Source organism: Cyanistes caeruleus, unplaced genomic scaffold, assembly GCF_971803275.1.
Source record: "Cyanistes caeruleus unplaced genomic scaffold, bCyaCae1.hap1.1 HAP1_SCAFFOLD_131, whole genome shotgun sequence".
Classification (NCBI taxonomy): Eukaryota; Metazoa; Chordata; class Aves; order Passeriformes; family Paridae; genus Cyanistes; species Cyanistes caeruleus.
In genome coordinates, this window is record NW_028255928.1 from 235,511 (window position 1) to 304,114 (window position 68,604).

At 51.8% G+C, this 68,604-nt stretch overlaps 4 protein-coding genes and 2 long non-coding RNA genes across 6 annotated transcripts; all 6 read left to right on the forward strand.

The window, feature by feature from the left end:
* Window positions 1–22,986: 22,986 nt before the first annotated feature.
* On the forward strand, window positions 22,987–26,704 carry LOC147646026 (uncharacterized). The gene is made up of 2 exons (XM_086874001.1): window positions 22,987–24,649; window positions 24,836–26,704. Exons 1-2 carry the CDS (start codon window positions 24,598–24,600, stop codon window positions 25,840–25,842), a joined length of 1,059 nt encoding a protein of 352 aa, XP_086730127.1. The 5' UTR covers window positions 22,987–24,597; the 3' UTR covers window positions 25,843–26,704.
* A 14,427-nt stretch (window positions 26,705–41,131) lies between these two features.
* LOC147646027 (uncharacterized) lies at window positions 41,132–42,098 on the forward strand. Its single transcript, XR_015282010.1, has 3 exons — window positions 41,132–41,374; window positions 41,566–41,707; window positions 42,040–42,098. It is a non-coding gene; the product is annotated as an uncharacterized LOC147646027 (long non-coding RNA).
* Window positions 42,099–42,766: 668 nt separating this feature from the next.
* Window positions 42,767–43,565, forward strand: LOC147646028 (uncharacterized). Its single transcript, XR_015282009.1, has 3 exons — window positions 42,767–42,906; window positions 43,164–43,311; window positions 43,520–43,565. It is a non-coding gene; the product is annotated as an uncharacterized LOC147646028 (long non-coding RNA).
* Window positions 43,566–43,575: 10 nt separating this feature from the next.
* Window positions 43,576–45,337, forward strand: LOC147646029 (maestro heat-like repeat-containing protein family member 7). Its single transcript, XM_086874007.1, has 5 exons — window positions 43,576–43,707; window positions 43,790–43,927; window positions 44,196–44,310; window positions 44,483–44,620; window positions 45,215–45,337. Exons 2-5 carry the CDS (start codon window positions 43,806–43,808, stop codon window positions 45,248–45,250), a joined length of 411 nt encoding a protein of 136 aa, XP_086730133.1. The 5' UTR covers window positions 43,576–43,707; window positions 43,790–43,805; the 3' UTR covers window positions 45,251–45,337.
* Window positions 45,338–59,738: 14,401 nt separating this feature from the next.
* LOC147646030 (endogenous retrovirus group K member 5 Gag polyprotein-like) lies at window positions 59,739–61,079 on the forward strand. Its single transcript, XM_086874008.1, has one exon. It carries the CDS (start codon window positions 59,752–59,754, stop codon window positions 61,063–61,065), a length of 1,314 nt encoding a protein of 437 aa, XP_086730134.1. The 5' UTR covers window positions 59,739–59,751; the 3' UTR covers window positions 61,066–61,079.
* Window positions 61,080–64,572: 3,493 nt separating this feature from the next.
* LOC147646031 (uncharacterized) lies at window positions 64,573–66,660 on the forward strand. Its single transcript, XM_086874003.1, has 2 exons — window positions 64,573–65,988; window positions 66,577–66,660. The coding sequence occupies exons 1-2, from the start codon at window positions 64,573–64,575 to the stop codon at window positions 66,658–66,660; spliced, it is 1,500 nt and encodes a 499-aa protein (XP_086730129.1).
* The last annotated feature ends 1,944 nt before the right edge of the window (window positions 66,661–68,604 follow it).

Consider the following 68,604-nt stretch of genomic DNA (forward strand, 5'->3'; position numbering starts at 1 on the left):
GGGACACCAGAGACATCTCCTACACAGGATGCGCTGCACAAGTCTTTTTTTTGGTTTTCTGTGCTGCAACAGAGTTTTCCCTTCTGACCATCATGTGCTACGACCGCTACGTGTCCATCTGCAAACCCCTGCACTACGGGACCCTCCTGGGCAGCAGAGCTTGTGCCCACATGGCAGCAGCTGCCTGGGCCAGTGCCTTTCTCTATTCATTGCTGCACACGGCCAATACATTTTCCCTGCCCCTGTGCCATGGCAATGCCCTGGGCCAGTTCTTCTGTGAAATCCCTCAGATCCTCAAGCTCTCCTGCTCCAATTCCTACACTAGAGAACTTGGGCTCATTGCAGTCAGTGCCTGTTTGGTATTTGGCTGTTTTGTGTTCATTGTTTTCTCCTATGTGCAGATCTTCAGGGCTGTGCTGAGGATCCCCTCTGAGCAGGGACAAAGGCACAAAGCCTTTTCCACCTGCCTCCCTCACCTGGCTGTGGTCTCCCTGTTTATCAGCACTGCAGCATTTGCCTACTTGAAGCCCCCTTCCATCTCCTCCCCATCCCTGGATATGGCCCTGTCAGTTTTGTACTCAGTGGTGCCTCCAGCCCTGAACCCCCTCATCTACAGCCTGAGGAACCAGGAGCTCAAGGCTGCAGTGTGGAGAATGATGACTGGATCATTTCAGAAACTGCTGGCCAATTCCTGCAAATCACTTGTAATAAAGTAATTTTTAATCACTTGTAAATGACTTGTAATAAAAGTAATGTTGGATACTTATTGTTGGTTTGGTTGGTTTTTTTCCATTGTTTTGGTTTTCTCATAGTGTCTGAAAAGAATGTCATTGTTTGTGCCATTTCTCATTTTGTTTCCCTCTCCACCTTCCCTGTGGACCCAGACTCTGTCAATGAAGAGCTGCGCTCTTGGTGGCTTTAAAGGAACTAAAGGATCTCCCAGCAAAGTTTTCTCCAGAGATGCCCCTTTTGTTCCCTTCTCTGCAGTTGCAGCAGCAGTGTCTGTGTGCAGAGCTGGGGGCAGATCAGTGCTGGCACAGCAGCTGTGCCCAGGAGCAGCAGCACTTGGTGTTGCCAGTGCTGCTCCCGTGCCACTGCCCCGCTGCCCTCCTGGCCCTGGTGTTGCTGCAGGGCCTGAGTGCTCTCGGGGCCGGGCACAGCCCTGGGGGTGGCAGTGCCGGGGCTGCAGCAGGGACAGGCCATGGGCACTGCTGGGGCAGCGCTGACGCCTCAGGGCAGGGCCTGGGGGCTCCAGGCTCCTTGCCCAGGCTCTCTCAAGAACACGGCCAGGCCAAAGCTCAGCACAGAAAACCCCCGTGAGCAGCCCCAGGCTGGCCGTGGGCAGGCTGGGGGCAAACAGCATGGCTGGGGCTCTGCAAGGTCCCTGGGGGAGATGGGAAGGAGCAGCAGAGCAGGGGCTGATCCATCCCCACTGTGCTGGACACCCCAGGGCAGCGTCCCAGAGCGTCCTCATGGAGCTGCCAACAACATCCCCCTGTGCAGCCCTGGCCTCTCCCCCAGCTCAGAGAGGTGCCGCATCCTTGCAGGCACATGTCATGAATAAAATCTCTCAAGAAATCCACCCAGGATAAAATACTGTGTTTAGTTATGTACAGTTAATGTTCTTATCCCATTTGTAAACCTTGTACCCCTTGTCTACTCTGATGGTTATCAGTAATTACTTATTAATTAATTAATTAATTAGTAATTAATTACTTACCAGTTTCTGAAGTGTTTTAAAGGTTCTTATGAGACATTCCTGTACCCTTTCCCCTTACTTCCCTGCTACCTTGTAACAGAGCTGCTCCCATGGGGGCTAAATCCAACTAACAAAAGCAACCCATTAGAAAGGTGTGCCACAGGACCAGGCAACTCCCATGGTCGCTGTGCCACACTAGAACAAAGAAACTCCCAGGAAGCTGTGTAACCGAGTAAAATGCAAACTAAGGCATGAAGGACACCAAAACAATGAGCTAACAGAGGAATAAAAGGACAAGGAAACATTCGAGCAAGCTATGATGCAAGATCATCTCCCTGCATCACCTAAACCTGCTTAGAAACCATCTTCCTGCATCACCATGACCTAAAGAGGACCGGAAAGGACTGACAGCACTAGACAGCAAACCAGATCGACAGGTCCCTGGCTAGTCTCATGAGGATGGAAGCCCGAGCTCTGCAGTGTGTGCTGCAAAGCTGAATTGTGTCTCCTCCTTGGAGCTGACAGTTTGGGAATGGCCGTGATGCAAACAACCCCTTGGGCCCCCCCCCACCCCAAGAGCTGAATCCTAATAAAGGCATCAAACAGGAGTCTTGTCTCCTGGCCAATTTCTTTCAATTACCGTGTGCTGCACAGGCCGTGGCCGAGGGGGCCTGGACCCACCCGGAGCTCCTCCCGGAGCCCAGCGGACTCCAGCTCAGCGGGGCCGGCAGCGGGGCACGGCTTAGGCTCGGCAAGGTGTGAGCAGCCGTGGTCCGGCCCAGCCTCAGCCGGGGTCCCGCAGCCTCCCGTCCCCACCCGGTCACTGCTGGGGCCAGCCCGGCCCCGCCAGGCCGAGCCTGTGTGATTCAGCCCTTCTGGGACACAGGGCCAGAAAGACTTCAGCCCTGAAGCAGCAGGCTTTGAGTTCAAGCCTTGGGAAGCACTTGCCAAAGGCTTGATGGCAATTCATACGTTCATCAAGTCACCCCACTGAAAGTTATGTTTCTAGAATCTTCCCGTATCTCTCCCCCAGTTGGTTGCAATTCGCCGCAGTATTTTGCATCTTTCTAACCCCAGTCTGTGTCTGGACCCATGCCCTCAGACTGCGCCCTCACACCTCCCCTAGATATTGTTGTGTCTGCCCCTAGGCCTGGTCTTTGCACTTTGCTCCTGTGCTGCGCAGGCTTTATGGGCCTCATCCCTACTTGATTTTCCTATTCCAGTTGGTTTTGGGGACTCCAGCGAACCCGCTCCTTTAATTTCCTCCTCGGTTGCCCGGGTGTCAGGGGACCCTGAAGCTTTAAGGATTGTTGTGGCCACTGTCAGCACGACTGCAAGGGCCGCAGTGCAGCGGGGCCCGGCCCGACCGGCAGCCGGGTACCTCCTCAAAGGTGGAAGCAAGAGAGAGATTTCCCTGGCTTGTCTGCCTGCAAAATGTCAATCTCACAGAGGTGGATGCAGCTTTTTAAATGCTTTAATAGGCAGTCAGTTCCCACAGCTAGCCAGCTCTTGGATTTTGCTTGGCACAGGGGCAGCTCTCGCTTAGCAGCTCCTCTCAGTAAAATCATTTCCATGGGGGGCTTCTTCCCTGCTCACCAAATAGCAATTCATGCAAAAGCAGCACAAACTGTTCTTCCTGTCCTCCTATCTTTGCCAGAGAGTGCCTTTCAAAGGGATAATAATTGGGAGGGAGGGGGTTTACATTTTCCATTGCAAAGGAGCCTCCTGCCTCCCTTAGCAGGCCCCTGTCTTTCAAACGAAGACACACACGGTCTCCTTTTGCACCTTCACTTGGCCCCAGCCACTCCTGATCATTTGAAGGAGCGGCTCAGAAGAAGGGGCTGCCATCCCCCAAGGCCTGGGCTGCTCCAGGCCACTCCTGGTGCCTTGGGCTGTTGAAGTGGTGTGGGGTGGCCTTTGTGACACAGGCACGGGGTGCCGGGGTGGCCTTTGTGACACAGGCACGGGGTGCCGGGGTGGCCTTTGTGACACAGGCACGGGGTGCCGGGGTGCCCTTTGTGACACAGGCACGGGGTTCCGGGGTGGCCTTTGTGACACAGGCACGGGGTGCCGGGGTGGCCTTTGTGACACAGGCATGGGGTGCTGGGGTGGCCTTTGTGACACAGGCAGGGTGCGTCAGGGCCCGTGGTGACGCGGGACCTTGCGGTGCCCAAAGTCCATTGTGACATGGCAGAGCCCCGCCCCGGCTGGGGGGTATATAAAGGGCTTGTGGGGCCTGGGTCAGTCCCAGGACAGTGGCTGTGTCCAGGTACCTGTGTGCGCCAGAGGACTGCAGGCACAGAGGAGGAGAAGGCAAAGCCCAAGTCCCAGCCCCCCAGGCCCTGGCCCGGCTCACAGAGAGCCCAGGCCTTGAGGGAGCAGCAGGAGGAGGCTGAGAGGGCAAGCAGAGGGAGGAGAGGAGCCGTGGAGTCCTGCGCTGAGGAAGAGACAGAGCTCTGCCGAGGAGAAATGAACAAGTTCCAGCAAGGGACTCCCGGGGAAGCCTGCACTGAGCCACAGCTGTCCCCAGGAGAAGCCCAAAGCTGCCAGGAGCTCTCTGAGTGGGATGAAGTCCTTGAGCAAGAGCTGGTCCAAGTATGGGGGAGCTACTGGCATTTCTGGGACTGGGATGAGGGCAGGGAGCAAGAGCCCTCCCCAGCTGTCTCCGAGTGGGACGAGTGCAGGGAGCAGGAGCCGTGGCAGGCGAACAGCGATCACTGTCAGGAATTCTCAGATTGGGAAGAATCTCCTGAGCAGCGGCTGTCCCCAGGAGAAGGCACGAGCCGCCGGGCACTCTTGGACTGGGAAGCTTGCCGCAAGCAAGAGCTGTGCCAGGATGGCCAGGAGGTGACTGGAGGCAAAGCAAAGAGAAAATCCTCCAGGTCCAGCTGGGATGATGACAGTGATGGAGGGCTGGCTCAGGACAGCAGGGAATACTGCGACATCCTGTGCAGCCAGCTCAAGGCCTGGCAGCGGGAGGACAATGACTGGGATGAGGTGAGCGTCCTGGAGCTGCACGAGGAAGGAGAAGAGGCCAGGCAGCAGAGACTGGCAGATTTAGCCCGAGAGGGAATCCTGCTGCCCGTCCCTCGAGAAGCTTGGGTGGAGTGCCAGGAGCCCGAGCTGTGCCCACAAGAGCAACTCTGTGCCGGGCCTGGCCCTGTGGCAGCCCAAGCCACGGTGGAAGATGTCTCTTCTCCTGGGCAGCCGCTTCCCCACAGGAAAGGCCGCTTGCTCTTGAGGCGGGTGCTGCGGGTGCTGCTGGCGCTGCGGGGGCTGTTCCACTGCCCCTGCCTGGTGGCACAGCCACAGGATCAGCGCCCGCTGCCAGCAGTGCCGGGCTGCAGATGGCGGCTGCTCCGCGGCCTGCCCGGCGCCCCGAGGGAGCCGCACGGGCTGCCCCGGCCTGCGCTGGCCCTGCGGGCCGAGTCGGCCCCGGCCACTCTGCGGCACCCCTGGGGCAGCTCCCCGAGGGCACACGGCAGCCCAAAGCGGCACCCGAAGGGGGACCCTCGCTGCTGGGGCTCAGCGCCGCATCCCGGCCCATCGTCCGGCCGGGAAGGCACCTGGAAAGTCATCGGCTCCCAGCGGCAGCCTGGCACCGCCAGCGGCACCCCTGCACCGGGTCCCCGAGGGCCACAGCCACACGGCTCTTGGCCCTTTGCAGGGACACTGGCTCCAGCTCCTCCCTGCTGGACTCCAAGGCCATTTCCTCTCCTCCGGAAAGGACTCCATGCTGATCCTGGGGCACTTTGGCCATGAGGAATGGACACAGACAGGAGGTGTTGCTCCCAGGACACGACGGCGGCCTGCTGGACTGCAACACACACAGTTCTAACAAAAGAAAAGAAAGTTGTGTTTAGGAAGTAGTAGTAGGAAAGAAAAAGCCCAACACCCCCCCCCCCCCCACTAAAACCTGCATAAGACCCTCCAGAAACCAAAAAATGATAAAGAGTAAGAATAGGAATATTAGGAAGAAGAGGTAGAAGCTGAAGTAGATGAAGACGTACTTAAAACATGGAAAATTAAGAATAAGAATAAAATGTTGGAGTCTGGAATACAGAGTGTGTGCCCTTGTTTCTGATACTTAGTTATAAGATCCAGGTATAAGTTCCCCCAGGCAGGGCAAGTCCCTGGGTGCTGCCCCTGGCCCAGATAGCTTTCAGATGGGAAAAACTATCAGAAGTAAGGTTTTAGAAGACAAAATGTCTTCCCTGCTGACAGCACCGTAAGGAATAGCTGCAGGGCAGAGTTTTAAAAACAGAGGTTGTCTTGACCTCTCTACAGCCTTGCATGGTGCTCAGCATGATAAATCAGGGGAAAAAAATATTATAGTGGTGTGGCAGCAGCCTCAGGGAGACAAAGAGTTAACATTGTCCCACCCCAAACCTCTTGAGAAGGGAGGCCAAGGAGTTCTGATTGGGTTTGAGTCCCTGAGGGGTTCTCCCTTGCTGTGCTTCTACTGGTCCCTGACCCTGAACTCCACCCTCAAAGGTGGAAACCCTTGAGAGTTCTGTCCCTCAAAAACCCCTGCTGTGCCTCTGTTCAGGGCTCTCTGTTCTGGACCTGACTTTGTTCCCATGCTGAATAAATGGTTTCGTGAACCGGGAGCCCGTCTCGGTTGGTGTTTGATGCTGGTCCCCAGAATCCTGCTGCTTCCCTGGACGAGATCCTGAGGTTGCTGACTGCAACATATGGTGAGAGAATGCGTGGCATCCAGTGAAGCATGAGAACAGCAGGACCCGGCTCCATGGACACCTCGTAAGTCACCGGCTGATGGCTTGAGAGCCAGCGAGACCCCCGCCTAAGAAATGAGGACTCGAGAGTACCTGGCAGGAAGGCTGGGTTGGGAGTGCCTCGGGCATGGGGACAAAAAGGGCTTACGGAGGTGTGGGAGCCGAGACCAGACACAGGGACACCTTACATCACCCAACGAGACGTATCATGGACGATATTAACATTATGGACGATTATATTAACATTATGGATGATTATGGATGGTATCAACATTATGGACGATTATATTAACATTATGGACGATTATGGATGGTATGGCACTTCTGGTGGACTGTTTTTGTCTTCTGTGAAGTTCCTTTTTTTTTTTTTTTTTTGGTGTATACCTCCCTGTTCCTTCCCCTTTCCTCTGTTCCTAAGGGCAGGACAAAGGGTGAAAAAAGCCAAGATGGCTCAGGGCTACTGCTGTCTCCCCGTCACCCTGGTGTCTTTCTGCCATCCCATCCCCTGTTTTCCTGAAGGCAGGCAAGGGACGGAGAACATCCAGAGTGATGCAGGTCTGCTGCCGTCTGCCCGTCATTCCGTGTCCTCCTTCACCCCCTGTCTTTCCATATTCCCCGTTCCCTGGCCGGGAAAGTCCATCCCGGCCTCCCCCCATCCCAAGATGGCTCTGGCCACGCGGTCTGGGATCCCTTGTTTCCCGCCTTGCTCCTTCTTTTCCAGCCCCGAACCTTCCCTTCCCCCAGTAACTCCTGCTTCGCTCCCACCCCTTTGTTCGGTGCTCCACCCCTGGGGGCTCTGCCTTTTCCATCCTGGGCAACACCTCCTCCGGGGAGATCGAAACTGGAACTGAGCTCCCAGAGCCAGTGTTTCACCGAGATCATCTAAAGCAGCGATGCCCACATGGGAACCAGAGCCGAAACTGGAGATCGAAGAACTCTGCCCCTCGTGAGAGGAGATCTAAGAGCTGCACCCTTCCTCAAAGAGAATCCTAAACTGCAAGAGACTGAACTAAAAAACCATTATGTTTGCATTAAGTACCATCACCGTTTCATTTGCATGGCGTGGTCCAAGATTTAAATGTTTGTTTTCAATTTTGTTTTTTCTGTTTGCTTAATGTGTTTTGTTACTGAGTTTCTGTTGTCCCACAAAGCAAAGCGGGTGCTCTGTGGAGGAGGTGAGATTTTAAGGTGTATGTCTGGAAACATTTTAAGCTCCTAATTAAAATTTGAATAAATAAATAAAAAAATAAATAAATAGATAAGAAAGGAGCAGATGTGGCAGCAGCCTCAGGGAGACAAAGAGTTACATTGTCCCACCCCAAACCCCTTGAGAAGGGCAGCCCAGGAGTTCTGATTGGGTTTGAGTCCCTGAGGGGTTCTCCCTTGCTGTGCTTCTACTGGTCCCTGACCCTGAACTCCACCCTCAAAGGTGGAAACCCTCGGGGGTTCTGTCCCTCAAAACCCCTGCTGTGCCTCTGTTCGGGGCTCTCTGTTCTGGACCTGACTTTGTTCCCATGCTGAATAAATGGTTTCGTGAACCGGGAGCCCGTCTCGGTTGATGTTTGATGCTGGTCCCCAGAATCCTGCTGCTTCCCTGGATGAGATCCTGGAGTTGTGGACTGCAACAGCAGGGTATTGGATGAAATACACAAATTGACACATGGGGGACGCAGGGTCTATGTGACCACTCCTTGAGGGAGAACATCTGCATAGGGGTTTATGATATAGCAAAGGCCATCACTCAGGGCTGTGTAACGTGTCAAAGGGTAAAACAACGAGTGATGACGAAACCCGTACCAGGGGGGAGGGAACTAGCGGAGAGACCCTTCCAAAATGTGCAAATTGATTTCACAGAAATGCCTCTAGCACAGGGATACAAACACCTGCTAGTGATCATAGATCACCTGACCCATTGGCCAGAGGCTTTTCCCACTTGGAATGAAAGAGCGAGAGTAGTAGTCAAAATACTTTTGGAACATATTGTCCCCAGGTATGGGTTAATCAATAACATAGACTCGGACCAAGGCCCCCATTTCACTGCCCGTGTCCTCCAGGAAACCACTGAAGCCCTGGGGATAAAGTGGAGGTTACACACCCCATGGCATCCCCAGAGCTCCGGTCAGGTAGAACGGATGAATAAGACCATAAAAACGACCTTAACCAAGCTGACTCTGGAGACTAAATTAGATTGGATAAAATGTTTCCCTTTGGCTTTATTACAGATAAGAACCCAACCTCGAGCAGATTTAGGGGTATCCCCCTATGAAATGTTATTTGAACTCCCCTTCCTAATTACTCCTTACAGCACTGCCCAGTATACTGAAGGGGAAGAAACCTCAAGGAGGTATTTGGAAACTGTTGTTAAAACTTTAGAAAACCTCAGGAAAAAAGGGTATCTCCCTCAAACTCCTCCCTTAGAGGTAGACACACACCATATTAACCCCGGGGATTGGGTATTGGTAAAATCTTGGGCTAACTCTCCTCTCACTCCAAAGTTTGAAGGACCCTACCAAGTTCAACTCACCACACATACGGCTGTGAGAACCCGGGAAAAAGGGTGGACACACGTGAGTCGAGTTAAAGGACCAGTGGCACCACCAGATGGGGAAGTAAACTCCAAAAAAGATCCCTCTAACTGGACTGTTGTCCCCAACGCCAAGGACTTGAAAATAACCTAAAGAAGGAAACCCAGAGACTAAAGTCCCCAATCAGGAACTGGAATTACAACAGTTGTTGTTAAGTGTTCTCTTGGCTGCAACATTTGTGGTTAAGTGTTTCTTTAAAGTTTGTGAAATAATGCTAAAGTGTTTTCCAGTTGTCATTAACTTGTAACTATTGTTATTATTGCTTGAAAAGGTGGAAGAACCCCAAATAGGGCTCGAATCCCTAGCCAAGACTATATCCCTCACAGGGCAGCTTTCCCAAGACCAAAACCGACAACAGTAAAAAGGAGAAGGACAAAAAAAATAATAAAGCTGTAAGCCTTGGACTCAGACACCCAAAAAAGTGTGAGGAAAACCCCAAGAGGCAAGACCAGGGGAGATCAAACATGGTTCCTGCTGGACTCTTGGGACTCACGGACTGCAGGGAGCCTAAAAGGATCATCACAAGGCTCATGGTAGGTCTGGTGATAGCAATGCACCTCACCAATGCCATGGGGACAGACTCTTGCATGAAATGTTATTATCCCTTGTATGATGGGGAAAATCTAGGGTCCCTGGTAAGGGTCCACACAAACTTGAGTCCTTCTTGTTACAACAAATCACAATTAGAAGAATGCCAAGAAAACAGAAAAACATATTGGATTACCAGAAATACGGTCACTTTTAGAGAACGTCTTCTGGGAGACTGTCCCATGAGGGATACTTGGCTGTGCTTTGAAAAGAATGAACCAGTAAAAGGTGAACCTGATGTGGTAAAGGAGAAAAGAGTGGACATGAGCGTGGGAAATGAAGAATGGGAAAATTTGAGTGGGAAGAACTTGTTCATTGATTCAGCTGAAAACATCAGCAAGGAATTAAATATAACTGATTGTTGGGTATGTGGGAGTACTAAAATGTCTGATATTTGGCCCTGGGAGGGAATTAGCTTGAAACCTCGAGAAATTTTAAGCATAAAATGAACTGGGGAAGGCCAAAGAACGCCAGGGTATAGGAGAAGGGAAAAATGGGAGTTAAAGGCTAAGGTAATTGGGGAAGACTGTATTCCACAAACTGGAAAAAGATATAGAACCCTGGTGGGGCGGATGGCATGCAAAAGATATAACGAAGAATCTAGGAACTAAATGGGTTCCCCAAGAGCCCAACCAATATTGGTCCTTAGAGAAGAGGGAAAAAGGGTGCATTCATCACAAAGGATATAACCTTTATGAATGTGCAGAAAAAAGGATCAATCCCTTCTGGGGAATTAGAAGCCTATCAAAGTATTGTGAGAACCCTTATTAAGACAGGGAGGGTTTTTGGGAAGCCCCAGATGATTTCTTTTGGATCTGCGGGGATGCAGCTTATACACATCTACCAGGAGACTGGTCAGGTAGCTGCACGATTGGGGTGATAAAACCAGCTTTCTTCCTGCTCCCAAAAGAGACTGGCTCAGAGCTTGGAGTACCACTATATGACAACATAAAGAGGCCCCTAAAAAGGAAGAAGAGGAGTGTAATAAGCACAGGAGGGACCCAGAATTGGAAAGGAACAGTCTGGACCCTGGAGAAAATAATAAGAACTTATGGGCCAGCGACCTGGGCCCAGGATGGGTCCTGGGGATATAGGACCCCAATATACATGTTAAACAGAATAATCAGGCTCCAAGCTGTAATTGAAATAACATGGAACAAAACGGCCCTGGCTCTTGATCATGTAAGTGACCACCTCTCCCAGACCCGAACAGTGGTGTACCAACTCCGACTGGCAGTAGATTACCTTCTCGCTGATGAGGGGGGAATCTGTGGGAAGTTCAACACCTCTGAATGCTGCCTAGAAATAGATGATAAAAGTGAAGTAATCTGGAACATTTCTAAAGAGATCAGAAAAATCTCCTACGTAGGGAACCAAGAATGGATGCCGATCCTGAATACTGATTGGTGGGATAGTTTCTGGTCCTTTAAGGGCTGGTGGAAAAAGGTGGCATTCATTGGTATAGCGGGACTAGCAGGACTGTTATTTCTTCCCTGCGTCATCCCGTGTCTGATCAGAATGATTACCTCAGTAATACAGTCTAGCAGCACGATCTACAACTCATTAGAAATAACCCAAGAGAAGGGAAAAACTAAGATCCTAATGTTAGAAAGTTCAGAGCTGAAAGAAGCAAAAAGGGTATATGACCAATACCAAAGACTAAAGAAATTTCACTACCAGGAGCCTGAAACAAGTTGACGCAGGCTGATGCCTGGTCAAATTAAAAGAAGGGGGATATTGTTATAAACAAAAATCCCAATGTTCAAATTATATGTTCCTGTTTCAATCCCAGTTTAGGTCCCTGGATAAGGGGTTTTGGTGTTTTAAGTCCCAAAAGTGTTCACTGTTAAGAAGTTTGTACTTGTTTTATCCTTGCATTTGTATCCCCATCCCTTACCCCCTCCCAACCCATCAGGTAATTTAGCCGCTGCTGCCCAGGATGAACTTCCCCATTTCCCATAAAGACTTGCACATGGGTGCATATTAAAATCATATTACCACCTGGGAGCAAAGACAGCCCTGGACAATGAGCCACGCTCAGGGAACATCTGGAGGACCACACTGTGGAGGCAGCGGGGACCTGGGGAGACTGGGTACGCCAATCCCAGTCCAGCAAGCTGGTTGCCATGACCTGGGCAGGACTTGAGAGGGAAGACACCCCTGGACTTTCGAGCCTAAGACAGAGTCTCTGGGTGATCCTGGCGAGGATAGAGGCTCCAGTCCTGCTGACAGTGGATGATGACAGGCCTGTGTGATCCTCGACATCGACCACAGGGAGCAGCGGCGGCGTGCACCCCGAGCCCCCGCCTCTAGGCCCAGTTCTCTCTAATAAAGGCTTGTTAATTGGAGCAGAAGGTCTCCTGGCCCTTTAATTCACCGCACCTGCACTGCCGGGGGAGGAGGCACAGCTGGGAGGGGAAAGGGGTGGGGGGAAGCTGGTTTTAGGGGTATTAATTTACTTCTCATGATCCTTCACTGAGTTTTTGGAATTTTCTGCCAGAAATCTCTCTCCTCCCCCACTCATCCACAGGGATTTGGGGCGGTTTTCTCCTTTTTGGGAGAAATCCGAGCGATGCACTGAGGCACCTAATTAGAGGTGGGAGAAGTGAGGCTCCAGGGCTTCCCGCTGAGCCGGAGCCACCGAACACCCAGGGCAGGGAAAAGCGGGCTGGGAGCTGCGGACAACTTTGTTTGTGTTCGGAGCTCAATGGCGGCTCGAGCCGGGCCCGTTCCAGGCCTGTTCCTCATCTCCGCCCTTCCCCTCACACAGCCCGGGGCGGGCCCTGAGAGCGCGGGGCGGGGCTGTGCCGTGTGCAGAGCCCGCCACTGTCTGCGATTGGCTGCTGCTGCCGTCACTCGTGGCTCTGGCGCGCGCTGATTGGGCAGAGCGGGGACAAGCCCGGCCCCGCTGGCGCCCCCAGGGCGGCCGTGGGGCAGGAGAGCCGCCATTGCCGGAGCGTCTGTGCGGGCCCGGCAGCGGCGGCAGCGGCCGGAGCCCGGTGAGGCGGCGGCGGAGCTCGGAGGCGGCCCCAGCCATCGCAGGTGGGAGCCGCGCTCGGTTCTGCGGGGGCTCGGGGCTCGCTGCGGGCCCGGGAGGGGGCGGCGGGGGGCTGTGGCGGGTGGCTTGTGCCGTGGCCGGCCCGTGTTGGCCCTGGCGTGAGGGCGCTGCGGGAGCGGCTGCCCGCGGTCTCCTTCCCGCTGGGGCCTCGGCAGGAGCCGGTGCCGGAGCAGCGCTGGCTCGTCCCGCTTCGTGTCGGTAGCCTGGAGGTGGCTGCGCTGTGCCCGGGGCTGGGCGGGAAAATTCCCGGCGCCAGAGGTTTGTGTGGCCAAAGGAGCCCGAGGAGCGGTGTGAGAGTGACTTTATTGCTGCCCAAAGGGAGAGGCCGTGGGGCATTTGCCGTGCGCTCTCTCCAGCTGCTGGAGGACGCGGCCTCGTTTTTGTCCTGATTTTCCCGGCCGCGTGTCCCTGTCCCTTTCCCCACTGGCGGAGGTGCTTGGAAGGTTCAGACTTCCCCATCTGCCTCCTGCATGTCCCGGTTAATATGTACCCACCACTTTTGTAGAACATCCGATATTGATGGCTCTGTTAAGTCTTTGTTCTTCTGGAAGTTCAGGAATTTAGCGGGACTTTGTCAGAGCAGCGGTCCTTGTCAATTAGTAACATTTTCTGAAACTGAGGCTTTCTCCCATTGTTTCCTTATGTGCAAGTCCGTGGCCCTATCTGCAAGCAGATTCACTCATTGGCTCTGTTTTTTCTTCCTGGGTGTTCTTTGATTTTGGGATTGCTCTCAGTGCCCTCATTCGCTGTCCTTTTGTAGCCGTTTGTGGCTCAGGAGGCCTGGCTGCCCCCTGCATCCCCTTGCTCAGCTGCTGAATGAGCTGCACTCAGCAAGGTGTGTGCATGGTGAAAAGATGAGAGTTGCTGTAGAAATGAGAGGAGAAACTGCATTCGTTTAACCCATGGTCTGCCAGGGAACCACAAAAAAGTTGCCCATGCCCATCCTTTCCACGTTTGGACCAGTACATGAGCTCTTTTCTTCTATCCTTTGTTATCTGTTTCTCCACTTTTCCTCTGTGACCTATTTGCCAACAGCAGTTTGAGTCATTTAACTTTCCACAAACTCTGCCTCCTTTTTCTGCTAAAAGATAATGTGACTCCATCCCATGGTGAAATGTTGTGTTCCTCATCTGGGTGGATTGGTTGGGAAGAAAGTCAGGAACTGGAGCTGTCTGGTTGGGTATTATTTTGAGGACATCATGTAATCTAATTATACCATGGAAATGATAAATTAGTTCTCTGGCTCCTGATATGAATTTGTTAGGGTTCCCATGGCCTGGTCCATGGTGTTGCAGGATTTGTTCTGGTGGCTATTCATCTTTTCCCCATTTTTGGGTGCTCCCTCCAGCCAGGGTTGCATCAATTTTTGGCTTTTCTCTAATTAATTCAGCACATACTTGGATTCCCAACGAATTTCCCTTAACTTGGGGTAGCAAAAAAACCCCAGTGCTCTAATTCACCCTAGATAACATAGAAATTGAGAGCACAAGTGAAGGTGGGGACTGGGATGACTTCCCCCCATTTTATATAGTGAAGTTTTCACAACATTCTCAATTAGCTGTTTTCCTTTTTAGCTTAACCAATTTCTGCTGCAGTCAGATATCCTCACTATTGGCTCTGCCTTTAGCTGTGCAAATTCTGCCTGTGCCCCCAGGCAGAGCTTGGGGTGAGGGGCAGAGGAATTCAGCCCAATTCCTCCCCCAGGCAGGAACACCCTGGTACATTGTCCAGGCTTTGGCCCAGAGGTGTTAATTTGCATTTCTAAAGCTCCTCTCCTGGCTGCCTGGAATGAAGCTTCTCTTCCAGGGCAGCCATGGGATGACTCACATGGAGGGCTCCCTCCCCCATCTGCTGTTTCTTTGTTGCTTTTTTTAAACAATTTTCTATTAACTGTTTACATTTTAAAGGGCCACCTTTCAAACTCTTCTACTTTTCAAAATGCAGCTTAAAGGTGAACATGGAAAAACCCATACCATAATGTTGCCATCACTAAGAGCCACGCACAAACATAAAAACAAAAATTAGAAAGAAATCAAGTATTTTCTTTTTCTTCTCTTCTGACTGAAAACTGATTCGCACACCCCTGGCCCAAGCAGAACTGATAACAGAAAAGTAGAATTATTACTTAAAGTTCTTCTAATGGTGTAATCCTTTCACTGAAACTGTGAAAAGCAAATACTCTCCAACAATGTCTCCAGAGAAATAAGGCATGACTTGATTCTGAACAGAAACATTTCAACCACACATAGTCTGCATGTGCAGAGAAAATCATTCCATGACATGTGAGTTTTACTAGATGTTTCCTAAACTTTATTCAGTCTGAACCCATAGAAATCCATTGGTTTAGTGTTCATTGTCTCCAAGTTGTGGAGTCCTTAGTGTTTGGTTTCCTGTTGCACCTGGATTTCTGTGTCTCTGATGTGAATTAGGTCTGCACTCCTGGATTTCCTGCTCAGCCTTTTCCAGACCAGGTGTCTCCAGCTGTGCCAGGGCAGTGTCTGGGATAGTGTCAGGTGCAACTTGTTGGTTGATGTTTGCTGCTGGGCCTTGATGTTTTGTTGATGGTCGTTGTCTTTGTGGGAATCTTTTGGGCTATTCCCAGTCTTTTGACATGTTAAGCTCATCTCTGCTGAGTGGTGGAACATCCTGTAAAAAAAACCTTTAAAATTCCTTTCCCCAAGGCAAATGCAAACCAAGCCTGACTGGAGAAATCAAATAAAAAATAATTTTACACTTGGTCTATTTTCCAATACTCTAATCCCAGCCAGCCCAGAGTGTGAGTGTAATTGAGAGCCAGAGTGGAATTCTCGCGGTGCCTTCCCCAGCAGCTGTGGCGAGGGCAGGCACAGAAAGCCCTGAAGCTCCAGCAGTGCCAGCCAGGATTGTCCCGCAGGGGCTGGAGATGCCAAAGGAGGGTGCCCAGGCCGAGGATTTCAGCAGAGGATCTGTGGGCAGGCCCAGGGGCTTCCCCCGCTGGGGAGCCCTGGCTGCTGCTGCCTTGCCTTCAGTGCAGGCTCAGGGGCGGCTCCCATCCTCCTGCTGCAGCCGGGAAATCCAAATCTGCGGGGCTGCAGAGCCCTTGAGCCGAGGCTGAGGGGTCCCCCCGTGTTCAGCTGTGCTGGGGCTGTTTCTGTGCTCAGGGACACTTGGAATGGGCCGTGCCACTTGGCCACCAGAGCTGCTTCTTTCCACTGCTTCGGCAGGACCCGATGTCCTGCTTGGGTGTGTCGCAGTAGAGATGGACAATGACACCTGTTTCTTCTTCCATCCCAGCCAAAGCTTTATTGCACACAGCTTATATTTACATGGTTATCAGAAGGCACCGTGCTTAATTCCAGTTGGTTGGGAACTCAGTTCACTGGTTGGTAATGGTGAGTGTACACGTCAATCCAAACTTTTCTCTCTAACAATGTTTTCCTACTTTTTCTACTGATTCCCATGGGACAGATCCCTTGTTACTTCAGGTGCACTTGTTTTTCTCCCCAAGAATAGTTTGTTATGTTAACAAACTTTTCATTCTCAAAATGTTTTTGCCTGGGAACTTATCAGGCCAGCTGCTAGCTACATTAAGCCCATGTAACAAGTCCTAAACCAAAATTTTCCAAGTCCTTTCTTTTGTAAGGTTTTACCTTTATGTGACAGGGTGTTGTGGACAGCAAAGTCCAAAGGTGGATGTGTCTCAAATCTCTCCCAGCCCGGGTCTGGATCTCTCTCAATTCAATGCAGGCATGGGTTTCTTCCCAGCCCCCTCTCCAGGCTGTTCAAACAGGAGGCTGGGTTAAACCCTTCCCCTGTCCTCAATTCTAAATCCTCCTGTGCCACTGAACAAGTTTCATACTGCAGTCACCGAGCTCTGCTCATCCATTTAGGGGCTCTGTTGGGGTACGTGGGAGAAGGTGAGGAGGGGTCCCCTGGGATCGTGTCCCCCCCAGGAGCGCATGTGACTCCCCCATGTCCCCCCCATGCTGGGCTCACCCCCTTTGGTCTCTGCCAGAGCTCCTGACCCAGCTCCTGCTGTGCCCTGGGAGGGGCTTTGGGGAGCCCCCCTGGGACCCCCTTGGATCCCCATTCCTGGGCCCTGGGACCCCCCCGCATCTCCTTGCCCAGCTCCGGGACCCCCTGCACCCCCTTCTCCTGCACCAACAGCGCCCTGCACCCCCTTTCCCGGGGATCCTCCCCTGGCAGCCCCTGGATCCCCCGGTTCCGTCAGCCCGGGGACCCCCGGAGCCCCATTCCCGGCCATCCCGGGGCACCGCACCCCCAGGCCTCCCTTTCCAGGGAAAGCCGAGCTGGGCACGGGGCTCTCCGGCCGCTCTGGCATTTCTGATCACCCAAAGGAGAGGGAGAGAGCAGCAGAGAGAGAGAGGGAAGGAGATTGGGAATCGGGGCTCGGGCTCCCAGCGCCCGCTCCTGCTCCGCCGGGGCTGGGGAGCCGCAGCCGCAGGAAAAATGGGATCCGCGGATGCTGGGGCTTCCCCCGCTTTGGGCCGAAGCCGGCGGGTTCCAGGCAGAGTTTGGGCGCAGGGCCCGGGAGTTCAGCCCAGTTTGTCCCGGGGGTCCCGCAGTGCGCGGCCGAGGAGGGTCCCGGGGGATCCCGGGAGGGGATCCAGGGGAATTCCCTGGAATTGCCCCGTCCCCTCCCCCCGCGCTCCCTCGGGCACTTTCGCTTCCGCCTTGGCCGCCCTGCGCCGCCGGGATCTGCCCGGCGACCGGTGACGTCACTGCAGCCTCGGGCTGCCACTGGCGGGCAGCAAAGAGCGGCGCCAATGGCGGGGCCAGCGGGGAGCTGCAGATGCTGCAGCAGCGGCACAGCCAGAGCGGGGCTGAGCGGGGGGAGCCGGGGCTGGGGGATCTGTGGGGCTGCGATGGCAACTGTGGCACCGCCATGGGGATCCCTGAGATCCAGGCTGAGGGATTAACAAATTCCCTGGCTCACAGCTGCAGGGAATGTCTCCGGAAATATGTCAGATATGGGCGGGAGGCGCTGGAGTGTAAAGGTGGGGAGGGCAGAATTCCCATGGGAATATGGGAATGCAAATGTGGGATTTGGGAGGGCAAAATTTGGGAATGTGGCAATTCCCACGGAAATTCCATGGATGGATCTCAGACATCGCACTCCCACGGGATCTCCGTGAATGGATCCCGCTGCTGTCCCATTCCCATGGGAATTCTGTGGATGGATCTCACTGCCATTCCATTCCCATAGAATTCCATGGGCAGATCTTCCCATCCCGCAGCCATGGGAGCTCCAATCCGGTTCCCCTCCAAACCCATCCTGGGGATCACCCTGTTCTTTGCCCTTCCCACCCCCCACAAGACTCCTGGGGGTCCCCCCTGACCCACCCAGCGCCCCCAAACTCTTCCTGGTCCCTCTTCTTTCCCCCATAACGGGAATTCCTGGGAGTCCCCCCGTGTCCCCTCCCCCAGGACTTTCTGGGTCCCACCCGACCTGTCCGTGCACCCCCAGATTTCTTCCACAGCCCCCCTGTGATGGTGGAGGCTGGGGGCCGAGTGCTGGTGCCCCCCTGCCTGCAGCAGATCCAGCGCTGAGGGCAGTTCGAGGGGTCCCTCAGCATTTGGGGTCCCTGGGATTTGGGGTGACCCCCCGGGCCCCCCAGGATCTCCCTGAACACGCTGATGCTGCCCATGCACAGTGAGAAGGTTCAAACCCGGCACGGGGTCCCCAGCACTGCCACCCGCATTGCCCAGGTACCCCCAAACCTGCCGAGAACCCCCAAAGCCCCCGGGACACCCCAACCTCTTTTGGATCCCAAACATAGCCCTGGATGCTCCAAAAACTCCCCAAAACCACAAAACCCCATAGAGACATTGAGAAGGTTCATACCTGGCATGGGGTCCCCATGTCCATCACCAGCAGGTTCCCCAAAACAACCTTGAGATCTCAAATTCCGCTCCCGGGATCGCCCAAATTCCCCCATCAGGACCCCTGTAAACCCCCTTGAGAACCCCCCAAAAATCACCGTGGCCCCAAAAACACCCAGAACTTCTGAAAAACCCCAGGAACCCCTCATGAAGGTTTATACCGAGCACGGGATCCCCATGGACACCATCAGCATCACCCAGGTACCCCCAACCCCTCCCGGGACCCCCAACCCCTCCCGGGCTCCACTGCCGGAACCAACGGGAGCGGTGTTGCCCTTTTAAGAGGAGTTACAGTGGGACCCGACAACACCGGGGGCCCTTAAAGCGGCCATGGTAGAGAGAACCCCCAAAATTCATCCTGGGGGACAAAACATCCCCTACAGGGGCTTGGGGTGGGGACACTCCTAAAAATGTCACTTAAAGCCGTCATGATCCCCCCTCAAAAGGGGCTTGTGGGGCTGCGGCCGCACAAACACCCTAAAATGGGGAGGAAAAAACACCCCTGTAGTGGTGGGATCCCCCCCAAAAAACCTGAGAAAGAGAAAAACTCCTCTTGAGAGGGGCCTAAAAACCCTGAAGGGCCCTGGAAGAGGGACAAGATCCCCTCCTGTGCTGGGGCCTCCCCGAACCGGGAACTCTCCCGTTCCTGCACTCGGGGGAGCCCCGAACGACGGCGGCTCCTGAGCTGAGCCCCCCTCAGCCGGGGCTGCGGGGGGAACTGGGGGGGCTGGGACGGGGCTTGGGGCTCCTGGGGTGAACTGGGGGACCCTCAGTGCTCCCACCTCCCCCTGTTCCCCTGTCCCGCCCCGTTCCCATTGTTCCCCCAAAGCTCCGCTGCCCCCAGCTCGGTTTGGGGGGGACCCAGCCCTTTCCCATCGTGTCCCGGCCCGGCCCCGCTCACCCGAGGGCTCCGAACCACGCCCAGGGACAGAGGAGGGACAGAGGAGGAGGAAGAGGAGGGGCAGAGGAGGAGGAAGAGGAGGAGCAGGAGGAGGAAGAGGTGGAGCAGGCAGAGGAGGCTCCACCTGCGCTCCCCACTCTCTGCATCTGCAGCTCCTTCGGGACCATCGCCCCCCATCCCGCAGGTGCCTGGGGAGGGGGAGCTCGCCCCAAATACCCCGGGGCTCCCTGGCTTTGGGGTTTTTGGGGGGGATGTTTGGGGATGGCAGGGCTCCAGAGCCGAGCCGCAGATGCCCCTCGGGGGCACCCCGGGGGTCCCCGGGAGGTGTTTTTGGGGGGTCCCGGTGGCGGTGGCGGCAGAGCCCCGGCAAAGGGGCCGGGGGGATGCGGGTCCGGCATGGCCGGGAAAGGGGTTCGGGGCTCCCGGTGCCGGCAGTGGCTGCTCCCAGCATTGCCCAGTTGCTCCCCACGTGTGGCTCCAGTTTCCTGTGAGCCCCACGATAAGCCAAATCACTCCCAGTCATTCCCTATTAGAGTACAATTTGTCTCCATTTTATCCCATTTTCCACATTTTTATCCCATTTTTGCTCTATTTTTTCTAATTTTATCCCATTTTCATAATTATTTTCCCAATTTTTATCCTATTTTTTTATTTTTCCCCATTTTTTCCCTATTTTTTTCCTTTTCCTTTCCATTTCTCCCTTTTTTATCTCATTTTTCCTCATTTTTTTCCCAGTTTTTATGATTTTTTTTTTTATTTTTACTCCATTTTTACTCAAATTATTCCACAGGTTTTCCTATTTTACCCATTTTTTTCCATTTTTAATCTGTTTTTTCCCCATTTCCCCATTTTACCATATTTTTGCTCAATTTTTCCCCAGTTTTTTCCCCATGTTCTCTCCTGTTTTCCCCATTTTCTTCCATTTTTCTCCCATTTTTGCCTCATTTTTACCATTTTTATTCCCATTTTTACCCCAGTTTTCCCCATTATTTCCCCATTTTTATCCTGATTTTATCTCATTTTTCCACAATTTTATCCTAATTTTCTTCCATTTCTTTCTCCATTTCGTTTTTCTAAATTTTTCCTCCATTTCCATCCCATTATCCCAAATTTTTCCCTATTTTTATCCAATGTTTTCCCATTTTTTCCCCCCATTTTGGCTCCATTTCTCCCCATTTTCCTCCATTTTTCCTGTCATTTTTCTCACTTTTCCCCCATATTTTTGTAGTTTTCTCTAACTTTGCCCCATTCTTCCTCCATTTCTATCCTATTTTCTCCATTTCCTCCTATCTTCCCCTTTTAATTATCCCAAAAATTGAAATTTGGGGAAAAAAAATAGAAATTTTGGTGGGAAAAAAGGGTACTTTGGTGGCAAAATTCCATGAATTTAAATCACAGCTTTTCCATGATTTTTCCATGATTTTTCCATGATTTCCAGCCAGAAGGAGGTGTGGGATTCATCCAAACATTCTGGAAGCTGGAAGAGGACCAAGCCATCAGTCTTCCAAAAAACCTGGAGTAGCTCATCTGCAATTCCACCTTTGCCCACTCCCCGGATTCTCAGGTCTGGAAATTCTTCCACAACCTCCCAGGCAGGCAATTCTCAAAATTCCATGGAAAAATTAAATAGGTGGACTTCATCCTGTTTTTTTCCTGATTTTTCCCATTTTTTTCCCAGTTTATGTCCCCTTTTTTTTCTGTTTTTTCCTGATTTTCCAGATTATTTTCCTCTTTCTTTTCCTCACTTTTTCCTGATTTTTTCCAATATTTTCCCATTATTTTCCCATTTTTTTCTCTTCTTTTTTCCCCATTTTTCCTGATTTTCCCCTCTTTTTTTCCCTATTTTTTTCCTGTTTTTTTCCAGTTCTTTCTTAAATTTTCCTGATTTTTTCCTGATTTCCCCTGATTTTTCTCTCTTCCCAAGTTTTTCTGGATTTTCCCCTACTTTTTCTTAAGTTTTCCCCTGTTTTTCTGTTTTTTCCCTGATTTTCCCACAATTTTTTTCATTCTTTTTTCTGATTTTTCCACTTTTTATTTGCTTTTTCTTTTTCTGATTTTTCTCTCATTTTTCATAATTTTTTTCAAATTTTTTTCCATTTTTTTCCTGATTTTTCCCTATGATTTGTCCGAATTTCCCCCCATTTTTTCCTAATTTTTCCTGACTTTTGCCTGTTTTTTCCTAAATATTTCCTGGCTTTTTCCCAATTTTTTCCCATTTTTTTGTGGGTTTTTTTTCCCCGTTTTCTTTTCCTTATTTTTTTCCCTGATTTTTTCCTTAATTTTTCCCAAATTTTTCCCAGTCTTCTTCCTCTTTCTTTTCCTCATTTTTCCCCATTTTTTCACTGTTTTTTCCCCCATTTTTTCCTGATTTTTCCCTCTTCTTTTCCCAATTGTTTCGTGGTTAGTCCCAAATATTTTTACAGTTTTTCCCTGATTTTTTCCCTTTATTTTCTAGTTTTTTTCATTATTTTTCCTGATTTATTTTCCCTGATATTTTCTCTTTTTTTCCTGATTTTTTTTCAGATTTTCCTCAATTTTTTCTAAAAATTTTCCTTGATTTTTGCAGTTTTTCCCATTTTTTTGTCCATTTTTTCCCCTGATTTTTCCCTTTTCCTTTCCCAAATTTTTCTGGTTTTCCCAGTTTTTTCCTGATTCTTTTTCATTGTTTTTTTATTATTTTTTTCCAGATTTTTTTATCCTTTTCCTGTATTTTTTTCTCTTATTTCCTTTGATTTTTCTTATTTTTTCACAATTTTTTTTTCTGATTTTTTCCAACATTTTTCTCAAGTATTTCTGTTTGTTCTTTGATTTTTTCAATTTTTTTCCTGATTTTTCCCAGGGATTTTTGTCTTTTTTTTCCTGATATTTTCCCTTATTTTTATCAAATTTTCCTCAATTTTTTTCATGTTTTTCCCATTTTTTCCTTCTTTTTCCTGATATTTCCCTCTTCCTTTCTCAAATTTTTCCTAGCGTTCTCCCAATTTCTTCTCAAATTTCCCTGCTTTTTCCTGGGTTTTTTCCAATTTTTTTTAACTATTTCCCATTTTTTTCTAGATTTTATTCCTCTTTATTTTCTTGATTTTTTCCTGACCTTTTCCAGTTATTTCCCAGTTTTCTTCCTAGTTTTCCCCATATTTTTCCTATATTTTTCCTGTGTTTTCCTGATTTTTCCCTATTTTCCTATTTTTTCCTGATTTTTTCCCCATTTTTTTCTGATTTTTTTCCTGATTTTTCCCAGGTTTTTTGCACTTTCTTTTCCTGATTTTTTTCCTTGATTTTACACAATTTTTTCTTCAGTTTCCTCTTTTTTTCCCAAATTTTTCCTGGTTTTCCCCTTTTTTTTGTCATTTTTCACAAATTTTTCACAAATTTTTCCTGATTTTTCCCTAATTTTTTTGGATTTCACACTGATATTTTTCTGTTTTTTCCCTGAATTTTCCTTTCCATTTTCCTTGAATTTATCCTGGGGTTTTTTTCATTTTTTCCCCAATTTTCCAGTTTCCTTCGCACTCCCAGTCTGATCCCAGTCACTCCCAGTCTGATCCCAGTAACTCCCAGTCTAATCCCAGTCACTCCCAGGATGAGGCCAGTGGCCCCCAGTTGCTCCCTGGCAGTGCCAGTGTGACCCCAGTAGCCTCCAGTGTGATCCCTGGGACTCCCTGTCTCTCCCAGTATATCCCAGTCAGCCCCAGCATGCTCCCAGTCATTCCCAGCTCCTCCCAGTTGCTCTCAGCATGATTCCAGTTGTTCCCAGCCACTCCCAGTCAATCCCAGTATGATTCCAGTCACCCTCAGTGGGATCCCAGTCTCAGCCAGCAGGGATCCAGCTGCTCCCACTGTGATCCCAGTATGTTCCCAGTTGAGCATGATCCCAGAATAGTTGTAATTCTTCCCAGTTCCTACCGGTGTGATCCCAGTTGTCCCTGGAATAGTCCCAGCCCATCTCAGCACGGTTCCACTCACTCCCCGTTTCTCCCAGTGTGGTTCCAGCTGTTCCCAGTATGGTCACAGACACTCCCAGTATATCCCATGGGCCCTCAGCATTCTTGTGCTCATTCCCAGTCATTCCCAGTTGCCCCAGTAGGGTTCCAGTTACCCCAGTCCAAACCAGTCCCTGCCAGTGCTGCCACTCCTGGGATCCCCCAGCCCTCTCTGTGTTCCCCCCTCCCACATCTCCCCAGAGGAGCCCCAAGGGCTGGCAGTCCCCAGCCAGGGTCCCCAGCCAGCCCCAGGTTGGATCTGCAGCCCCCAATTTTCCCAGTTTCCCTCTCCTTTTCCCCGGGCCGGGTTCCCCCCATCCCCAGCGGGTGGGAGCAGCGGAGAGCCCCGCGCTGCCCATCCCGACCTGTCCCGGCTCCATCCCCGCTCCTGCCGTGGGCTGTGAGGGGTTTGGGAACGGGGCACCGAGGGTGTCACTGCTCCTGAGGGAGGAGGAGGAGGGATGGAAGAGGAGGGATGAAGAAGGAGAGAGAGAAGGGTTGGAAGTAGGAGAAGGAGGTGGGGTTATGGAGGAAGAGGAGGAGGAAGGATGGAAGGGGAGGAGAGGGAGGAAGAGGAGGGACAAAGGAGGATCAGGGAAAGGAGAAGGAACCACAAGGTCGAGCACTCCTTGAATTCATAGCCCCCTCCTGTGGGATCATCACCCACCATCCCACAGGTGATGGGGGAGTGGGAGCTTTGCCCGGATATCCTGGGGGGGTCCCTGGGTTGGGTTTATTTTGCGGGGGGGGAGGTTTGGAGAATGTGGAACTCCAAAGCTGAGCGAAAAATCCTACTTGGGGGGACATTGGGGGGTCTCACCATCCCTAAGTGGGGAAATGGAAACAGGGGGAACTTTTCAGATTCCTGGCACTCCCAGCAGCCTGGGGATGGTAGGGACCGAGCAGACAGGTTGTCCCCAGTACAAGCTTGACTCCCAGCAGCTGGGACAGGGGGGAACCCCTGAACCCCAAACAGGAGAGACTAGAGATGGGGAACTCCTGGGAGGCATTTTCAGAGCTGAATCTTGGTATTTTTTGGAGGTTTTACGGACCCCAGATGTCCGGTGACTTCTAGAGACGAGCTTGGACAGAGGGACCTGCAAACTCAATGTCCTCATCCCTTGTATTTCCCCAAACCAGGATTTCCCATTCCCAAACCTTGGCTGGATGGAGAAGGAGGCTACGAGGAAGAGGAAGATGCCCCAGGACACCCAGGCAGGTGAGGAGGAAGTCAGTGCCCCTTTCCCCCTCTCTCCTGCTCCATCTCCCAGCCCAGCCTGGCCCCCGGCTGCAGGACAACCCCGCTGCCGACGCCGTCCTGCCGGGGACGCACTGGGGGGATCTCCTTCCCCTTCCCTCTGGCACGGAGGCAAATCCCATCCTCTCCTTGTCCTTCCTCCCCCAGACAAGGAGCTGAGGATGGAGACCAGGGAGGACAAATCCCCGCAGCAGAACCTCATGGAAGAAGCTGTTTTGAGCGGCTCCACAGCACAGGAATTCAACAGGGAAGAAAAGCCATGGAGATCCCACAGGAGGAGGGGCTCCAAACCCATCCCAGGGTGCTCTGAGGAGGAAAGACCCACCCTGTTCCGGGAAGGCGGTCGGAGATCCAGCCAGGGCTCTGAGTTGGTGGTCCATGAGCAGCTTCAGGATGGGGAGAAGCCCTACAAGTGCTTGGAGTGTGGGAAGAGCTTCAGACAGAGCAACAGCCTGATCCGCCACCAGATGATCCACACTGGGGAATGGCCCTACGAGTGTGGGCAATGTGGGAATGGCTTCTACTGCAGCTCCCACCTCATCATCCACCAGCGCATCCACACTGGGGAGAGGCCCTACGAGTGTCCTGAGTGTGGGAAGAGGTTTCAGACCAGCTCCAGTCTCCTCCAGCACCAGCGGATTCACATGGATGAGAGGCCCTTCCGCTGCCCTGACTGTGGGGAGGGCTTCAAGCAAAACTCCCACCTCATCACCCACCGGCGCATCCACACTGGGGAGAGGCCCTACGAGTGTGGGGAATGTGGGAAGAGCTTCAGACAGAGCTCCAGCCTGATCAGCCACCAGAGAACCCACACTGGGGAACGTCCCTATGAGTGTGAGGAATGTGGGATGACCTACAGCCGGAGGTCCCAACTGATCATCCACCAGATGATCCACACTGGGGAGAGGCCCTACAAGTGTCTCCAGTGTGGGAAGAGGTTTCAGACCAGCTCCCATCTCCTCCAGCACCAGCTGATTCACACAGATGAGAGGCCCTTCCACTGCCCTGACTGCAGGAAGGGCTTCAAGGACAACTCCAACCTCATCAGGCACCGGCGCATCCACACTGGGGAGAGGCCCTACGAGTGTCCCCAGTGTGGGAAGAGCTTTACCCAGAGCTCTAACTTGACCCAGCACCAACGGATGCACCGGTAAGGGAAGCCCTGTGAGTGCCCCAAGTGCAGGAAGGTGTCCATGTGCTGCTCCAGCTCCATCCCCCATCAGAGGACCCACGTTGGGCAGCACCTGATGACCCACGTTCCCAGTGATCTGTGTTGGGAAGACACTGAGCTGGTGGTCATTTTGATTTGGCCCTAATTTTCTTTTGATTCATCTTCATCCCTTTAAAACAGACAAAATTGGGGTAAAAGTCTACAGATTCATCAAAGGCATCTAAAACATCTCTTCTACTAGTGCTTGAAGGGAATCTGGTATTCAGGGAGATAATGGAAAGGGTTTTGGGGGTATTTGGTATATTTGTCTCCATCTCTTGCCACTCAAGGAGATGAGCGAGTTCTATCTGTCACCTCAAAACCACTCAGTGCCATTGAAATCTACTCAATCCCACCCAAAATTACTGGATTCCACAGTCCCTCAGGGTGTGTTGCCTTAAATTTTAGCTTTCATATTTTTCAAATTCTGCACTGCCTAGGTTTGTAGTTTTGAACTTCCTATTAAGTGCTAGTGAGCTCTCTTCAGAGAGTAGGTAGACAAAACAATTCCTTTTCTAGCTTGATACCAAGGACAATTGTTACAAGTTCCATGCCCAGAAGCATGAACAAGGGTGGACTGAAGAGAGAAAACAAGGATGGGACTTCCTCATCTGAAGCTGTAATTGGACAATGAATCCAAATATGCAGATGGACCTAAACTTCTGAAAATGTGAGACCTCATGATCACTTGTCCATTTTTGTGACCATTTCTGGTCCATCTTGGGTGTAGCCCTGTCCAGGTTCTTGTACTGCCCAAGGTGTATCCTCTAAGGCCTTTTAATAAACTTTATTCTTAACTCTGTGCAGCCTCTGTTCTAGGCCAGCTTTCTAAAGGCATCAGGTGGAATGGGGTTGGAAGGGGACGGGGTGAAGTGGGATGGAAATCAGGTGAGTTGAGAATGGCATTGGATGGGGCAGGATAGGTGGGATAGAGTTTGGGAGGTGTGAAATGAGGGAAATTGGTCTTGGGAAGGGGGTCTTGATGTCCAGCAGGGATGGGATGGGTTGGGGTTTGGATTGGGGAGGTGGGGTGGGGTCTGCAATGAGACAGCCAAAGTTTGGGGATGATGAAGGGAGGGGGAGCCCATTATTGAATGAGTTTTTGGATATTCAACATTCCTGAAGAGATTTTGGGGCATCTCACATTTCTGAGGCGCTTTTGGGGCACTCCCCAGCTCTTGGGATGTTCCTGAGAGCAGCTCCATGGAGCCCCATTGCCAGGGCTGGTTGCCATGGGCACGAGCTCAGAGCTGTAGCCAGAGTGCGTTGCCTCAGCGCTGGAGAGCAGAGAAATGATGAATGGCCCCAGACATCTCCAGGGTGTGTTTGGGGGCAGAGCAAGTTCTGCCTGTGTGGGGCGGTCACTGCCCCAGCCCAGCCACTGCAGCCTCTGCTCCAGCCCCAAAGTGGCTGCCAAGCCCCTGGCACCCCAAAAACCCCAGCTGGGAGAGGGAGCAGAGCAGGTGAGGCTGTGACACGGGTGTGACACTGACATGTGCCACAGCCCTGGAGCTCACAGCAGCTGCGATGGCGCTGGATCCAAGGCTGATTGTGGATCTCTGTCCCTCTCTCGCTTCTCCTGACTTCAGTTTTCAAAATCTGGATAGCTTGAAGTTGGATGGGTTGGACGAGTTGGCTCAGTCAGTGCTTGTTGCAGTGTGTTTATTTTGTTCTGATTATTAAGTGAATGGTTTGTTCCTGTTGTTATCCCCCTATGATTGTGTAATGGTTTTGCCCTCCTGTCAGTTTTTGTAAACCCCTCCCCTTTTTCCTGAACCTTCCTTGTCCATCACCTTTAGCCTGCCCCTGGTCCCTGTCATTCAATGTAAACCCAACCCTTTGTTCCAGCAAGTTCCCTGCCTTTCATCCCCTACTCGAAGCCCCATTGGCTTTGCGACTGCCACCCCTCCCAAATGTTACCCCTATTGGCTCCTAATATTGTGAACCCTCCTCCCGACTCCTCCCATACTGTATTCCCATTGGTCCTTGGTTTGTACCCTCCCCTCTTTAAATTGCAGAGCACAGGAGTGCTCAGGGCTCAGAGTCCTTGGGTCCCTGTGTGTCTTTCCAGCCCTCGTCCTGTCACGGCTCCTTTCCCTCAATAAATCCTGTTCCTGGAAAGCTGCTTGGACTCTGGGTCTCCTCCATCTCCTCACTGAAGCCCACGACGCTAAGATCCGCAGAGCCTTGAGTGGCGGAGAGGCTCTGAAGGTTCGGTCTGGGGAAAACAGCTCCCAGACCGTTCGTTCCCCACTCCTGGCGCTGCCAGCGGCCAGTGAGCAGAGCTAGCCCAGGTGTGAAGGGCCGCGGCGGGCAGCGTCAGGCCATGGCCGAGGGGGCCTGGACCCACCCGGAGCTCCTCCCGGAGCCCAGCGGACTCCAGCTCAGCGGGGCCGGCAGCGGGGCACGGCTTAGGCTCGGCAAGGTGTGAGCAGCCGTGGTCCGGCCCAGCCTCAGCCGGGGTCCCGCAGCCTCCCGTCCCCACCCGGTCACTGCTGGGGCCAGCCCGGCCCCGCCAGGCCGAGCCTGTGTGATTCAGCCCTTCTGGGACACAGGGCCAGAAAGACTTCAGCCCTGAAGCAGCAGGCTTTGAGTTCAAGCCTTGGGAAGCACTTGCCAAAGGCTTGATGGCAATTCATACGTTCATCAAGTCACCCCACTGAAAGTTATGTTTCTAGAATCTTCCCGTATCTCTCCCTTGATTGGTTGCAATTCGTCGCAGTATTTTGCATCTTTCTAACCCCAGTCTGTGTCTGGACCCATGCCCTCAGACTGCGCCCTCACACCTCCCCTAGATATTGTTGTGTCTGCCCCTAGGCCTGGTCTTTGCACTTTGCTCCTGTGCTGCGCAGGCTTTATGGGCCTCATCCCTACTTGATTTTCCTATTCCAGTTGGTTTTGGGGACTCCAGCGAACCCGCTCCTTTAATTTCCTCCTCGGTTGCCCGGGTGTCAGGGGACCCTGAAGCTTTAAGGATTGTTGTGGCCACTGTCAGCACGACTGCAAGGGCCGCAGTGCAGCGGGGCCCGGCCCGACCGGCAGCCGGGTACCTCCTCAAAGGTGGAAGCAAGAGAGAGATTTCCCGGGCTTGCCTGTCTGCAAAATGTCAATCTCACCGAGGTGGATGCAGCTTTTTAAATGCTTTAATAGGTAGTCAGTTCCCACAGCTAGCCAGCTCTTGGATTTTGCTTGGCACAGGGGCAGCTCTCGCTTAGCAGCTCCTCTCAGTAAAATCATTTCCATGGGGGGCTTCTTCCCTGCTCACCAAATAGCAATTCATGCAAAAGCAGCACAAACTGTTCTTCCTGTCCTCCTATCTTTGCCAGAGAGTGCCTTTCAAAGGGATAATAATTGGGAACAAGGGGGTTTACATTTTCCATTGCAAAGGAGCCTCCTGCCTCCCTTAGCAGGCCCCTGTCTTTCAAAGGAAGACACACACGGTCTCCTTTTGCGCCTTCACTTGGCCCCAGCCACTCCTGATCATTTGAAGGAGCGGCTCAGAAGAAGGGGCTGCAATCCCCCAAGGCCTGGGCTGCTCCAGGCCGCTCCTGGTGCCTTGGGCTGTTGAAGGGGTGCCGGGGTGGCCTTTGTGACACAGGCACGGGGTGCCGGGGTGGCCTTTGTGACACAGGCACGGGGTGCCGGGGTGGCCTTTGTGACACAGGCACGGGGTGCCGGGGTGGCCTTTGTGACACAGGCACGGTGTGTCAGGACCCGTGGTGATGCGGGACCTTGCGGTGCCCAAAATCCATTGTGACATGGCAGAGCCCCGCCCCGGCTGGGGGGTATATAAAGGGCTTGTGGGGCCTGGGTCAGTCCCAGGACAGTGGCTGTGTCCAGGTACCTGTGTGTGCCAGAGGACTGCAGGCACAGAGGAGGAGAAGGCGAAGCCCAAGTCCCAGCCCCCCAGGCCCTGGCCCGGCTCACAGAGAGCCCAGGCCTTGAGGGAGCAGCAGGAGGAGGCTGAGAGGGCAAGCAGAGGGAGGAGAGGAGCCGTGGAGTCCTGCGCTGAGGAAGAGCCAGAGCTCTGCCGAGGAGAAATGAACAAGTTCCAGCAAGGGACTCCAGGGGAAGCCTGCACTGAGCCACAGCTGTCCCCAGGAGAAGCCCAGAGCTGCCAGGAGCTCTCTGAGTGGGATGAAGGCCTTGAGCAAGAGCTGGTCCAAGTATGGGGGAGCTACTGGCATTTCTGGGACTGGGATGAGGGCAGGGAGCAAGAGCCCTCCCCAGTTGTCTCCGAGTGGGACGAGTGCAGGGAGCAGGAGCCGTGGCAGGCGGACAGCGATCACTGTCAGGAATTCTCAGATTGGGAAGAATCTCCTGAGCAGCGGCTGTCCCCAGGAGAAGGCACGAGCCACGGGGCACTCTTGGGCTGGGAAGCTTGCCGCAAGCAAGAGCTGTGCCAGGATGGCCAGGAGGTGCCTGGAGGCAAAGCAAAGAGAAAATCCTCCAGGTCCAGCTGGGATGATGACAGTGATGGAGAGCTGGCTCAGGACAGCAGGGAATACTGCGACATCCTGTGCAGCCAGCTCAAGGCCTGGCAGCGGGAGGACGATGACTGGGATGAGGTGAGCGTCCTGGAGCTGCACGAGGAAGGAGAAGAGGCCAGGCAGCAGAGACTGGCAGATTTAGCCCAAGAGGGAATCCTGCTGCCTGTCCCTCGAGAAGCTTGGGTGGAGTGCCAGGAGCCCGAGCTGTGCCCGCAAGAGCAACTCTGTGCCGGGCCTGGCCCTCTGGCAGCCCAAGCCACGGTGGAAGATGTCTCTTCTCCTGGGCAGCCGCTTCCCCACAGGAAAGGCCGCTCGCTCTTGAGGCGGGCGCTGCGGGGGCTGTGGGGGCTGCAGGGGCTGTTCTGCTGCCCCTGCCTGGCGGCACAGCCACAGGATCAGCGCCCGCTGCCAGCAGCACCGGGCTGCAGATGGCGGCTGCCCCGCGGCCTGCCCGGCGCCCCGAGGGAGCCGCACGGGCTGCCCCGGCCTGCGCTGGCCCTGCGGGCCGAGTCGGCCCCGGCCGCTCTGCAGCACCCCTGGGGCAGCTCCCCGAGGGCACACGGCAGCCCAAAGCGGCACCCAAAGGGGGACCCTCGCTGCCGGGACTCAGCGCCGCATCCCAGCCCATCGTCCGGCCGGGAAGGCACCTGGAAAGTCATCGGCTCCCAGCGGCAGCCTGGCACCGCCAGCGGCACCCCTGCACCGGGTCCCCGAGGGCCACAGCCACACGGCTCTTGGCCCTTTGCAGGGACACTGGCTCCAGCTCCTCCCTGCTGGACTCCAAGGCCATTTCCTCTCCTCAGGAAAGGACTCCATGCTGATCCTGGGGCACTTTGGCCATGAGGAATGGACACAGACAGGAGGTGTTGCTCCCAGGACACGACGGCGGCCTGCTGGACTGCAACACACACAATTCTAACAAAAGAAAAGAAACTTGTGTTTAGGAAGTAGTAGTAGGAAAGAAAAAACCCCAAACCGCGCCCCCCCCCCCCCAAACCTTGCATAAGACCCTCCAGAAACCAAAAAATGATAAAGAATAAGAATAGGAATATTAGGAAGAAGCGTCAGAAGCTGAAGTAGATGAAGACGTAGTAGTACTTAAAACATGGAAAATTAAGAATAAGAATAAAATGTTGGAGTCTGGAATACAGAGTGTGTGCCCTTTTTTCTGATACTTAGTTATAAGATCCAGGTATAAGTTCCCCCAGGCAGGGCAGGTCCCTGGGTGCTGCCCCTGGCCCAGATAGTTTTCAGATAGGAAAAACTATCAGAAGTAAGGTTTTAGAAGACAAAATGTCTTCCCTGCTGACAGCACCGTAAGGAATAGCTGCAGGGCAGAGTTTTAAAAACAGAGGTTCTCTTGACCTCTCTACAGCCTTGCATGGTGCTCAGCATGATAGATCAGGGGAAAAAATATTATAGTGGTGTGGTAGCAGCCTCAGGGAGACAAAGAGTTACGTTGTCCTACCCCAAACCCCTTGAGAAGGGCGGCCCAGGAGTTCTGATTGGGTTTGAGTCCCTGAGGGGTTCTCCCTTGGTGTGCTTCTACTGGTCCCTGACCCTGAACTCCACCCTCAAAGGTGGAAACCCTCGGGGGTTCTGTCCCTCAAAAACCCCTGCTGTGCCTCTGTTCGGGGCTCTCTGTTCTGGACCTGACTTTGTTCCCATGCTGAATAAATGGTTTCGTGAACGGGAGCCCGTCTTGGTTGGTTTGATGCTGGTCCCCAGAATCCTGCTGCTTCCCTGGACGAGATCCTGAGGTTGCTGACTGCAACATATGGTGAGAGATTGCGTGGCATCCAGCAAAGCAAGAGAACAGCAGGACCCGGCTCCATGGACACCTCGTAAGTCACCGGCTGATGGCCTGAGAGCCGGCGAGACCCCCGCCTAAGAAATGAGGACTCGAGAGTACCTGGCAGGAAGGCTGGGTTGGGAGTGCCTCGGGCATGGGGAAGAAAAGGGCTTACGGAGGTGTGGGAGCCGAGACCAGACGCTGGGACAAACACCTTACATCACCCAACAAGTTGTATTATGAACGATATTAACATTATGGACGATTATATTAACATTATGGATGATTATGGACGGTATGGCTCTTCTGGTGGACTGTTTTTGCATTCTGTGAAGTTCCTTTTTTTTTTTTTTTTTTTTTTGGTGTATACCTCCCTGCACCTTCCCCTTTCCTCTGTTCCTAAGGGCAGGACAAAGGGTGAAAAAAGCCAAGATGGCTCAGGGCTGCTGCCAACTCCCCGTCACCCCGGTGTCTTTCTGCCATCCTGTTAGCGTTCAGGAACATACAGAATCATGAATGATTATATGAAGGTACTTAATTGAAGAGCTCTGGGTATCAGGGTTACACATACCCAAATCTGACCCAATCTGGTTTTGAGTTGAACATATTTTATACTCTATTGTTATGCAACTTACATATTAATTATTAAACTTACATTGTTCTATTGTAAGCATTGTTTTTACCCAAGCATGGATTTCTCGTGATCCCCCCCTTAGCCCCCCAATATTGTTCCTCATGTTCTCTAAACAATAATTATATCTAATCACATCTAACAATTGTATCATTTATCATCTACTGATTACACAGGTACAGTTTGACCTGATCTTTAACAAGCACAAGGCCTAACATTTCTCAGGGCCTACTTTTCCAAGGGCTTACCAAACCTAACTTTCTTTCTAAGTCCCCGAATTTTCTAAGATTTTAGAACTTTTTACTATCATTCCCCCCTTTGAAAGCATTTTCACTTCACTATAAGTGCAAATGTTTTCACTTGATACAGTCCTTTGTTTCTGAGTTGATACTTGGTGTTCTTCAAATCCTTGATTGATATAAACGTTGTCCTGGATGCTGTCAGGAACTAGAGAACCAGAGGATGGTGGGTGTGGATCTCATGTCACTGCCTTTATTATTTTCTGGTTCCAGGACGTTTTCTTCTGTATTTCTCCTTTTAAGATGCTGTAAACCAACCAAATTGCTAAGAATTCAATTAGTAAGATTATCACAATCTCAATGATAGATTTAATCCATAAACTCACATTCCACCCTAACCCTTTGAAGATTTTGCCTAACCAATTTATAGTTAAATCCTTTTGCTCTTCCTATGCTCCATGCTCTATTTGTTGCAACTAATTGATGTCATCTGCAGTCACATTTGGGATGTGGATGCAGCAACGATCAATCTGTCCCCTTAAAAAAACTCACACACTCTGTGCTCTTTCAAGAGTAATAAATTGTAATTGTATGTTTAGTCCTTTAAATCTTTCCCGGGTGACTCTTGCTAGTCTATCTACCTGACCTGTTTCTCTATTCTGATAGTTTGCTATCTGCTCTAGGGCCCACCCAAATTTCACTCTACTAGAAGGTTCTTGCCAAGTGTTATCTTGATTCTATTCCAATCCTAATCTTTCCTAGCTGTGCCTGTGTTTAGCCACTGAGTTGATTTTGCCATTGTTAGCATCCATACAGAGATTAATTTTTGCTTTAGCAATTTTACCAATGCTTCTGCACCCCAATGGCAATTGTTATGTTTCATTTGTAGAACTTCTCTCATTATCAAGGGGGTTAACACTATTTGTCTTTGTGCAGTTACATACCACTCTTCTGAATTCTTTTGTGCATTTAGCAAATGTCCCAATTTCTCATCTTTTATTGAATATTTTGGTTTTGGAGACAAATTAAATTGAGAAACATTAGTCTTTAAAGGTATCAATGCCATTGTTGTTTGCACTTCTCGAGCAATCTGTCGGGCTGTCCAGTCTGCTTTTCAATTTCCCTCTACTCAATTCTAATGTTCTGGTTAAGGCAACCAGTTCTGCCCTCTGGGCAGATGTATTTGGTGATAATGCTTTGCCTCCACTATTGTACTGACTGTTGTTACTGCATATCCAGTGTATCTGGTCCCGTTCTCCACCAAGCTTCTTCCATCTGTGAATAGCTCTCACTCTGCTTGCTCCAGTGGGATGTCTTTCAGGTCTTCCCTTGCCGAATAGGTATACTCTATTACTTCTACACAGTCGTGCTCTAATGGGCCTTCTTCAGTTGTGGTACCTAGGAAAAAAAGCTGGATTCAAGAGGTTAATTGTCTTTAGTGTGAATTCATCCTGCCCAGTCAGGATTATCTGGAATTTCATCATCTTACTTGGAGATAGCCAATGCCCCCCCCACTTTTGTTCTAAAACAGTGGTTACTATATGTGGCATGTAGACATTAATGTGTCTACTCATCATGAGTTTTCTTTTTTAGCTTCTTGTATCAGCATCACAGTGGCTGCAACTGCCTGCAGGCACAAAGGCCATCCGGCACTCACGTGGGCAAGCTGTTTGGAGAAGTAGCCTACCGGCCTTTTGCAGCTTCCCAAACATTGGGTCAGCACTCCCAGTGCTAGGTGCAGTCTTTCATGCACAAACAGGTGAAAATCCTTGGATGAATCAGGCAGTCTTAACGCCGGAGAAGTTGTCAATGCCTCTTTTAGTTTGGGGAAGGTCTCCTTCTGTGGTTTGCCCCAGGTAAATGGCTGCATCTTCTGGGCTTCATACAGGGGTTTTGCAATTAGTCCATAGTCCACGATTCACGGCACCACTCTGTCATCTCAAGGAAAACTTGTAGCTCATGTAGGTTCTGGGGTTTTGGAATAGCACAAATAGCTTGAATATGATTAGTGCCCAGCTTACATTGCCCTTGTGAGATTTCACATCCCAGGTAAATCACAGTTTGTCGGGCAATTTGTACCTTTTCTTTAAACACCTTATATCCTCCCATTCCCAGCTAATTTAAAATTTCAATTGTTACCTTTATGCAGATTGTTTTCTCTTCTGTAGTTGTCAGTGTATCATCAACATACTGTAACAGCAAGTATTGTTTTCTGGTACTTGCCCATTCTTGGTCCAAATCTCCAGCTCCTTTGCCAGCTGGCTTCCAAATAGGGTTGGACTGTTCTTGTATCTTTGTGGGAGTTGTGTTCAGGTGAGCTTTCCTTCCATTTTCTGGATTTTCCATTCAGAGGCAAACAGTTTCTTACTTTCTTTGTCAAGGGGTATGCAGAAAAAGGCATCTTTAAATCAATTACAGTAAACCATTTCTATTTCTCTTTTACGGATGTTAACAGTGTGTAAGGATTAGCTACCACTGGGTAAATATCTTCAGTTATTCTATTATTGCTCTCAAATCCTGTACTAGTCTGTATTGGTCAATACAAAATTTGGGCTCTAGTGTTAACCACAGAAGTAATAGGTGCATGTTTAGGACCCACTATTGCTGTAATCAGTATGTCTCCAGTTTTGTTATTTCTAGTGAGCATTTTAAATAAAACTAACTTCCACCTCTCTGCTCACCCATGAGAGGCAGAGTTACCAGTTTCCCTGATTCTGAGGCTGTTTGGGCTCCACTCCCAGAAGCTGAGAAGGAGACTGCTTTGGCTGACAGCCCAGAGCCTGTGGAGGTGTGCTGGGTCATACAATGGGGCATTGGATACAGTGAACCTGGGACAGTGCCAGTTAGAGACTGCTTTACTCAACTTTTAAGTGATAAGCCACTCATTATGTTTTGGAGACCCCTTTCTTTATTTCTAGTGACCACTAACACTGGCAATTTGTTTTCTCTCTTTTTTGGGTTTTCATTAAGAGAACCAATGTATCTATCACCCTTTGCTTTCTCTGATTTTTCCTTCTGGGATTTTTACAGGTCCATAATTTCAGTTTTCACAGGTAACAGCATTGGTGATTCATAACTAACAATTAATTTTCTTTTGTGTATCATTTGTAAGCAGACAGCTTTCTAAATATTTTTCAGTAGTTGGTTGGGGGTACAAACTATAGCAGTCAAGTCCCCCCTTTCCAAGGGGTTAAGCCCCTCGGCCCAATAAGCTGTGTGCTGAGTTAGGGACTATGGGCTATGTCTGTCTCCTGCTATTAAGACTTCATGTCCCCAGTGCCCACTGGATTCCTGTTCCCTCAACCAAATTTGATCACCTCCAGTGAGACACTTGGAATACGTATTCTGTCTCTGACTCGTGGAGACACCCATACTCCCTTTTTCTTTTCTCTTTTTTTTTTTTTTCCCTATTTTTATTTCTATTTTAGTAGTTATATGCAGACCAAGATCCTTATCATTGATATAATTATATTCTATTATAATGTAGTATTAATAGTATATTATATTCTAATATAATATTTTATATAATATATTATAAAATTATATTATAAAATTATATTATCTAATTAAAAATTATATTTTTAATTAGAGGTTTCAAACTAGGACAGCAGTGTTCCCCACAATTTTATCCAAGTTAGCTCTTTTTGAGGGTAAATTTGATTAATGAGAAGGGTTTCCCTCTCTTGTTTCATTTTTGTCCAGTTTAAATTTTGTTTCATGTTGTAAAGAACATACTCTATCAATCACATTTTCCAAATCAAACCAATTACTGAGCACCAACTTTTCCCTCCTGGAGAAGGTCTGGCATTGTGTTTTGCTAACAGAGCATAACATGCATAAAATGCAGTTTTAACTTTTGCACTGCTGTTTTCAGTCATTTTTACAAAAAGAAAAACCACTACAGGGAGGTATAAACTTAAACTATACACACACACAACTTTTGCTTCCCTGTATGGGTAAAAAGACCAAATCTGCTTGGAAGGCACTCCTTCAGTGTAAAATTCTGTTTGTCTCTTTGCTACACCAAGCACTCAAAATTCATACACACAACAACAAAAACAATCCAGCCCTTTTGCACTAAGACATCTTTTGTGAAATTCTGCAGACAGATCCCTCAAGTGAGTGTGGGGTGCTTTTCACCTCGGCGTGTGCAGTTTGTGGGAAATCCGAATCGCCCCCCTTGCTTTCCAGTCACCGCTCACTCTTTTGGGAGTGTCGGGCTGGGTGCGGCTGGAGCAAAACGTCTTTCCCTTAATACAGACTGCACAACAAACCTGCAGCCCCTTCTGTCTGTCAGAAATCCTGTCCATGATACCAATTTAGATGTCATGATTTGCTAATGCAAGTGGGGCTCATGAGAGGTTCGTTTGATCTCAGAGTGCAGAAGGACACAAAGGGATTTCAGTTTAAATCACAACAACAATAATGCACCTTGATTTTAGTGCCAACAACAAGGGTTATGCGATAGAGGAGAGAGAGAGAGAGAAATAAGGAAAACAAAGTAAAGAAAGAGAGAAGAGATTATAGCTACCAACAGACGAGACGGAGTTGCTGGGGTCTTTTTCTGTGGGAGATCTGGCCGAAATTATCTTAGTCTTATGTAATTCTTCCCCAAAGTGACCTTGTTTCCAATGTGCTAATAAGCACCCCAAAGGAGAAGTACCTGGTACGGGAGCATAGCAAAACCCTTCTCCATATTATAACTATAATATACCACAAATGCCGAACCTGCGACGCTTTCGCAGTCGTCTGACGGACGGTGCCTAGGCTTTACCAAGAGGAATTCCTTTAGCCCAACCATGCACAGCTTTCACCGCGTCTAACTGGCAGGCACCAAAACCAAAGTAAAGCGCCTTACCTCTCTCAGAGGGACGTTGTGAGCAGCGCAGACGGTCGCGGCTGATGGGCTCCCCGAGAACCCCTCGGTGCCGGCTGGAGCGTGATCGGGTCGCGAGTTCGCTCAGCAGCACTCACAAGGTCCCATCTGGGTCGCCAAAATGTTCAGGAACACACATAACCACGAATGGTTATATGAAGGTGCTTTATTTAAAGAGCTCTGGGCGTCAGGGGTACACATACCCAAATCTGACCCCATTTGGGTTTTCGAGTTGAACATATTTTATACTCTATTGTTATGCAACTTACATATTAATTATTAAACTTACATTGTTCTATTGTATACATTGTTTTTACCCAAGCATGGATTTCTCATTATCCCCCCTTAGCCCCTAAACATTGTTCCTCATGTTCTCTAAACAATAATTATATCTAATCACATCTAACAATTGTATCATTTATCATCTACTGATTACACAAGTGCAGCTTGACCTGGTCTTTAGCAAGCACAAGGCCTAACATTTCCAGGGCCTGCTTTTCCCAGGGGTTTCCAAACCTAACTTTCTTTCTAAGTCCCCAAATTTTCTAAGATTTTAATGCCTTTTACTATCAGCAGAAACAGCAGGGGCTGGGCAGGCCTGGAAGGAGAAAGAAGGTGGAGGGGGGGATTGTTTTGGGTGTCCCCTGGCTGTCACCTGTGTAATGCCCTGGCAACAGCAGCAGCTGCTGGGCTCCCACAAGCAGCCATGAGATGCTCCCTTTCAAAGGGGGTTGGGGTCCTGGTTTTCCCCTGAGCACCCAAGCACATGGTGAGGATCCCTCCCAGAGTGATTGGGTATTGAAAGGACCCAGTTACATGGCTACACTTGTGAGCAGAGGCTCACCCACAGTAAACAGACACAGTGATGGAAAAGTTGTGCAATAGCAGTGGTTCCTCGGGGCAGCAGCAGTCCAACACCAAAACCTCAACCATTTGCCCTTTGAGCCGTGTCCCCCAGCTAAGAGACAGCCACAACCCCACCACCTGTCCCTCCTCCCCCAGGCATGACTCCCAAATGCTCCTTTCCCTTGGCTGACTCCTTAGTGTGGGATGTAAGAGGTCCCAGCCACGTCTTGTTTCTTCATGACCTGTATTTTGCCCCTGGACAACCACTCCCTTCACAGAGTCTTTCTTCCAGATGGGAAACAATTCCCTAAAGAATCCAAACCAAAAGAAGTGCCTCTACTTTGCTGTATTGAGATAAAATTAAATGCTAAAAAATAGCTAAAATATAGAATAAGAAAAAAATTTCTTAGCTTGTAATGGCCCAGCTCCTTATCAAATTCAGGGATCACTAAATTTCTAGCTAAATATGATGTAACTCATTTTCAACATGTAAACAAGACAGCCAGTCCTGTCCTGCTGGGTCCCAGCAGTGCCTCGCAGCAGTCCTGCATCCATGTCAGGATGCTGGCCAACACAGAGCTGTCCTGGAAACTAAGGCAGCTGACTTGAAGTTTGTGCAGGTACCCAAAGGTCAAACCCAGCGCTGTTCCCTCAGGATTTAGCAGTCCTGAGTGATCTCCCCTGATGTCACCCACTCCTTGTGGCACCAGTTGCTTTCCTGTGGAATGTTCTAGCTGCCCCAAGAGTAAAGAGGGAGCTGGAGAAAGAGCTTGCCAGGCTGCTCTCCATCCTTTCCCAGCAATCCTGGTTAGGGGGAGAAGTCCAAGCTGGCTCAAATGTGTAAATGTAACAGCTGTGCACAGGAAGGGTCAGTGGGAAGGATGATCCAGGAACCAGTGGCCTGGCAGCCTGAGCTTGCTACTGTGGAAGGCCTTGGGGCAGATCCTGCTGAGTGCCATCCCATGGCATGTGCAAGGAACCAGGGGGTCTGCTGGAGGGTGGGAAAGCTCTGTGGTGGGATGGGAACAGTTGAGGGTCCTGGTGGGGTGTTGAGGAGTTCTGTGAGCATGTTTTGGGGCTGTTTGTGTTGGTGGGTGTGTTGGGGAAGGAGTTGTGTGTAAGTGAGAGGTCTAGGCTGGAATTTGAGTCAGTTTGACGGGAGCATCCATGGTTTGGCTCAGCTTTGGTTATGGAGGACATAAGGAATATCTGTGACTTTTCCTGTTAGTGGTCCTGCTTCTCATGCAAAAAAAGAAGAGGGGAGAGCTGTAATTTACTGGCCACCTAGATATCTGTACCAGGGGGAGGATTAGCCTTTTTGCAATCTACTCAATCGTTTGGACTACTTTTGTAATACTGAGTGAACTTTCATTCCTTGAGAGCTTTAATTTTTCAGAGAATTAGGATATTATCATCCCTCCATAGAAAAGCAAAGGTTTGCAAACGAAAGAATGGCCTTTTTTTAGCCTCTGTGTAGTGCTTTATTTTGTAAAATGACTCTCAATGGATGATGTTAAGGCAAAGGACTTGCTGCTTTGAGATGGGAAGCAAACTTGAAACTCTTTCACATTCTCTGGCCATTCGAATTAATTGGTGAAGTCTGCAACTTGTAGGAAATTCTTGAGTTGAGCAATGGGGAAGCTCTCATGAATTGAGGATTCTTAAATGCCAGATCCTTCTGTGCCTTCCCCACAAAGATGTTTTATAGCTGCAGGGAATGACATCAATGGGAAAATAATTCCCACATGTAATTAATCTGACCAAGACTAAGCTTTGCCAGCAGTAGCTACAGGAGCTCCTGCCAACAGCCCCTGCAGGAAGGAGGCCAGCCCCCAATGCACGTGGGCTTTGGCTGCCCTCTGGCACAGAAGCCCCCCAGGGGCACAGGGCTCTGGGGCAGGAGAAGGGCACCAGCACTGCCAGGGCTTGGCTGGGGTGGCAGGTCTGCCTCAGTGGGGGACTCTGCCACACCTGCTGATTTCAGTGCTGCCAGGCCCCTGTGCAGATTCTGTGCAAGGCCCCGTGCCCTTCCTGCTGCGGCTGCGTCGGCAGCCCTGGGGGCTCCTTCTGCTGCCCTGAGCCTGCAGAGCAGGGCAGCATTTGCTGATGGTTTGAGGCGTTCCTAAAGATCCTGTTGGGCTGTCTAAGACACTTTGGGCAAGGGATTCCTTCCAACCTGGGCCACTTTGGGGGGGATGGGGGCAGCCCAAGGGCAGGTGGCAGTGTGTGCAAGGGCCCTTTGTGACATATGGTCACCATGGGATGGAAATGGACAGGGTGTCAGAGGGCCCTTTGTGACATGTGGTGGCATAGGAGCTGGCGGTGACAGGGCCATGCCACAGTGCCCAGTGCACGCGACGGGACAGGACGCGGCAGAGCGGTGCTGTGAGGAGCCCCCGCACAGCGCACTCGTTTGTGTCTGACCCGGAGCTTTTCCAAGTCTTTACTTGTACAGGTGACCTCGTGGCAAGACTGCGGGCCTTGGTGGCCCGTGGCTTTCCCAAGGCTTTTCTTTTGCAGGTGTCTGCCAGGCCAGACTGCGAGACTTGTAACCTGAAGCTTTTCTGAGGCATCTCCCATTCTCCCGGCCTCTGCCCTCAAGGTGAGACTGTGGGACTTAGTAAGCACAATCATTTACAAGGAGTCTCCAGTCATTGTGGCAGGAGCCCTCAACACCAGACTGCAGGACTTGCTGTCCTGTAGGCTTCCTGAGGCTTCTCTGTCACAGGTGCCTAAAAGGCACAAATGGACAACTTGTTGACTCAGAGATTTCCCAAGGCATCTCTCTTTAAGGTGCCTTCAAGGCAAGATTGTGTCATGGCGGGCAGATTCCTCAGGCTGTTCAAGGTGTTCAGGGGGAAAAGAAAGAAAGAACCTGGAGCTGCCCCAGCACAACAGCCGGAAGAGCTGGAGCAGTTCCAGCCACTGCAGGATGGTGAGTGGCAGAACTGGGCCACAGGGCTGATGGCTGCAGTCAGCTGGGCCCTGCCCCATCCCATCCCATCCCATCCCATCCCATCCCATCCCATCCCATCCCATCCCGTCCCGTCCCGTCCCGTCCCGTCCCGTCCCGTCCCGTCCCGTCCCGTCCCGTCCGCTATGGACATGCCCAAGGACAGGACACAAGAGGGATTGGGGCTGACCCCGGCACTGGCTGTGCTCCATACCCTGAGCCATCCCAGGGCTGTCCCTGCCTGGGGAGTGCAGGGCTGGGCTGTGTTCTCCGGCCTCTCCTGCAGCCCCTCAGCTCTGGCTGCTCTTTGCCAGATGCAGCCATGGACCAGACACAAGAGCAGGAGCCTGCCCGTGGCCGCTTCCACAGAGCAGCGCAGGCACCTGCAGCCATCCCCACCTGGGCTGGGCCTGCTGGCACTGCTCAGCCCAGCAGTGGAGCTTGGAGCACTCCATGGAACATGCCTCTCTCCCCTGTCCTTTGTTCTCCTTGCACAGAGGTTCCGCAAATTCCTGCGCATTCGGCATAGAAAGATCAGCCCCATAGGAACTGAGGGCACAGCTGAGCCTGACTCCGGGCTGACCGAGCTCCAGGCAGAGCCTGATGTCAGCCCAGATTCAGCTGAGCACTCACAAGAGTCTGACGCTGCAGTGGAGTTTGACAGGGCAAAGGCTGACATGGCAGGGACTGAGGGCATTCAAAATGATGACACCAGAGAGACTCAGGGCATCGCAAAGGCCAACAGGACACCCACTCCCACTATAAGCCAAGAGCTCATATGGGATTATTTCAAGGACCCTCGTGTTTCTTCTGACGTTGAGAAGAGAGCTGCTTCTTCTGAGCAGCAGGTACCCAGTCAGGTACTGGAACTGGAGGTCTCCCACGATACTGTTCCCCCTCACGCCACATCCACAGGGCCCCCTCAGCCTTTGAGGCCAGCAGAGCATGACAGGAAGGGAAGCACTTCTTGGGGGAAGCTGGGGAAGTTGCTGCCTTGGACAGCACTCCATGTCTTCCCCATGCCTCCTCCAGGTGCCAGCTATTGTAAGGAACATTCACCAGAGTCTGGTGTCCTGTGTCACTGTGGATGTCAGGCAGCAAATTGACATTATAAGGCTGGCTGAAGAACACCCTGCTGATGTGGTGCTGACCCTCCTGCGCTGTGCCCCATCGTGTGACAGGTATGGGGCCCACGTGCCTTGAGAGCTCAGGGCTCACCAGCCTTTAGGGCCCATGGCCCTGCACAGCCTGTCCAATGGGCTCTGCCCAACAGGCAGAGAGGTCCAGGAGCCTCAGGCCCCTCTGTGTCCTGATGCTGCTGCCAGTGCTCCCTCCCTGCCCCTCAGGGCACCAGGGCTCTGTCACCTGGGTCCCCACAGCTACACAGGGCATGGCTCTGTGACTGAGACACCCCTGACACAGAGCTCTGATCCCACAGAGCTGCTGAAATGATGTGGAGAGCCATAGGCTCGTCGGGACCAACAGTAGAGAAAGTGCTGCCAACACTGCTCTGTGTGATGGAGGATTGGCCTCTGCGCAGCATCTGCACCTCTGATGGAGACAACAAGGATGTTTTTGCTCTGGCTGTGAGTTCCTGGAGCTGGCATTTGATCACCCAGACGTTGCTTCTCCAGCAGCTCTCCATCCTCTCCCTGCTTCAGTTCCTGAGCTGAAACCTGGGCTAGGGGCAGGCTCAGGGGGCACCAGGCCTGCTGCTCCCCCTGTGTCTCCCCTCGGGCCCTGCCCCATGGACACCTCGGCACTGAACGCTGTCTTTGGGTGCTTCTTTTGCAGGCAACTCTGGTGCTCTGGCTGATTATCCAAGCGCCTGAGTGCCACGAGGCGATCCTTTATTCCGCCCGCCTGTTTCTGGCTCTGCTGTTCCATGTTGTCATCACCACCCAGCAGACGCCACCAGTGGAAGTTGACAGCTTCTGGAGAGCATGCCGGGAGGAATACTGCCTTCCCAGAAAACCCAACAGGTCCCAGTCCTCCTGTCCTTCCAATGCCTTTGTGACCAGCACCAGTGCACCCAATGTGACCTGGGCTTTGCTCTGCACACAGGTTTGCAGTGCAGGCCATGAAGGCTCTGCTTTTCCGACTGCGGTGTGAGAGTGTGGTCATGGAAATGCGATGCAAGTGTGGCTGGGACACGCTGCTCTGTGCTGACACCCAGCACTATGCCGTGGGTCTGCTGGCCAGGTGAGACCCCCTTCTCCCCACTGCCTCTGAAATTGTGCCCTGTGCGTGGGGTGCCTCACACAGTCCCTGTGGTTCTGCGACAGAGGGCCTTGTCACTGAGGGATGGCCAAGCAGAGTGGAAAATGCTGGCTGAGGGTGCCCAGAAGGTGCCTCCCCCCAAAGCACCCCCATCCCCTCCAGTGTGGTGAGGAAAGACCGGATCTCTGTGAATCAGTCCCGGTCTCTTGCCCCTCCAACTCAGGGTCTTGGTGCCTTTTCCCTCTGACAGGGAGATGCACGGTGCCTCCCTCTCTTTGTGTTCTGGGATTGCACTCCGCCTGCTCCGGCTGCTCAGCAGAGAGGAGCCACCCTGGGATCTGTCCTTCCTGGCATTCTTTGTGGAGGTGAGCCTGATGGCCAGCACTACCTCGCTGAGCTGCCTGCCAGCCCTGTCCCCTTGCATAGCCACAGCTGCCTGGGACGGTGCCCGCGCCCTGTGCTGCTGCCTGGGCCCAGCCCTGCCCAGTTCTGGCTTCCTGCCAGCCGGCTCCCCTGTCACTGCCCTGTGCCTTTCAGGTCCTGGATTGCCTGGACTTGCGTAAATGTGGTGACAGTGTCCTGGAGATGATGTCAAAGCACCTGCAGAGCGAGTGCAGGCAGAGGCGTCGCCTGGCATTCAGAGGCCTCATGGTGCTCAGCAAATTTCCTTCGATGGTGAGAATGGGGCAGCAGCTGAAGCTGTGCTGGGCAAAGAAGTCCCTTGGGCTGGCTGGGCTTCAGGAGCTGAGGCAGCTGCTCCCAGCTCTCCTGCCTCACCTGCCTGAGTGCTTTGGGACAGCCCTTTGGCCTCTGGGCCTGGCAGCAGCAGGGTGGAGTTGCACTGCACCATGGGGTGACTTTACTTTTAAGATATGTTCAGGAGCTGTGAGGAAGTTGAAGCTGTGAGAGGCTGATGGGAGTTTTTCCTCTGACCAATTATTGGTCATTTCTGAGAATTGGTGGTGGTTTTAACCACTGAGAAGTGAGATCAACTTGTGAACACTATCTTAAAATGTAAAGCCAGGGTTCTTTTGTTCTCTTTGGTTTCTGGCTTCTGACGAGGTAACAGGGCTCTGTCTCGGTTTCCCCACCCCACTCCAGGCTGGACAAGGCCACAGAGGGTGGGGAGGGGGGAAACGGAGCCGGCCTGGCTTGGTTTGCAGTTTCTGCTGCTGAACTGAAACCTGACACCATGAACATCTGCAGCTTTCCAAGACTTTAACTATTTTACTACTTGGATGAAACTTACAGATTACTCCTTTTTTCCAGAGAGAGAGAAGGAGGAGAAAGAGAGAGATAACATGAAGAAGACATCATAAAACCCTCAAAGACAGTGAAGAAAAGAGTTAAGTTTTAGATGAGGAAGAGAGAATAAAGAGATGCTATAATTAAGCTGAAATATTTTTCTATTAAAGCTATGGAGATGGACAATAGCGTTCTGAAAAAGAGCTCCTTTAATTCAGAGTATATTGGAAGGAATAGAGTGGTTCAAAGTGTGGATTTTGAGTAAAAGGTGGAGTAATTGTGATACAGTGAGGTGCTGGAACAGAGGGGAGAAGTAATAGTTGAAGATTTGGGGCCTTGAGAGGCAAAGAGAAAAACTTCTGTTTCCAGGGAGGCTCACAGAGACAGATGAAGAGAACTTTTGCCTTTGAATCCTTAAAAATGACATCCCTAGACTCATTTGACCCATAACACACCTCAGAGTGATGTGAAATGGGAGGAGTGAACTGATGACAGATTTCCAGGCAGCTGACATCAGAGAAATAGAAAGCTATAACAGAAATAGTTTTCTTGTGAGAAACTCCATAGATTAGCAGAAGAAGACTTCTGTTTCTCTACAAAGACTGATGAAAAGACTCTAACAGAAATTTGGACTGTTTTAGACACCAAAGTTCCAAGATTTTTTGTCTCTATGTTGTCATGTGAACAAGGGAATGGTTGGGTAGTGAGGGAAAAAAGGGTTTTCTGGAGGTTATTCTAGTTTTCTTATTCTTGTAGTTTTGTTAATAAACTTCCTTTATTTCCTTTTAAGTTTTAAGCCTGTTTTGCTCTTGCTCTAACCCATATCTCACAGCAAGAAATAAGGAAGTTTTCTAGTAATTTTTTAGTTACTGCTTTAAAACCACGACAATGTGAGAGAACAATTCCTCTTCTTGGTTTAAGACCAAAACTGCAACATTTAAAGTTGTTTTATTAAGCCGTGGAGACAGAGAGAAGACTGTGGACTAAGGCAATGGCTGAGGTTGCTGTATCTTAATGAAGAGCTGTCAGTACCAAGTTGTTACTCAATTGTTTGCTGCTTTGGGCAGATATTCAAAAGATAGACAACTTCTGACAAGCAGTAATCCTTTCCTTATACCCCAAGTATTTGGATGCTTCAGCACATTTATCACAGCTGCCAAAACTGGATTCACAACCTGTGGGTTTCAAAAGGAGAGCGAGATTTTGCCTGTTCTTGCTTTGGGAAAAGGGGAAAATATTCTCATTCCTTCTTCTCTTTCTTTGCCTACATCTTTTTCACCGACTTTTGACTGGACTCAGCTCAGTGATAAACCATCCACAGGAGCAGCCAGGGCTCCTTGTGGCTCTTTCCTAGTGAGGAAGCTGTGCTGAAGCTGCACCTCCTGTAAAATGCACTCAGCATTTTACATACTGAGCTTTCCTATCAGCCTCCCACATCTCAGCCATTCCGTGCTGGGAAATGACAGACAGGGCTGCAGAGTGATGGGGGGAGGAGGGGAGAGGAGACAGTGCTTCGTTTAATTATCCCACTTCAGCCTGATTGCTGCAGTGGTATCTTAAAAGTGAAAAGATTTGGAAACTAGATTTCTGGTAATTAGCATTGAGAATATTGTAATGCCAGCAGCCAGCCTCTTTCACCGAGGATTTACTTCTCTGGGATGAAATTGCCAGGCTCTCACATCCTCTGATCTCCTCAGAGAACCAGCTCTCACACGTGCTGGCAGACAGCATCTCTGGGCTCAGGATCAGGGGCAGGTAGCAAAGAGGGGACTCTGTCTGTCAGGGCTGGGGAAGATCCATCTCGTCCTTCAGGAGGGAGCCCACGCTGCCAGTGCTACAGCAGAGTGTTTGCAGGCACTGCTGTCACCACATCCTGATGTGAAACTGCTGCCATTTACTGCCCTGGCTGAGGCTGGGGTCCAGCACACATAATAAGAGAGGAGCTTTAAGCAAGTAGTCAAGAGTGAAGGGAGTGTGAGTGTCAGATATTGATGATCCAGCGTGCCCAGTCTGCAGCTGCACTACTGGGGGAAACCGAAAGAAAGTATCACAAAAGCAGCAGGCATCACAGATTGCCTTTCACTCTTTCCTGGACAAAAGATAGATTTAGGTAATAATTCACCTAATAATAGATTAGGTAATAAAGAATTAGGCTGTATGAACCTTCCTGAGGAGCTGTGCTTGTAACACAGGCAATGGTAAAATATCAGCAAAAGCTGCAGCACACTCAGGCAGCAGACACTGTCTGAGACAGAGCAGAACAAACCATTTGGATCCCCAAAATGACTGCTCACATGAGACCACAACCTCCTGATCACTGCCTAGGTTTGTACCCATTTGGGGGGATATTTTGGAATATATCTTGGCACAAGCAAGCATGTGCATCAAAACCAAGGAGTTTGCCAAAGAGAAATAGAGGAAACTTGCTACCCACCAGCTGTGATCCTGGCCAGGAGCTTGGGCAATAGCACATAAACACCTGTTTTCATTTGCTGAGTGGTGCTGTGACACAGGGGTGAGCAGTGACATGAAGCTTTTCATCTGGCCGTGATCTGCTTTCAAAGCTCTGTAAACAGCTCTTAGCTGAAAATATCATCTAACTTTTTTTTTTTTTTTCCCCTTTGTTGCACGCAGTTCATCCTCAGAGGAAGAAGAGCCCCTGTGCTCATCTGGGCTTGGGAACAGCAGCTCCCTTGAACACAGCAGGCATTCAACCTGAGGCTGAGCAGGTTCAGGCACTGAGCCACGAAGCTGTAAGTGTGCAGGCTTGCCTTGCATAAAGAGGGAATTGTGAGTTGTTAACTGAGGGAGAGAGCTGCTAGTTGGAAATAAGAGAAAATGCATTAATAGAAATTTAATTTAAGAAAAATAAAAAAATAGCAGACCAGCCTAGTTAATTTCATAAGGATTCATGAGTAAAAAAGTAAGACCTTTAGTTAGGAAATAATTGCACACTTATGACCTGAGGCAACAGTCAAAACTTGCTGAAAACAAAATGGCACATGTCATTAAATTTAATAATGCTTAATTATAGAATCATAAATATTTGAGATTGGAAAGGCCCATCAAGTCACTTAAGTCCCCCTCCTTATCAATGCATTATCTTCCCTGTTGCACATATGCTACAGACTATTAGAACTCATTGTCAGGAGGATTTGCCTTAAATTCCGCAGTTTTCTCTTTCTTAATTTCATTCCGTTACTCCCTGATATGCCTGCTTGTTTCCTGCTAAGTAATTCCTTTCCTTCCCTAGGGTGTGTGTGTCAGTCAAACATCTGTAGATGGTTGAAATGCCTCTCCTTAGTTATCACTTAGCCAAACTAGACATATTGATTTAGTTCTTTTAATCTTCCTCATAGGTAAATCCCTCTAGTCCCTTAATTATTTTGTTGCTCTTTTCTGAACTCTGTCTTTCCAAACCCTTCTTGTAGTCATATTAAATGCAGTACCCTAGTTCTTGTCATCCAGAACCATGGAAAAATCAGGGGTGCTGTTGCATCTCTGTTGCAATGTGATGTGTCTGACCCACTATAATATTTTTTCCCCTGATCTATCATGCTGAGCACCATGCAAGGCTGGAGGTCAAGACAACCTCTGTTTTTAAAACTCTGCCCTGCAGCTATTCCTTACGGTGCTGTCAACAGGGAAGATATTTTGTCTTCTAAAACCTTACTTCTGATAGTTTTCCCATCTGAAAACTATCTGGGCCAGGGGCAGCACCCAGGGACCTGCCCTGCCTGGGGGAACCTATACCAGGATCTTATAACTAAGTGTCAGAAACAAGGGCACACACTCTGTATTCCAGACTCCAACATTTTATTCTTATTCTTGTTTTCCATGTTTTAAGTACTACTACGTCTTCATCTACTTCAGCTTCTACCTCTTCTTCCTAATATTCCTATTCTTATTCTTTATCTTTTTTTGGATTCTGGAGGGACTTATGCAGGTTTTAGTGGGGGGGGGGGGGTTGGGGTTTTTTTCTTTCCTACAACTACTTCCTAAACACAACTTTCTTTTCTTTTGTTAGAATCGTGTGTGTTGCAGTCCAGCAGGCCGCTGTCGTGTCCTGGGAGCAACACCTCCTGTCTGTGTCCATTCCTCATGGCCAAAGTGCCACAGGATCAGCATGGAGTCCTTTCCGGAGGAGAGGAAATGGCCTTGGAGTCCAGCAGGGAGGAGCTGGAGCCAGTGTCCCTGCAAAGGGCCAAGAGCCGTGTGGCTGTGGCCCTCGGGGACCCGGTGCAGGGGTGCCGCTGGCAGTGCCAGGCTGCCGCTGGGAGCCGATGACTTTCCAGGTGCCTTCCCGGCCGGACGATGGGCCGGGATGCGGCGCTGAGCCCCGGCAGCGAGGGTCCCCCTTTGGGTGCCACTTTGGGCTGCCGTGTGCCCTCAGGGAGCTGCCCCGGGGGTGCTGCAGAGCGGCCGGGGCCGACTCGGCCCACAGGGCCAGCGCAGGCCGGGGCAGCCCGTGCGGCTCCCTCGGGGCGCCGGGCAGGCCGCGGGGCAGCCGCCATCTGCAGCCCGGCACTGCTGGCAGCGGGCGCTGATCCTGTGGCTGTGCCGCCAGGCAGGGGCAGCGGAACAGCCCCTGCAGCCCCTGCAGCTCCCACAGTGCCTGCCTCAAGAGCGAGCAGCCTTTCCTGTGGGGAAGCGGCTGCCCAGGAGAAGAGACATCTTCCACCATGGCTTGGGCTGCCAGAGGGCCAGGCCCGGCACAGAGTTGCTCTTGCGGGCACAGCTCGGGCTCCTGGCACTCCACCCAAGCTTCTCGAGGGACAGGCAGCAGGATTTCCCCCTTGGGCTAAATCTGCCAGTCTCTGCTGCCTGGCCTCTTCTCCTTCCTCGTGCAGCTCCAGGATGCTCACCTCATCCCAGTCATCGTCCTCCCGCTGCCAGGCCTTGAGCTGGCTGCACAGGATGTCGCAGTATTCCCTGCTGTCCTGAGCCAGCTCTCCATCACTGTCATCATCCCAGCTGGACCTGGAGGATTTTCTCTTTGCTTTGCCTCCAGTCACCTCCTGGCCATCCTGGCACAGCTCTTGCTTGCGGCAAGCTTCCCAGTCCAAGAGTGCCCGGCGGCTCGTGCCTTCCCCTGGGGACAGCCGCTGCTCAGGAGATTCTTCCCAATCTGAGAATTCCTGACAGTGATCGCTGTCCGCCTGCCACGGCTCCTGCTCCCTGCACTCGCCCCACTCGGAGACAACTGGGGAGGGCTCTTGCTCCCTGCCCTCATCCCAGTCCCAGAAATGCCAGTAGCTCCCCCATACTTGGACCAGCTCTTGCTCAAGGCCTTCATCCCACTCAGAGAGCTCCTGGCAGCTCTGGGCTTCTCCTGGGGACAGCTGTGGCTCAGTGCAGGCTTCCCCTGGAGTCCCTTGCTGGAACTTGTTCATTTCTCCTCAGCAGAGCTCTGGCTCTTCCTCAGCGCAGGACTCCACGGCTCCTCTCCTCCCTCTGCTCGCCCTCTCAGCCTCCTCCTGCTGCTCCCTCAAGGCCTGGGCTCTCTGTGAGCCGGGCCAGGGCCTGGGGGGCTGGGACTTGGGCTTCGCCTTCTCCTCCTCCGTGCCTGCAGTCCTCTGGTGCACACAGGTACCTGGACACAGCCACTGTCCTGGGACTGACCCAGGCCCCACAAGCCCTTTATATACCCCCCAGCCGGGGCGGGGCTCTGCCATGTCACAATGGACTTTGGGCACCGCAAGGTCCCGCGTCACCACGGGTCCTGACACACCGTGCCTGTGTCACAAAGGCCACCCCGGCACCCCGTGCCTGTGTCACAAAGGGCACCCCGGCACCCCGTGCCTGTGTCACAAAGGCCACCCCGGCACCCCGTGCCTGTGTCACAAAGGCCACTCTGGCACCCCTTCAACAGCCCAAGGCACCAGGAGCGGCCTGGAGCAGCCCAGGCCTTGGGGGATTGCAGCCCCTTCTTCTGAGCCGCTCCTTCAAATGATCAGGAGTGGCTGGGGCCAAGTGAAGGTGCAAAAGGAGACCGTGTGTGTCTTCGTTTGAAAGACAGGGGCCTGCTAAGGGAGGCAGGAGGCTCCTTTGCAATGGAAAATGTAAACCCCCTCCCTCCCAATTATTATCCCTTTGAAAGGCACTCTCTGGCAAAGATAGGAGGACAGGAAGAACAGTTTGTGCTGCTTTTGCATGAATTGCTATTTGGTGAGCAGGGAAGAAGCCCCTCATGGAAATGATTTTACTGAGAGGAGCTGCTAAACGAGAGCTGCCCCTGTGCCAAGCAAAATCCAAGAGCTGGCTAGCTGTGGGAACTGACTACCTATTAAAGCATTTAAATAGCTGGATCCACCTCTGTGAGATTGACATTTTGCAGACAGGCAAGCCAGGGAAATCTCTCTCTTGCTTCCACCTTTGAGGAGGTACCCGGCTGCCGGTCGGGCCGGGCCCCGCTGCACTGCGGCCCTTGCAGTCGTGCTGACAGTGGCCACAACAATCCTTAAAGCTTCAGGGTCCCCTGACACCCGGGCAACCGAGGAGGAAATTAAAGGAGCGGGTTCGCTGGAGTCCCCAAAACCAACTGGAATAGGAAAATCAAGTAGGGATGAGGCCCATAAAGCCTGCACAGCACAGGAGCAAAGTGCAAAGACCAGGCCTAGGGGCAGACACAACAATATCTAGGGGAGGTGTGAGGGCGCAGTCTGAGGGCATGGGTCCAGACACAGACTGGGGTTAGAAAGATGCAAAATACTGTGACGAATTGCAACCAATCGGGGGAGAGACATGGGAAGATTCTAGAAACATAACTTTCAGTGGAGTGACTTGATGAACGTATGAATTGCCATCAAGCCTTTGGGAAGTGCTTCCCAAGGCTTGAACTCAAAGCCTGCTGCTTCAGGGCTGAAGTCTTTCTGGCCCTGTGTCCCAGAAGGGCTGAATCGCACAGGCTCGGCCTGGCGGGGCCGGGCTGGCCCCAGCAGTGACCGGGTGGGGACGGGAGGCTGTGGGACCCCGGCTGAGGCTGGGCCGGACCACGGCTGCTCACACCTTGCTGAGCCTAAGCCGTGCCCCGCTGCCGGCCCCCACTGAGCTGGAGTCCGCTGGGCTCCGGGAGGAGCTCCGGGTGGGTCCAGGCCCCCTCGGCCACGGCCTGTGCAGCACATGGTAATTGAAAGAAATTGGCCAGGAGACAAGACTCCTGTTTGATGCCTTTGTTAGGATTCAGCTCTTGGGGTTTGGGGGGCCCAAGGGGTTGTTTGCATCACGGCCATTCCCACACTGTCAGCTCCAAAGAGGAGACACAATTCAGCTTTGCAGCACACACTGCAGAGCTGGGGCTTCCATCCTCATGAGAGTAGCCAGTGACTTGTCGTCCTGGTTTGCTGTCTAGGGCTGTCAGTCCTTTCCAGTCCTCTTAGGTCATGGTGATGCAGGAAGATGGTTTCTAAGCAGGTTTAGGTGATGCGTCATAGCTTGCTCGAATATGTTTCCTTGTCCTTTTATTCCTCTGTTAGCTCGTTGTTTTGGTGTCCTGCATGCCTTAGTTTGCATTTTACTCGGTTACACAGCTTCCTGGGAGTTTCTTTGTTCTAGTGTGGCACAGTGACCATGGGAGTTGCCTCGTTCTGTGGCACACCTTTCTAATGGGTTGCTTTTGTTAGTTGGATTTAGCCCCCATGGGAGCAGCTCTGTTACAAGGCAGCAGGGAAGTAAGGGGAAAGGGTACAGGAATGTCTCATAAGAACCTTTAAAACACTTCAGAAAGTGGTAAGTAATTAACATTACTAATAACCATCGGAGCAAACAAGGGGTACAAGGTTTACAAATGGGATAAGAACATTAACTGTACATAACTAAACACAGTATTTTATCCGGGGTGGATTTCTTGAGAGATTTTATTCATGACATGTGCCTACAAGGATTCAGCACCTCTCTGAGCTGGGGGGAGAGGCCAGGGCTGCACAGGGGGGATGTTGTTGGCAGCTCCATGAGGACGCTCTGGGATGCTGCCCTGGGGTGTCCAGCGCAGTGGGGATGGATCAGCCCCTGCTCTGCTGCTCCTTCCCGTCTCCCCCAGGGACCTTGCTGAGCCCCAGCCATGCTGTTTGCCCCCAGCCTGCCCACGGCCACCCTGGGGCTGCTCACGGGGGTTTTCTGTGCTGAGCTTTGGCCTGGCCGTGTTCTTGAGAGAGCCTGGGCAAGGAGCCTGGAGCCCCCAGGCCCTGCCCTGAGGCGTCAGCGCTGCCCCAGCAGTGCCCATGGCCTGTCCCTGCTGCAGCCCCAGCACTGCCACCCCCAGGGCTGTGCCCGGCCCCAAGAGCACTCAGGCCCTGCAGCAACACCAGGGCCAGGAGGGCAGCGGGGCAGTGGCACGGGAGCAGCACTGGCAACACCAAGTGCTGCTGCTCCTGGGCACAGCTGCTGTGCCAGCACTGATCTGCCCCCAGCTCTGCACACAGACACTGCTGCTGCAGCTCCAGAGAAGGGAACAAAAGGGGCATCTCTGGAGAAAACTTTGCTGGGAGATTTTTTTAGTTCCTTTAAAGCCACCAAGAGCAAGCCCCTCATTGGCAGTGTGTGACCACAGGGAAGGTGAAAAGAGAAATAAAATGAGAAATGGCACAAACAAACAAACATTTTATTGAAGACAATATTAGAAAGTAAAATTAAGGAAAAAAACCTCCAAAATTAAAACAAGAAGTATCAAAGTTGACTTTTATTACAAGTGATTTACAGGAATTGGCCAGCAGTTTAATGTTTCTGAAACCATCCAGTCATCATTCTCCACACTGCAGCCTTGAGCTCTTGGTTCCTCAGGCTGTAGATGAGGGGGTTCAGGACTGGAGGCACCACCGAGTACAGAACTGACACCGCCAGATCCAGGGATGGGGAGGAGATAGAGGGGGGCTTCAGGTAGGCAAACGTGATAGTGCTGATGAACAGGGTGACCACAGCCAGGTGAGGGAGGCAGGTGGAAAAGGCTTTGTGCCGTCCCTGCTCAGAGGGGATCCTCAGCACAGCCCTGAAGATCTGCACATAGGAGAAAACAATAAACACAAAACAGCCAAAATACAGAAAAGCACAATGAGCCCAAGTTCTCTGAGATAGGATTTGGAGCAGGAGAGCTTGAGGATGTGTGGGATTTCACAGAAGAACTGGCCCAGGGCATTGCCCTGGCACAGGGGCAGGGAAAATGTATTGGCCGTGTGCAGCAGTGAATAGAGAAAGGCACTGGCCCAGGCAGCTGCTGCCATGTGGGCACAAGCTCTGCTGCCCAGGAGGGTCCCGTAGTGCAGGGGTTTGCAGATGGACACGTAGCGGTCGTAGCACATGATGGTCAGGAGGAAATACTCTGCTGAGATGAAGAACACAAAACAAAAGACCTGTGCAGCACATCCTGTGTAGGAGATGTGTCTGGTGTCCCAGAGGGAATTGTGCATGGCTTTGGGCACAGTGGTGCAGATGCAGCCCAGGTCAGTGAGGGCCAGGTTGAGCAGGAAGAAGAACATGGGGCTGTGCAGGTGGTGGCTGCAGGCTACGGCGCTGATGATGAGGCCGTTGCCCAGGAGGGCAGCCAGGGAGATGCCCAGGAGGAGGCAGAAGTGCAGGAGCTGCAGCTGCCGCGTGTCTGCCAATGCCAGCAGGAGGAAGTGGCTGCTGGAGCTGCTGTTGGACATTTGCTGTGGCTGCACCTGGGGACCTGTTCATGAAGAAAAAGAGCAGTGACAAATCAGGAGAGGCTGGGACTCACCCACCCTTGTTCCTGCTCTGGGAAAACTTCACCCAGGTCCCTGCCTGAGCTCCAGCTGTGCTGTCTGAGTGTGCCAAGAACAGACAGGCCCGTGCCTGGGGGCTCTCCAGGAGCCATCCCTGCCCTGCTGCCCTGGGTTTGTGGCCATGCAGGAGAGGGAAAAAGCTGGAAATTCAGGATTTGTCTGAGGAATCACTCCTAATGCAGGAAGGTTTGTTGCCATCTGCACACACTTCTAAAGTATAGCAGGAGTTGGTTTTACAAATTGTTTTCCTACGCACAAATCATTCCTGGTTCTCTGAGGTCAGAAATCCCCAGCATTTCTGCTGCACTCAGAATTTCCCACTGAGAGATGTGAGAGGCAAAGGATTCCCTGTGGCTTAGGGAAGGTGAGGGGCTGGATGGGCTTGTTCCCAACTCCCCTGGGTTTGCACCTTTGGCTGGAATCAGAGCACAGTCACACTCCTGTGTCACCCTGGCATAAACCAGGCCCTGCCCAGAGCAGAGGGATCCCTGAATGTCTCACCCTCTCTAAAGGTCTCTGGGCAAGGGCTCAGCACCCCCCTCTGCCAAGGACACTCATGGCTCCCTTGGCAGAGCCAACAGCATTTCCTCAGCGGTGGCATCTCTGCCCTTCCCCGTGGGACATTCAGGGAACTCTGAGAGGCTCTGGCACAGATTTGCAGCCAGGAGGGCAGCTCAGAGCTTGGAAGGACACAGCAAGGAGATCCCCAGGTGTGCCCATGATGGGATCTCAGGGAGGGGGCTCAGCTCATTCCCCTTTCCCATGGACTGCTTTGCCCACAGCCCCACAGGTCACAGGGAAGCTGGGACACCCCATTCCCATGGACACACCTGCCTGGCAGCAATCCCAAGGGCAGGGCCTGACTCAGCTGCTGCAGATGCCAGAGGCTCCCTGAGAGCCCCAGATACCAATGACAATATCAGAGCAGTGCATTTAGGCTGTTTAGGAGCCTCCCAGCAGAGAGACTGAGCACCCAAACTTACAGTTCTGTCATCTCTGTACATGTTCAAACATTACTTTGCTGTTCCTGGTGTGTCACTTTCAACTCAGAATATTCTGTGATTCTGGGATTACAATTCCTCTTCTGCTTCTCTCATCCCCCTGTTGTCTATAATCAAAAGAGAAAAAAACCCCAAACCTTTGCAACAGTGTTAGAACAGTAAAGTAAAAACCACACCTTTATTGGAAACTTCCAGGTGTCCCAGTGGGGTTGAGGCACACCCGGCCCCTTATTTCAACAATTTCTTAAGATTGATTAATTAGGATATTTAACAGAAACATTCAATAGGAGATTCAGCTGCCCCAGTTACACACCCCAGGGTCAACCCACTGGAGTAGGTCGAAGGGTTTCTTTGCCCCACTTTCTGTTATGACTGTTCATATTCTGGTTAAAAAACAAAATGTTCTTCTTGTAGCTCCACTCCCTGATGATAAGACTATACAGTATTTCAGAAATCGACTTAGAACATGAGATTATAGTTCTAAAATTTAAGAGAAAGGTTAGGAAACATACCAGAATTAATTAAAGATAATAGTTATATAAGTATATAATAGTAGTTTAATAGAGTTAATTAAGGATTATCATTTTATAACTATATAATAATAGTTTACAGATCTAAATATACATTAAACATATATAAAAAGCAAAAATCTTTTTGCTATCATCTCAACTTTCCCACCCTGCTTAAAGCAAGACATTGAAAACAGTCTCAGGAAAGCTCCTGATCTTTACAGCAATTCCAGTCTCACCTTCTTTTGGGAAGTGTCCTCTGGAGCTGTGTCCAGGCAGGACTGGAGCTGGGAGCAGCCCTGCCCCACACAGCCCCTCTCAGCAGCAGCCCCTGCCCTGCTCAGGGTGGCTCCTTCCCCCCACAGCTTCTCCCCAGCGCTGGGAGCAGCTCCCCGGGCCGGCTGAGAGCTGTCCCTGGCAGGCAGCAGAGTCCCTGCCCCAGCACAGCGCCCTGGGCTGCAGGACCCTGCTCTGCAGGACAGCCCTGGGCACCCCTGGCTGCTCTGCACAAGGGACAGGCAGAGAATGTACTCACAGAGTCTGTAGGCACTGGCATGTTCCAGCTTTAGGAGATGCCTCCAGGAGCTGCAGCTGCATTGTCCTGCAGCCAGAGGCTTCCTGTGTCAAGGGCTGGCAGGGATTCTGCCCCAGGCACTTCTCAGCACCTTCCCAGCCCTGACTGATTGAAGCTCTCTGTGCCTCTGGGCTGTGCCCAGGGTGGCTGCAGGCAGTGCCCCAGCCCTGCTGGGCTGGCAGAAGAGCTGCTCAGCAAGAGAAATGTGCTTTTGAAGCTCTTCTTGGTTTCCAGGAGCTGCCTCTGTGCCAGGAGCCCGGCCCAGCTCAGCAGCACAGACACAGCAGCAGGACTTTAATGAGCCACTTGGGCTTTGTGCTGAGGCCCTGAACATCAGTCCCTGACAGGGAGGGGAAGAAAGCTCTCAAGAACTCCAAGTCAGAATCCAAATCCAAAGTTTCTTTCACTTTTAATGGGTCCCACTGAGGGATGTGACTGAGAAAGTGTCCCCAGGCCCCAGGCAGAGCAGAGAACTGGAGGCACTGATGACAGCTGGGGACAAAGAGAAGCCAAGGCTTGGTGCCCTGGGCCACAGCAGCCAATGCTGTGCCGGCAAGGGCTGTGAGGAGACACCTTGTCCTGAGGCCCTGGGGCCTCCTGGCACAGCCCCAGCAAGGCTGGCCACTGTCACCCCCTTGGCCTGCCCTCAGCATCCCCCCTAGCCCACATGCCAGTGGCCTCAGGGATCTGCTGGAAGGAGTCCCTGGGGAGCCTTGCTCAGGAATGGCCCTGTGGGCTCCTTCATGCTCCAGGGACTGCAGCTTTTTCAAAGGACTTTGGCTTTTGCCTTGGAGTCTCTGAGAGCTTTGTGCAATCCTGGCCTCCAATTATCTGCTGTAATTAGTCCCTTGAGAGCCTTTGTCAGTAACAACACTCAGTGGGGATCATTAATGCTTCAAGGCACTTCAGGTTCTTAAGGCACTTTCCTTTTTCCTTCCCACACTGAGTCTCTGAGAAGTTTGTGCAATCCTGGCCCTGTTGCCGCCTGTTCATTTTGTTCTGGTTATTAATTTAAATGGTTTGTTCCTGATGTTATTCCCCCCATGAGTTGTAATGGTTTTACCCGCTTGTCAGTTTTGTAAACCCCTCCCCTTTTTCCTGAATCTTCCTTGTCCATCACCCTGTTCCTGCCCCTGAACCCCATCAATCTATGTAAACCCCACCCCTTGTTCTAGCTCCTTCCCTGTCATTTATCCCTCACTCGAAGCCCCATTGGCATTGTGACTGCCGCCCCTCCCACGTGTTATTCCTATTGGTCCCCAACACTGTAAACCCTCCCCCCAACTCCTCCCCTGAGATGCCCTGATTGGTTCTTGTGTTTGTACCCTCCCCACCTTAAATTGGAGCGCACGGAGGTGCTCCTCGCTCAGACCGTCCTACCCTTGACTTTTCCAGTCCTTCCCCCATCCACTGCTCCCGACCCTGGAATAAAACCTGGTTTCTGGAGAGAACCTGGGACTCTGAGCCTCCTCCTTGCCTTCATCGGGCACCCACGACGCACCTGAGACCGCAGAGCTTGGTGGCTCGCAGGCTCTGAAGGTTCGGTCTGGGACAACGAGCTCCCAGACCGTTCCCCACTCTCGGCGCTGCCAGCGGCTAGGGAGTAAGAGCTAGCCAGGGCGAGGAGAGCCGCGGCAGGGGCAGCGTCAGCTGGCGCCCAACGTGGGGCCTCTACAGCCTGTGGAGACCCCCGGAGGAGTCTGTGTGGGATTATAAAGACTCTTTGGGCGGCGGCTACCCTGGTTGCAGCAGGCCGGTTTCTGTCCGGCGGCGCTCCCAGGGGAAGAAGCGACAATCTCCCGGTGCGCAGGAGACCGCTTCTGGGGTGCTCGGACGTCTCCCACAGCCCAAGTCAAGACCCGGTAAGTATTCCCCGGTGGGGGAAAAAGGGGGTGTGTGTGTGGCCCCTGTGAGTCTTGTGTGAGTACTGTGTGCGAGCTGGGTCTTGACCCTTATTCTTTTGTTTGTTAAGTTCGCATTTGCTGTTGGGAGGCGGTGGAACTGCGGAGCCGGGGAATAGAAGATGGGCGCACGTTTGTCGGCTCCGCAGAGGGGGATTTATTTCCAAGTTGTGGGTCTCCTTGAGGGTGGGAAGCACAAATATTCGCGTGGGTTGGTTAAGAGGCTTGTACGTTGGCTTTTTCTGCATTTTCCCCATATGTCCCCCGAAGATGTTCTTTCGGTGTCATTTTGGAATTCGGTCGGGTCCAAATTAACGGCTTTGGTAGTTCAGGGGGACAAAACAGCCGCTAAATTAATCCCGCTTTTCGTTCTAATTCGGACCGCTTTAGTTGAAAAGAGGGAAATGCAGAAGCAGCCAACGCAGCCTTCCCCAGTTTCTACAGTTTCCCCAGTTTCCCCAAACCCCTGCTCCTCGTCCCTTGTCCCTAAGTTGGGGGAGACCTGCGGAGCAACCCGTAAAACGCAGGGCTCTGAAGTCGGCAGTAGTCTCCCTGGCTCCCCAAGCCTCCCTCAGAACCCTTGCCCCGGTAGCCCTGGCCAAGCTGCCGGAGCCCTTACCCATTCCCCTACTTCCCCAGTTAATAACCCCAAGTTTTCCCCTGTCCAAGTTCCAAATCCCCAGTTTGATAAAGTTATTGATCCCCAGTTTCTCTCCCAGAACCCCGGTTCCCTTACACTCCCTCATTCCCAGTGTTCCCCTAAAGCTTCCCCTAAGTCTCCCCATACCCTACTTGATTCCCAAAATGGCCCCCGAGGGACACAAGATGGCGGAGACCGCATGGTCAGACCCCTCCCTTGTGCTCCTTCTTCCCACAATCCCTTCCTCCCCTCAAAGTCCAACCCCTTCCTCCCTAGCTCCTCCCTCTCTTCCTACCCTGACCCCTCCCACTTATCCACAGATGGTTCCTCCTCCTCGGGGGTGTGTCCCCAAGGCGTTACCACCCAAAACTCCACCCCTTCCGGCCGTTGCTCCTCCCTTCAACCCTCCCCCTCAGTCGGTCCTCCAGCCCCGCCTCTTCCGGCTTCTGGTTCCCACGCCCCTCCTCCCGGTTCCCACGCCTCCCCTTCCGGTTCCCACGCCCCTCCTACCAGTTCCCACGCTTCGGGAACCGGAAGTGACAAGCCTGAGGACCAGAACCCGGAACAGGTTATAATTCCCTTTGCCACACCGGTTAGTTTTAGAGGAAGGGGGGGGAGGTACCGAGAATGGGAACCCTTCTCCTTCCAAACAAAGAGGGAGCTGTGCAAGGCTCAGAAGGAGTTCGGCAGGAGAAGTGAATATTTTAAAGGCTTGTTAAAGGCCACCTTCTCCGCGAACGAGATGGTCCCCCACGATTTAAAGGAATTGTTTGCCTGCCTCCTTTCCCCAGCTGACTATAGGTTGTGGAAACAGAGGTGGAAGAAATCGTTGGAGGCCATCCTTCCTGAGCTGCTGCGCAGCGAGGAGACCGCGGTTGACGCGGATGAAAACCCCCTCTCCATAGATCACCTGTGCGGTGAAGGGAATTGGGGAAAGCCAGAAGAACAGGCCAGGGTCTTACCCCGGTCTGTCCTAATTAAAATAACAGAGGCCGCTGAGAAGGCATTTAACATCTTGCCGGGGGGGGAACCCCTCACGAATTTCTCTAACATCAAACAATCCCCCAATGAGCCCTTCAATATTTTTATCAACCGCCTGCAGGAACAAATTGAGAGGCAGGTTGATAAACCGGAGATGCAGGAGCAGCTAATTTTAGAAATGGCTAAAGCTAACTGTAACGATATCTGTAAGCAAGTCATTTTTAGCCTGCCTATGTATCCGCCGCCCACCTTGGATGACCTCATTGACGCCTGCGAGAAGAAGGTCCCGTTAATGGGGGCGTCCAGGGTGCCACCACCACCGCAAGTGGCCAGGAGACTACCGACAGCTGCAGTGACCCAGCACCCACCAGGCCAACTACCACCACCAGCTGGAAGGCCTCTGCAATGTTATCGCTGTGGGCAGCTGGGACACATGGCCCGGGATTGCACTGCTATACTTCCCTGCCCTGGACCTGCGAGGGGCAACATGGGGGGAAAAGGGGGAGAGGGAGTTTTTAATAAAAAAAACTAGGAGCGCGGCGCGAACCTGCCCCGCGCGAAGCTACAAATGGGGCAGGTATCGCAGAGGCGGGGGAGAACAAAAATCGGACATGGCCTATTCACTGGACGAGACATTTGGTAACAACGCGAGACATCCTCTTCCGGTCCCAGCGCTGGACGGTAGTAGCTGTGGACCCACTGGAGGGGAAGACAATGGACACCGGACGTGACAGTAAGTGCATCGCCATCGGGGACACCAAGCACACACCCCCGGAGATTGAGATTTCGCCGATCACCTTTTCGGGTGGTCCGGAGAACCTCATTCTCCTGGCGCGCTGCACTCATCCACCCTTCTTTCTGCCCAAGGGGCAAATCATTGCCCAATTCATACCAATACCTGAGCAGGTCCCAGTAGACGACCATGCACCAGGCGTCTACTGGGCAGAAGTGGTGGGTGAGGAAAAGCCCATTCTGGACTGCAGCGTCAAGCAGGGTGCAGAATCCTTTCAGATGAAAGGACTGCTTGACACGGGAGCGGATGTGACGATCATCCCCGAAAGGAGATGGCCGTCACATTGGGAGTTGCAACCCGTGGCAGGCAAGATACAGGGCATAGAGGGTACCCAATTGGCAAGAATTTCAAAGAGCGTGGTGCAAATTGCGGGGCCGGATGGGCAATTGGCAAATTTACGCCCATTTGTTGCTGACTATCAGGTTCCCCTGTGGGGAAGAGATCTCATGTCCCAGTGGGGGGTTAAAATCGAGATCCCGAAAACCCCTCGGGATTTTTAGAGGCGGCCACTGTAGAGCGCCCTTTCCAGAAATTAGATTGGACAACTGATACGGCGGTCTGGATTGACCAGTGGCCGCTAAGAAAAGATAAATTAAAGGCGCTCAACGAACTCGTGGAGGAGCAACTTAATAAGGGAAATATAGTAGAAACCACAAGCCCTTGGAATTCCCCGGTCTTTGTTATCCGTAAGCCGGGGAAGGATAAGTGGCGGCTCCTTCACGATCTTCGTGAAATCAACAAGGTCATTGTGGACATGGGACCCCTTCAACCAGGGATGCCTACCCCTACCATGCTCCCTCGAAATTGGAAATTGGCAGTGATTGATATTAAGGATTGCTTTTTTCAAATTCCCCTACACCCTGACGATGCCCCACGGTTTGCCTTCTCGGTGCCCACTCTTAACCGAGAAGCCCCAATGAAGAGATACCACTGGCGAGTGCTACCCCAAGGAATGAAAAATTCGCCGACCATCTGCCAGTGGTATGTCTCTTCATTGCTGTCTCCCGTTCGCGCCAAAATGGGGGAGGTCATCATCTATATGGATGATGTCCTAGTGTGCGCCCCCCATGACGATATGCTTACTCAATCACTTGACCTAGTGGTTAGAGTTCTAACATCTGCAGGATTCCAGCTCCAGGAAGACAAAGTTCAAAGGATGCCACCCTGGAAGTATCTGGGACTGAGGATTACTGAGAGGACCATTGTTCCTCAACAATTGGCTATCAACAGTAATCCAAAGACTTTGGCAGACCTTCACTCCCTGTGCGGGACCTTGAACTGGGTCAGGCCTTGGCTGGGCCTCACCACCGAAGACCTAGCCCCCCTCTTCATGCTTTTGAAGGGGGAGAAGGAGCTTAGTTCTCCTAGGACCCTGACTCCAGAGGCGAAGGAAGCACTGAGGAAGGCACAAATTGCTTTAATGGAAAGGCAGGCACATCGATATGAGCCGACCCTGCCGTTTGAGTACATTATTCTGGGAAGGTTGCCGCACCTGTGTGGGCTCATCTTTCAGTGGGATCAAGGCTCAAGGGACCCACTCTTGATCATAGAGTGGGTATTCCTGAGCCATCAACGACCCAAGAGTATCATCCGGCCACAAGAGCTGGTGGCTCAGCTTGTCAGGAAGGCTCGAGCCAGGCTCAGGGAGATGGCAGGGTGCGACTTTGCTTGTGTACGGGTGCCTATCAGCTTGTCTCGGGACAGGGCGTCCCCAGATAAGCTGACAAAGGAGATGTTTGAACAGCTGCTGCAGGAGAACGAGGCTCTCCAAATCGCTTTTGATAGCTACAGTGGACAAGTTTCAGTCCACGCCCCAGCACACAAATTCTTCAATGCTAAATTTAACATTATCCCAAGTTCAATTCGGAGTCGAAAACCCCTCAAGGCCCTGACAGTTTTCACTGACGCATCTGGAGCATCCCACAAGTCAGTTGTGACTTGGGTGGATCCTCAAACTCAGCGGTGGGAAGCGGATGTTAAGTATGTGGAGGGATCTCCACAGGTCGCTGAGTTGGATGCTGTCGTCAGAGCTTTTGAGAGATTTCCCGAACCATTTAATTTGGTTACAGATTCGGCATATGTTGCTGGGGTAGTAGCTAGGGCAGAGAATGCCGCCCTAAAGGAGGTCTCCAATCCGCAGCTGTTCGAGCTGCTTTCCAAGTTAATCTTTACCGTTTCCCACCGAAAGCAGCCATTTTTTGTGATGCACGTGAGGTCGCATACTGAACTCCCTGGCCCGGTAGCCGAGGGAAATGAGAGAGCTGATTCCCTCGCTACTCCTGTCACTATGGCTCAGCTCCCTGATGTATTCCAGCAAGCCAAGCTGAGTCATCAGATGTTCCACCAGAACGTGCCTGGGCTGGTCCGCCAATTCCACCTGAGGCGAGATCAAGCCAGAGCCATCGTGGCCACATGCCCACACTGTCAGTCCACTGCAATGCCCTCTCTGGGAGCTGGGGTCAACCCCAGAGGCCTGGGGAGCTGTGAGGTGTGGCAAATGGATGTCACACATGTCCCAGAATTCGGCAGGTTCCGCTATGTGCACCTTTCCATTGATACCTTCTCAGGTGCTATCTATGCCTCTGCCCACACAGGGGAGAAAGCCGAGCATGTATGTAAACACCTCATGCAGGCTTTCTCTGTGCTGGGGGTCCCCAAAGAGATCAAAACGGACAATGGCCCAGCTTATACCTCCAGGAAACTGGAGGATTTCCTGCAGGAGTGGGGAGTGACACACAAGAGAGGCATCCCACACTCCCCCACAGGCCAAGCGATTGTTGAGCGAGCCCATCAATCGCTCAAGCGCGTCCTTGTCCATCAAAAGGGGACAGTAAAGGGCTGCACCCCACAAGAACGGTTGTGCAAGGCCCTTTACACGCTGAATTTCCTGAACTGCTCCGACAGTGATCCCAACCCTCCAGTGGCCCGGCATTTTACATCTGCCAACAGCTACAAGTTGCAGCAGCGCCCTCCAGTGCTGGTCCGAGACCCCGAGACCCAACGAATTATGGGTCCCTTCGATCTGGTGGCCTGGGGACGGGGATACGCCTGCGTTTCCTCGCCCCAAGGACTGCGGTGGATCCCACAAAAGTGGGTGAAACCGTATGTCCCAAAACATCCAAGCAGGCCGCCAGATCAATATGAGGGTGCTGTCCCGTCCGAATAGGTCATCTCCGGACCCCCCAAGGAGGAGGAGGAGAAAAACCCCAAATCTTTATTTTAGAGATTCCTCTTTTCAGTTAAGTTATGTTTTGTGTTTGCTTTGTTTTAGAGAGAGCCATCCTTGAAGACATGACAGCCCCAAGCGTCGCCAAGATCATCTTTGGTGTGATGTTGATAGTTGCCCAGATGGAAGGGTGGATCGTGCCTCAGCCAAAGCAAAATGTGTGGGTCATGTTGGCGAAGTCCCTGCAGCGTGACGAGCTGTGCCTCTCCACCGGAGCAGCGGGAAACCCAATGTCAACCTGCCTGGTGGGGATCCCTTTGAAACCTGAAGAGTTTCCCGACTCCCTTACCACCTTGCTCCATGACGCCAACCGGGGAAGGCCGGCTCAACGTGTCGTCCGCTCAGCGCCGGTGTATAAGATCAGAAGGCCAGCGAAGAACCCCCTCCTCCTCTGGAGAGACTGGCAAGCCACGCTGGAGAAAGCGACCGTTGAGCCCCAAGAGTTCGACCTTCTGGATTCCTCCCCAGCGTCATTTTGTGTTCATTTTCGTTATTACCCTTCTAACCCTGCCCCCTATCCCAAAGTGGTGCAAGTCAACAAGCAGTTCCAGGCAGCCAAGTGGTGCCAGAACATCGCACATGTGAAGATGCCCTCAACCCTTAACCCTACCCCTCTTCAGTTGCCCAAAGGTTTATTTTTGATCTGTGGGGATCGGGCATGGGCAGGCATCCCCTCTCGCCTTCTCGGAGGGCCGTGCACACTGGGCCGGCTGTCCTTGTTTTCACCCAACACGACCCAAATCGAAAATTGGAGCCAAAAGAATAATTCGGCTATCAAGAAGCGCAGCCTGGACGACTTAGACCCAGACTGCGACTCAGAAATTTTCCATTGGAGTAAGCTAAAACGGGTAGCAGTGTCTGTTTTTCTGCCCTGGTTGGCCGCTGCTCAAGCCCTTGGAGAATTAGGCCAATTCGAGTGTTGGGTAGTAAAACAAGCAAATTTAACGTCAGCTGCGCTAAGCGACCTCCTCGAAGACGAGGAAATCACCAGGCAAGCCACCCTCCAAAATCGGGCGGCCATAGACTACCTGCTGCTCCTGCACAACCACGACTGCAGGGAATTTGAGGGGCTTTGCTGCATGAACTTGACATCAAAAAGTCCCTCCATTCGCCAGACCATCGAACAGATGAGAAGCATGGTCCACCAGATAAAACAAGAACATGAGGACTGGGCCACCAACATCTTTTCCAACTGGGGACTGTCCGGATGGCTCTCATCCATCCTGAAAACCGTTTTATGGATTGTTTTCATCATTTTTATAGTTTTAGTTGCGTTCGCCATCCTGAGAAGATGTTTAATTCAATCTGTTCTCCACCTTGTATCTCCTCCTCCCCAAGTTAATTTTGCTAGTGCTCCTTCTCCTCCTTCCTCCTCGCCTCCACCCTCTCCCTCCCTTAAAGACTGGTTCCCTGAGCCCTCTGCACCTCCTGCAGATGCAACCTCCTCTTTCTAAAAAAGAAAGGGGGAGATGTTGCCGCCTGTTCATTTTGTTCTGGTTATTAATTTAAATGGTTTGTTCCTGATGTTATTCCCCCCATGAGTTGTAATGGTTTTACCCGCTTGTCAGTTTTGTAAACCCCTCCCCTTTTTCCTGAATCTTCCTTGTCCATCACCCTGTTCCTGCCCCTGAACCCCATCAATCTATGTAAACCCCACCCCTTGTTCTAGCTCCTTCCCTGTCATTTATCCCTCACTCGAAGCCCCATTGGCATTGTGACTGCCGCCCCTCCCACGTGTTATTCCTATTGGTCCCCAACACTGTAAACCCTCCCCCCAACTCCTCCCCTGAGATGCCCTGATTGGTTCTTGTGTTTGTACCCTCCCCACCTTAAATTGGAGCGCACGGAGGTGCTCCTCGCTCAGACCGTCCTACCCTTGACCTTTCCAGTCCTTCCCCCATCCACTGCTCCCGACCCTGGAATAAAACCTGGTTTCTGGAGAGAACCTGGGACTCTGAGCCTCCTCCTTGCCTTCATCGGGCACCCACGACGCACCTGAGACCGCAGAGCTTGGTGGCTCGCAGGCTCTGAAGGTTCGGTCTGGGACAACGAGCTCCCAGACCGTTCCCCACTCTCGGCGCTGCCAGCGGCTAGGGAGTAAGAGCTAGCCAGGGCGAGGAGAGCCGCGGCAGGGGCAGCGTCATGGCCCCAATTATCTGCTTTAACGAGTCCCTTGGGAGCTTTGCATTGACACTCAGTGGGGCTCATCAATACTTTGAGATACTCAGGGCTTTTTCAGCTACTTTGGATTTTCCTTCCCACACTGAGTCTCTGGGAGGTTTTTGTGCAATCCTGGCCTCCAGTTCTCTCCTCCAAGGAGTCCATGAGGAGCCTGTGCTGGATGGACCTCAGTGGTATCCATTAATGCTTGGAGACACTTAGGGTTTTTCCTCTGACTTGGACTCCTGGAAAGGTTTGTGCGATCTCCTCTCAGGCTCTGAGGTTCAAGGGCTCAGCTCCAAATGCACCACGGGGCTCATTAGGATCAAGCAAATCCTAACAAACCATGGCTGTGCCTTGATTTCCCTCTGGTCTGGTGCAGTTCTTAGGAAAGTTTCCTACAATAGTTATGGAGAAATAATTCAAAGAGCTTCTAAGAAATATCTGTTCCTATTTTAAAGGGTGTCTTTTATTCCTGTTCTCTTTAGAGCAGAGGTGACTGCAGCATTCAGTGATGGATATCGATCCAGGGTCTCTCCTAAGGAGGTCTGGCCAGGTCAGAGAAGCTGTGCCTTGAGGTCTGACCCAGTGGGGACAACCTTGCTCCACATTCCCCAGCCCCATCCTGTCTCTCCTCACTCCCCTGGGACCTGCTTTGCTCACAGAACTGGCTGCACTCAGGCAAAGAGGGGTTTTCCTTCTTTGATTTTAGCAATCTAAAACTGCTGAGTTTCCCCATGGAAAACAGACACCCTCCTCAAGTGTGTGCCAAGCCCAAGGTGCCACCAAGGAGGTTCCCCTTCCCCAAGGCAGAACCACACAAGGAATGTTTCAGACACACAGGGAGTTCTACAATGAACACAGCCCCAGAGTTGGCTGAAGGCAGAATTAGAGCAGCTGCTGAAGGACAGACAAGCTTTGAACTCCTTGCAGCTGAAAGCACCAAGTGGGTTGTTGGGAGGTGTGTGAGTGAGGCAAGAGTGAGGGAAGGGAAATGCAGAGAGCCCTGGAAGTGTTTCTGTGCAGACAGGCTGCTGCAAGGGCAGGGTTGGACTTCTCTGGGGGGAACTGTGAGGGAGGTTGGGGCAGAGTGACCTCCCCAGTGACCTCGAGATGTCACACAGCCACCTGTGATGTCACAGCCCACTCAGTGGTGTCACACAACCTGCTCTTGGATGTCACACCACATTTCTGTGATGTCACATCTCTTCCTATATGCCACAAAACCACCTCGTGATATCACATATCCTCCTGTGATATCACACAGCAACATTTGATGTCATAGTTCACTCTGTGATGTCACAGTCAGTATTGTGATGTCATACAACCTGTCCTGAGATGTCACATGGCTCTTCTATGATGTCACTGCCCACTTTAGGATTTCATATCACCACCATGTGGTGTCACAGTCTGCTCAGTGATGTCACAACCCTCTCTGTGATATTCTCTATCTAACCTCTAGTGTCATAGTCCTCTCTCTGATATCGCCACCCACTAAGTGATATCACCCAGACCATGCTGTGATGTCATGCAGCCACACTACAATGTCACAACCTGCACTGTGATGTCACAGATCCCCTCTATGATGCTGTAGCTGCTCAGTGACCTCACACAACAAACTCTGTCATGTCACAGCCCCATCTGTGACCTCACACAACCCACTCGGAGCTGTCACACAGCCCCTTTCTGACATCACAGCTGCTCTGGGGCTCCAGGACACAGCCACAGAGGTGCTGCTGTGACACAGCCCCCTCTGGCACATCCCACAGCCCCTGGCAGTGCTGAGCCCCTGGCAGCTCTGTCTGGGCCTGCTCTCTGTGTCCCTGAGCTGCCCTGGCAGGGCCCCAGCCCTGCTGGGCTGTGCTCAGGAGCTGCTCCTGGCCAGAGCTGTC

Bases quoted from the DNA above. Each gene is read 5' to 3' on its own strand.
- LOC147646026 (XM_086874001.1), top strand. From the start codon at position 24,598: ATGGAGAAGGAGGCTACGAGGAAGAGGAAGATGCCCCAGGACACCCAG. The intron at 24,650-24,835 runs GTGAGGAGGAAG...TTCCTCCCCCAG, and splicing joins GCCCCAGGACACCCAGGCAG to ACAAGGAGCTGAGGATGGAG.
- LOC147646029 (XM_086874007.1), top strand. From the start codon at position 43,806: ATGAAGGCTCTGCTTTTCCGACTGCGGTGTGAGAGTGTGGTCATGGAA. The intron at 43,928-44,195 runs GTGAGACCCCCT...TCCCTCTGACAG, and splicing joins GCCGTGGGTCTGCTGGCCAG to GGAGATGCACGGTGCCTCCC. The intron at 44,621-45,214 runs GTGAGAATGGGG...CCTTTTTTCCAG, and splicing joins TCAGCAAATTTCCTTCGATG to AGAGAGAGAAGGAGGAGAAA.
- LOC147646030 (XM_086874008.1), top strand. From the start codon at position 59,752: ATGGTCAGACCCCTCCCTTGTGCTCCTTCTTCCCACAATCCCTTCCTC.
- LOC147646031 (XM_086874003.1), top strand. From the start codon at position 64,573: ATGTTTTGTGTTTGCTTTGTTTTAGAGAGAGCCATCCTTGAAGACATG. The intron at 65,989-66,576 runs GCAACCTCCTCT...GGTGGCTCGCAG, and splicing joins CCTCTGCACCTCCTGCAGAT to GCTCTGAAGGTTCGGTCTGG.